We start from the raw sequence: 60,948 nt of genomic DNA on the forward strand, positions 1-60,948 counted from the left end.
GATCAGAGATGCCTTCGTTGAGGCAGATGGCTAGGGGAGAAATTGTAGACAATATACGGGGCCGGAAAACCCCAAACCTTTCTTCTGTTTGGCTCTACGTTTGTTACAATATATAATTCCTGCTGAGATTTCAAGACCCCTGGCCAGAGGATAAAGGAGTTTCTCCTTGTCATTAAACATGCAGAATACAAGCAACTTAATAACGATCAATGGCCGCTAGACTTAGCATTTTTTTTTCCGATCTGACCAACATGTTAAATGAGCTTAATTTACAGCTGCAAGAAAAAGAGAAAACCAATATGGTCAATGTGATTAGCTCAGTTAATGCGTTCAAATGAAAAATGCAACACCTGTCCTCAAAGCTGCAGCGTCTCGATTTGGGGAACATCCGAAACCTCGGGTCAGAGCTGGAGACGCAATGGAAGGCGTGCGCGGGACTTGACAACATCCGCTACACGGAGCAGATCGAAAATTGTCTGTCAGACTTTATCTAATGGAAAAAAAGTAACAAGTCGAGTGTTGCCCAATGTAGCGGAGTAAGAGGAGCATTTCTTCTTCACAAATGTACTCAAGTAAAAGTAAAAAGTATGGTCCAGTAAAACTACTCGTAGAAGTACAATGTTTTTAAAAAGTTACTCAAGTAAATGTAAAGGAGTAAATGTAACTTATTACTACCCACCTCTGATACCCAGTATATCTATATATCTATATCTATATATATATTGTCATGCATGCGCGACTAGGAGGCCGTAGAAGGACCTTAAAACACATTGAGAGACGTTCGCCGGAGGGGAATGGCGGGGTACTAATCTTTTCTCTTTGTTTTCCAGAAGTAAAGACGCTCCGCCATGAGCCACTGTACCGCAATACGGCTACTTCCGCCCTTCCTCCGCCATCTTCCCTGACGTCACCAGTCCCGGCATCCCTCACGCCTCCTTCCCAGCATTTCTCCACTTCCGGCTCCTCCCATATAAAATGGCCGCCGACGCCTAGTATGGCGTCGCGCAGATGCAATTGTTTTGTTTTTCTGTCAGACCGTTTTTTTGTTTAGGAACTGGATTGTAGACAAACCCCAAACCTTTCTTCTGTTTGGCTCGAAGTTTGTTACAATATATATATATATGAAATAGTTTTACTGTCAAATAATGCAAAGAGTACGCAACATGTGTTTCGCCCTAATTCTGGGCTCATCAGGCGTATACACTCACTGAACCCCTCTTGGGAATCGAACCTCAGACGTCAAAGCTAGAGGCAAAGCCTCTTGCATTGCGCCACGGCGTGTGGTTCGTTTATTTGACAGTAAGTAGATCGGGGTAATTACATTCAAGGAATTCATAGTCTGAATCACAATCTGATTGTATGGGTGGTTACCTACCAGGTGCCAGTTGCTTCTCGCAACTGAAAGAGGACACCGCGGCGGACGTTAGCCGACTTGCTGACCAACCACAAGCATTACCTGGTAGGTAACCACCCATACAATGAGACGGTGATTCAGACTAGGAATTCCATGAATATATATTATTTTTAATGTAGGTAGATCATTTTGACCTGGCCATTTTAAAAGTAGCTCGCAAGCCAAAAAAGTGTGGGCACCCCTGCTCTACTCTTTATGAAGGATGCCCAGGAATCTTTCACGACCAAAGTGAGTCCCAACCTCGGTTTAACATCTCTTTTGAAAGACAGCACCATTTTTACAGCACGGTGTCCCAATCACTATAATGGGACATTGGGATCCACACACAGACCCCAGGGTAATCACCTCTTGTTGGCCTCTCCAACACCACTTCAATCGGCCACCCATCTCTCCCACCTACACCTTCTGCCTTTGTCTCTTCTTGCCAAGAATCACACAAGCCTTCAGGGTCCTCAATAGCAGCTTCTCACTTCCAGCAGTTACAGGGCTGGGGTGTGTCCATTCATTTCTTCTCTATTCCGCATTGTCATTTCACTATAATCACATCCCTTTCCTACATCTCCATCTAGCATTCCTTCCTAGCATCTTGTCATGGATGTGTCCCAGCCCCTGTTATTAAAGGCCCTGATCTCAGTCCCCTTTACAGGCTTCGTTTTTTTTTCCTTATTTAACTTCACGGCTCCTGACATATTGCATTTATTTACATTTGCAGTTGTTGCATAAAGATCAGTTTTGAAGATCTCACTCTTCAAATCCCAGTTACAGTCCTTTACCCATTTAAATGACTCCTATCTTGGTCATTCTGTTCAAATCTGATGGAATCCCAAAGTTACTTTAACAAAATGTCAAAAAAAAAAAATACACAATTTCTGCCTGTCTCTGCCAACATGACATTGACTACAGTGTGCACAGTCCTCCAATCTTAACTCAGTTATCATACTTGGAATGAGATAGGAGGGGAGGTTAGTGTTCAAAAAGTCTGCAAGATGTGTGTGAAGCTATTGAGTACGCATGAATTAAAATCCATAAGGAGTATTTACAGCCCTTCAGCTGTGAAGGTTTATATAATGAAATATTTAAAAAAGGGGTGCAACCAGAAACCAAGACCTGGAGATGAAAAGGTCAGCGATGAAGAATACACCCTATGAATCATGGCATTTTCATCAGAGACAGGAGAAAACAAATTCAGACCAATTTTAACAATAGATGAGTTGTAAGAATAAATAGCTGGTGGCAGATAGGGCAGATAAAAAAGAGGTAGTGCCACAACTTGAGATGTTCCTCTTCTCTAGAATTCAATTATGCTTTTGTTTTGAGCTTTTGGTTTCACTTTATAAGTGTTGTTAAAGTTTCATTTTTTCTGCACTGCTAAGTTGGTTTCTGTGGGTGGGACCATTTTGTAAGGTAACAGGTACATGACATAATCATCAAATAAGCTTGGTATTGTGGAATGGTGTTCAGATTTGTGAACAATTTGGAAAATGTTCATTATGTAACAACAACAACATCTATTCCTGTCCCATTCACTCAAAGAATAAAGCTCAAAGTGTTTTAGAAGATGCCAAAGAGATATTTGGCAAAAGATCTGATTTGCTTATGGCAGCAAACTCTGGACAAACAAGCAAATTAATTCTGTTAGTTAATTCCTCAGTGCAGCATTTGACACTCAGGTCAGACATGACATTCTACTGTCCAGAATGGAGAACCTGCTGGGTATCTCTGGCACTGCCCTCCAGTGGTTCAAGTCCTATCTAACTGATAGGCAGGAGTTTGTTAGTCTTGGAAACAGCAGATCCAGCTCATCACCAGTCACACAAGAAGCTCCTCAGGGCTCTGTCCTCGGCCCTCTTCTCTTCTCTTCTGTATTTATTTGCTTCCCCTTGGCCATATTGTTCGTAGCTATGGACTGGGTTATCATTTTTATGCAGATGGTACTCAACTCTACTTCAATGTTAAAAGTGGAACTTCACCAAAGCTTTCTCAGCTCACAACTTGCCTCAGTGAAATTAAATCCTGGATGGAGCAGAACTCTTTAAAATTAAATTGCAACAAAACTGAACTCCTGCAAATTGGGACTAAAGTGCGACTTAATAAGATGAGCTCCTTCCCAGTCCATCTTGACGGTGATCTCATCAGACCTGCCTCCACTGTAAAGAATCTCTGTGTCATTTTTGATTCCTCCCTTTCTTATTCCGCTCACATAAACCACCTTAAGAAACTTTTTTACTTTCACCTCAGTAACATATCCCGTGTTCTCTCCTTCCTCTCCTTCTCTAATGCTGAGAAACTTGTCCCTGCTTTTATCACATCCCGCATTGATTGTTGTAACTCGCTGCTGGCAGGTGCCCCTTCTAATCTTATATTACAGCTCCAGCTTATTCAAAACTCGGCTGTAAGAGTCCTCACTCGGACCTACAGCAGTGAGCACATCACACCCATCCTGCTCTGTCTTCACTGGCTCCCTGTGTCTTACAGAATCGAATATAAAATCCTACTGATAACCTACAAAGCCTTAAACGACCTCGCGCCAAACTACATCAGTGACCTTCTCCATCACTATGTGACTGTCCGCCCACTAAGGTCCTCTGATTCTGCCAGTCTTGTTGTGCCCCACATGGGTGACAGCAGGGCCTTCAGCTGTATGGCGAGTGCCCAGACTCTGGAATGACCTACCGAAATTAATCAGGTCAGCTGACTCCATGAATTCTTTTAAAAAACAACTCCAAACTCATCTCTTCAGGAAGGCTTTTAGCTCTACTTGACTTTATTACCCTTCTCTCAGTTTACCTCCATGTCAAGATGCTCATGTAACCTGTGTGTGTGTGTGTGTGTGCTGGACCATCAATTATGGTGTCTGTTAGGCTTTTAACTGAATTTACTATCTTACTCTTCTTCATTTATTTATCTGCTTTGTACAATGCTATATACTGTATACCAAGAGTTCCCAAAGTGGTCGATATCGACTTTCTAGGGGTCGATAGATTTTTAATAAAAAAAATTTGGGGGTCGACGACAGCAAAAATAGACCACCTTACTACTGCTATTTGTTTGTTACTTCAAAATATCTATGATTCTAATAGGTACCTAATTAAGAAGTAAAATAATTCAGAAAACACTTTTTTGATGAAAACACATTACGTACCAAACTTGCAAACGAAAAGGTAAAATTTGTCATTACAAGAGTCACACGTACGAATGCATGAAAGCACATGTAGCACAAACATGTCTCTGCATTGTCTTATCGAACATATCAAAGAAAAAACGGTTGCATGTCCGCACTTGCTCGCGGTGGGACGAGATGACGGATATTCGATATTAGCAGAATCTATCAGTCTTGTACGGTCATTGTTTCATAAAACACTAGAAATTGGTTCGATTGATGTGACATGTACTTATTTGTGATTTGAACTTTGAATATAATTATTTCTTGAGGAGCAGTACTACGAAAAAGAAAATCAGAGGACACAGTTTATTTATTCGACTTTGAACAAAAATCTTCTGTTTCAAGTAAGTACATACTTTATTGTTTGTTTTTTTTTATTATGGTGCTGTCGAAATTGTTTGTTAAAAAAGTTTTATTTCTTCCGATAATAATATATCTGAACCAAAAACGAAATGCAGACAGTACAGCTTGGACAATTTGTACTTATTTTGAATTTACATAATTATTACATAAATGGCAAAAATGTAAAAAAAAAAATTCTGCTTGTATTTGCTTTAATTTTTATTAGTTAAGGTTTCGATATTAAGTGTTGCACAAGATAATGTCATATTCCGTAGTCCTTTTATCTTTTTCAATCTTTAATTACAAGTGATTAAAAGAAAAATTCTGATATCTAGTGAAATATTCAATATCGAGTACTGTACAAATGTATTAATTTGAGTAAGTAAAGTAAATGACTAGGGGGTCGACAGTTTTAAAAAGTTTTTGGTAAAGGGGTCTGCGGCTGAAAAAAGTTTGGGAACTCTTGCTGTATACTCTGTCTTTCTTTCTTAAATTCTGTGAAGTGCCTTGAGCATGGGAAAGGCGCTATATAAATAAAATGTATTATTATTATTATTATTATTATTATTATTATTATTATTAATAATTTTCCTACAAAGGTTTTGGGTTAGCATATTGCGTTCAGACCAGTGCGTGAAGTGTATTAAAGAACTGTCATATCTCCTTGTTGTAGACTCAGAATAATAGGAGGATAAAATCCCCTTTTGATGTCTTAAGTTGTACTACTATGCTTAGATTATACCAAAGAGTTGGAATAGGGGCTTATCCTTCTTGGTGCTTCTAAAGCACAGTGAAATATGGTAACTGTAGAGAAGACTTGGTGTGGGGATTGTGGGTTAATCATGGAAGTTCGAATGATCAGTTAAAGGACAGAATGTTTTTCTAAATATGGATTGGTTAGTATGGGATAAAGTGTCGGTACGCACTGGTACACATACAACGATACTCATAAGGCTTTTACTGTATATGGAAGTGATAATACGGAATATTAGTTGGTACCGGTCTACTTCCGGCCATGGTTTAAATGATTGCCTTTTGAGTTTTCGACAATGACTTTGCCTCCATTTTTTCACTTTTTTCCTGTACCAATTTCAGGTTAATGTATTTTTTATGGTTCTAGCTATTTGTCAGCATTGGCAGAAAAGGTAGCAGCAGACCAGCTTGAGCAAATCAGCTTAGTATAGAATTAGAAATCAGGACCGTGGTGGCCTTGGTAAAAGACTGAAAGACAAAACAGAGACCAACTGCTAGCCAGACAACCAGAGAAGACACACATGGCATCCATAAAGGTTTGGCCAACTGGAAACAATAAAACTACCTGCAATGCATGTGACACTGAAAAGAATAAAACAAACTGGATACACACCACTTAATAAAATTTAGATGTGAAATGTTGTGATGTGCAGATACTGCTCGTGATAACCTGGCCAGTGCAATAGTACAAGAAAGTCATCTTCGTTTTTAGCATGAGGTAGAGGAACAGAAGCTCATTGGGAATTTGAGAAAGACAGAATTAGACAAGGAGACTGAAGTCGCCAAAATGGCCTGCCAGAGGTGTAATCTAATCGAGAAATCAGTATAACAAAATCTGTATCTGAGACATACTGGCAAAGCCGAATCACTAAGTCGAAATTCAAGTGAAACAAAATTGTAAAGTCCACACACTAAGGGACATGTCCAAAAAAAGAAATTCTTATTTCTCATGCGCACAAGAAAATATTAGGGGCTCATGAGATATTTTTGCATATGACTAGAGATGATCTGCTGTGGCAACCCCTAACGGGAGCAGCCGAAAGAAGAAGAAGATGAGATATTTTTGCATGTGCATGAGAAGGTTTTCCGTGCGCACAGAAAAATGTGTGCTCACGAGATATTAACTGTGATAGAAATGGCCTGACAATAGACAACATATGGAGCTGAGCTAATGACTGGAACTCGTTCTGCATAAACATGACTGCATCTTCAATGTCGCTGTAACCCTTCTGGAGAAGCAATCCTCAAGAGTTCAGAATTTGTTTCAAATAATGTACAGAAAGGAGGTATCAATCTGTTTGGAAGCATAAAAACAATGTCTTTATAGTAGTGACCCAGCTTAAAAAATTCACATTCACGTCAACTTTCTGATAGACTACACAATAAAGCAGTTACAGTTAAGGAAGGAGAACGGGCCTGCTGGAAATACATACATTTATCCCATAAACACTGGAACAAAAATATCTTGTGAGCACGCAAAATTCTTTCATGCACACTATGAGAAGTAGGAATTTTATTTCTTTGGTCATGTCCCTTCAAGAAGAGAAGGATGCTAAGGAAAGAGCTGCCAGGGGAGAGGAAAAGAAGAAGGCGTAAGAGAAGGTTTACAGATGTGGTGAGAGATGACATGCAGGTGATGGGTGTGACAGAGCAAGATGATGAGGACAGAAAGATATGGAAGAAGATGATCCACTGTGGTGACCCCTAACGGGAGTAGCTGAAAGAAGACGAATCAGAAGGTCATGTCCCTTCAAGGGCTCTGTAGGTCTGCATTATATGCTGATAACTACAGTATATTAACTATATTTTAAGAACCCAATGCATAGATACTAAATGCTGCATGTAGCCATCCTGAATAAAGCTTTCATCATGACATGATTTGTCTGTTATAATTCACAGCATGCAAGAATGACAAAAAGGCGTGAGGCCTCCAAAGCAAAGCCCGAATAAGGTTGACTACCAGGCAGCCCAAGTGCCTACTCCAATGGCTCACTTCACCCTCAACCACTCCAAAACATTCTAAATATAATGGAAAAGTCCAAACAAATATTTAAAATACCACACAAGGGAGGGGATAACCATCAATCCCTGGCTTGTGTAAGAAACGGCAGCAAAAAGAACCTTCATAAAAAAAGATTTATTGGCAATAATGGAAAAAATGACAAAATACTCCAAAATGTGACAAGGCAAAAGCTACAGTGACCAAGTTCTAATGTAAAAATCCAGAGACATGAAAAAAACAAGTGTATCAAAATAATGAAAATACATAACAATACAAAGCTGACAAAATGTATTCAAATTCATTTCAAGGAACTTGCTTTCTCAGCCTACCTTTATAGGCTTGGAGCAATTCCTTAATGGTGAGGTAATGGTGGCCTCACCTCAAGACAGTACAACCAAAACGTACTAATAACATCATAAAACAAGATAAACTAACTTGAAACTAAATCATAGACAAATAAACTAAAATTGGTCAGGAACACATAATCAGACAATTAATATAAACGACAATATGATGTAAACAATAGTGCCCTACCATACTATACCATTGTCTAAGACCGCTTAATCCTGAGCAGGGTCACAGAGAATGATAGTAAATAATGAATCAATAATGAAGAAAAATGATTTAAAAAAGAAATTTAAACATAAAGCAGCAGAAGAATCCTGGCGTAAACATGACAGTGTCATTACATAGCTCAAATTCATCACTTGGAACAGACGCCATCTCTACAAGCAACATGGCTGCAGCCATCAAAAACAAATGTAAAACAATAGTGTAAAAGCACAATGAACTGATCTCACTGTCAAAATAATACAAAATTTAAACAAAATGAAAAACTTATTCAAATTTGACTGAAGTGGGTAAGCCACAATCAACAACACCAAAACACACATACTGTTCACTGTATAAATAATCGACAGTAACAAAACCACTGAGCAGTTAAACAGGAACAAAAAAACAAAATCACAAAGATAAAAGAAAACACTCTCTCCTGAAACCCTATTCAGTCTAGGGTTCTGGTCCCTACTTGTAGAATACTATTTTGCGAGAATTCACTGGATAGGTCTATCGCACTTTGTTGGGCTGAATGGCCTGTTCTCGTCTAGATTGTTAACCCTCACCTTTTCTGTTTCTCTTCTTGGTACTCAAATGTGACACTTGGTGCCCACGGCCCATCTGCCAAGTTGTTTTGCCTGCCTAAGGTAAAGTCATCCCTGATGAAGGATCGCAGGAATCGTGGGAAAGAGGGGTCCTTTCATTTTTCTCTTCTGTTTCTTTTTCCGGTTTCTTTGTGGTGGCGGCCTGCGCCACCACCACCTACTCAAAGCATCATGATGCACCAACATTGATGGACTGAAAGCCAGAAATCTACGTGACCATCATCATCAGGTCCTTCCATGAAAACCCTAAATACAAAGAAGACTGTTTGACTTGTGTTAGGTAGATTGCCCAGAGGGGACTGGGCGGTCTCTTGGTCTGGAACCCCTACAGATTTTATTTTTTCTCCAGCCTTTGGAGTTTTTTTTTGTTTTTCTGTCCACCCTGGCCATCGGACCTTACTCTTATTCTATGTTAATTAATGTTGACTTATGTTTATTTTTATTGTGTCTTCTATTTTTCTATTCATTTTGTAAAGCACTTTGAGCTACATTTCTTTGTATGAATATGTGCTATATAAATAAATGTTGATTGATTGATTGATTGATTTCATCGGATTAGCGCTCTTTCAGCTGTGGAATGGCCAAATGGGGGAGGCAGCTTGATGGATGAGGTCTCCAGGACTCTAAACTAATCCAAATCATATTATGGGATATCATCTACTCGTAAATTCTACACCGTACTTCTAACATTTTTATTGTTATACTGTAATTAAGGATTTGTTCTGTTCTGCGTATTGTACTGTATTGTATTGACACCCACTGCACACCCATCCTACCTGGAAAGGGGTCTCTCTTTGAACTGTCTTTCCAGAGGTTTCTTCAATTTTTTTCCCTACAAGGGTTTTTTTGGGAGTTTTTTCTTGTCTTCTTAGAGAGTCAAGGCTGGGGGGCTGTCAAGAGGCAGGGCCTGTTAAAGCCCATTGCGACACTTCTTGTGTGATTTTTTTGGGCTATACAAAAAATAAATTGTATTGTGTTGAGTTGTATTGTTCTAATATTCTAATGAAAGAAGGTATTTACCTTTAAAGTGTTCTTTAAATGTATGCTTCCACTTAGTTTATGTTCACACTACTATGTTTCTGACATTAGTCTCCATTCTGGCCTTTCGTTCACACTACCTTGATATTTTTAACCCCCTTAAAACAGCTCACCGCAGCCATATATTTCTGAACATGTCAGGTTACAGTGGCAATGTGGATGGTTGAAAACACAGACTTTTGATAATGCAGCTTCTAATCACGCTCTGATTTGGGTTATGGTATTTATATGGCCCTTCCCTGGTTGCATCTTGTTCATTACAACATCTGGTCAGCAAAGTGAACACAGAGGGGTTGCTTTTCATGGTGCTTGTTGTGTTGCCTACCTGTATGCATCTAAATTGTGTTATATACAGTTTGAATGTTGCATAAACGCACAAAAGGCATATCATTTACAAGTTACTACAGTTTTGATGTAAACCCCATGGCCAAATAGCATTACCAGCCCTTCAAGAACTTTTCTGTCATAGTGTAGCATAGGTGAATGGCTATGTCATATTTTTATAAAGTATGCAAGTAATGCAGTGTGGACGGACTGTTTTTAAATAAAAATGTAGTAGTGTAAATGTGGCCTAAGACAAAGAAATAAAGCAATAGGCACAGTAAGGAGTTTTCAATCCAAATGTTTAAAATGGCAACAGTGATATTGTGTAATTACCAGGTAACAATATTCACAGCATGGCATAGTAGATATCGATAAATGTCCCTAATGAGATGTCAACATGGCCTGCCATGAATAGACAAGACACAAACTTAAAATAAAAATAACAAATGCACTTAGAATCTCACAAAATACCAATTGACACCTACAATAAATCCAGGGCTTAGTCTGGGAAAGTTGGAAGGAGCAAACAGATGAAAAAGCCAACACACTTTGGTGCATCTTTCAGTTAGAGGTACAATGTTAAAAATTACAAGCACCAGTGAAGAATCGCTTCATGGCCGTCTAGTGCTCACAGCACAGGCTTAACAATCTTTGAGGATTTCAGATAGCTAATTTGATAAAATTTTGGTCCACACTTCACATTCTAAATTTTAAAGGCAAGAATTCTTTGGATTTTACCTTGTGTAATATTAATATTTTTAATTGTGGTTATTTATGTTGCTTTTGAATTATTATTTTTTATGTTTTTTTGCGTGTTTGACATTTTTGCTAATGTTGGTAGGTTTATTTATTGTATTATGTATTTACACCTGCGGTGGGCTGGCGCCCTGCCCAGGGTTTGTTTCCTGCCTTGCGCCCAGCGTTGGCTAGAATTGGCTCCAGCAGACCCCCGTAACCGTGTGTTAGGATATAGCAGGTTGGATAATTGATGGATGGTTGGATGTGTTTATACTGTTTACTTGTGTTTCTTGTGTTAGTTCTCTCAAAAGTTCATTTTGTTATGAAACTGAAGCACAAACCTGACAAAAAAGCACAGACAGTCCTCTTAATATACAAACCGGATTCCAAAAAAGTTGGGACACTAAACAAATTGTGAATAAAAACTGAATGCAATGATGTGGAGATGGCAAATGTCAATATTTTATTTGTAATAGAACGTAGATGACAGATCAAACGTTTAATCCGAGTAAATGTATCATTTTAAAGGAAAAATATGTTGATTCAAAATTTCACGGTGTCAACAAATCCCAAAAAGTTGGGACAAGTAGCAATAAGAGGCTGGAAAAAGTAAATTTGAGCATAACGAAGAGCTGGAAGACCAATAAACACTAATTAGGTCAATTGGCAACATGATTGGGTATAAAAAGAGCTTCTCAGAGTGGCAGTGTCTCTCAGAAGCCAAGATGGGTAGAGGATCACCAATTCCCAAAATGTTGTACAGAAAGATAGTGAAGCAATATCAGAAAGGTGTTACCCAGCGAAAAATTGCAAAGACTTTGCATCTATCATCATCAACTGTGCATAACATCATCCGAAGATTCAGAGAATCTGGAACAATCTCTGTGTAAGGGTCAAGGCCGTAAAACCATACTGGATGCCCGTGATCTCCGGCCCTTAAACGACACTGCACCACAAACAGGAATGCTACTGTAAAGGAAATCACAGAATGGGCTCAGGAATACTTCCAGAAACCATTGTCAGTGAACACAATCCATCGTGCCATCCGCGTTGCCAGCTGAAACTCTACAGTGCAAAGAAGAAGCCATTTCTAAGCAAGATCCACAAGCTCACTGGGCCAGGGATCATTTAAAATGGAGTGTGGCAAAATGGAAGACTGTTCTGTGGTCAGAGGAGTCACGATTCAAGTTCTTTTGGAAATCTGGGACGCCATGTCATCCGGACCAAAGAGGACAAGGACAACCCAAGTTGTTATCAACGCTCAGTTCAGAAGCCTGCATCTCTGATGGTATGGGGTTGCATGAGTGCGTGTGGCATGGGCAGCTTGCATGTCTGGAAAGGCACCATCAATGCAGAAAAATATATTCAGGTTCTAGAACAACATATGCTCCCATCCAGACGTCATCTCTTTCAGGGAAGACCCTGCATTTTTCAACAAGATAATGCCAGACCACATTCTGCATCAATCACAACATCATGGCTGCGTAGGAGAAGGATCCGGGTACTGAAATGGCCAGTCTGCAGTCCAGATCTTTCACCTATAGAGAACATTTGGCGCATCATAAAGAGGAAGGTGCGACAAAGAAGGCCCAAGACGATTGAACAATTAGAGGCCTGTATTAGACAAGAATGGGAGAGCATTCCTATTTCTAAACTTGAGAAACTGGTCTCCTCGGTCCCCAGACGTCTGTTGAGTGTTGTAAGAAGAAGGGGAGATGCCACACAGTGGTGAAAATGGCCTTGTCCCAACTTTTTTGGGATTTGTTGACACCATGAAATTCTGAATCAACATATTTTCCCCTTAAAATGATACATTTTCTCAGTTTAAACTTTTGTTCCGTGATTTATGTTCTATTCTGAATAAAATATTAAAAGTTGGCACCTCCACATCATTGCATTCAGTTTTTATTCACGATTTGTATAGTGTCCCAACTTTTTTGGAATCCGGTTTGTACAAAAATATAACCAGTACGCCTCTGGTTAATTTTAGGATTAGGCCTCACCTCAGGAAGCCTGGCTCCAAACTGAAAAGAACGTCTTTTCAAAGACCCTCAGACTCAAGTTGAGAGTTTTAAAAGTTCAAAATACATCTTGAATGCTGAAAAAGTGCTGGAGAAAAGAAAAAAAGGATAGAAATTGGGCAAAAGGGGTTTGAATTTAAAGGCAAACCAAGACCAAAAAGTCCAGATCGATAACTAGAGAACAGTTAATCAAAAACAAAGCAAAATCACTATAAGACATAAAATCCAAGACAATACCTATTGTAAACAATCTTCACTTCACAACCGCAATGAAGCTCTGAGAGGCCTGAACTACAACCAGAAATGCAAAGGCTGAGGTTGGTCTCTCAGTGGTGATGTAAGGTGGCCGCATAGAACACACTGCAAAAATACATAATACATAAATAGATAAACAAAAAAACATCCACATAAATTACATTATTTAAACATAATTCAAAATCAAAAGGAACGAACAATACGAGAATAACCGAGATAAGCTAGGGAACAAATCCTAATTGAAACCTAACACTCTAAAGTCCACCTGCTAGAACCAATTCTTAGCACTATTATTAATAAATGATGAATTCTATGATCCTAACCGAGGATGTGCTACGCTAACTCGAATATATATCCGCTCACCCCAGGATGATAGGCAATAAGCCACCATTTCAGATCCAAAGTCCACCAGAAGTGTCAGTTTAAAGACTCCATACTGAACTATATGGGGGATTACTATTAATTTAACAAAATTCATTTGTTGAATTAATATTGGCAAACTACACAGGTGATTCTGATATGTTGAGTTGATAAAGAAGAAAGTTTTGCCTTTAACATTTTGTCGGTAGACTGTTCTCGTCTCATGGTTCCTTTACTTGGGGGACACCTTTGTCTTTTTACTCACTCAGGAAAAGTGAGTGAAGCATTTGATTGGCTACCAAAACAAAAAGAAAAGTGCAAGCTTTTATCGGGTCAGCTGAACTTTAAAGGGTTATAATCCCTCTGAAAAAAAAAAGAATAAGCAAATTATACAACATGGACACCATTTTCAGAAACTACATTTCAAGACCTCAAGAAGGCCCTGTTTATAGCTTCCATATTGATTTTTATAGCTTCCATATTGATTGCCCATAGCTTTCTTTTTCCATTGAATTTCAAGGGTAGATGCATCTGAGATGGGATTAGGAGCAGTTATTGTGCAGATCATCAGTGGAAAGGAATACCAGAAAATGTCTCTAAGTCAGGATCTACTGTATAGGATCCATCTAACCTGGCGATTCTCAACCTGTGAGGCGCGAAGTAACAAAAAAAGGGGGCGCGAAGATGTGAAAAAAAGAAAACAAGAATCGAAAATAGGAAAAATACATCTATTGAAACCAAAACAAATTAACTTAAACTACATTCTGTATGAACATTAGAACATTAGAACACTCTAGACGAGAACAGGCCATTCAGCCCAACAAAGCTCACCAGTCCTATCTGTCAGTCCATTCTGATACTAGAAAAATAAATTTAGAGTTAGATAAATGTCAATAAAAGTTAAGTAGGTATAACAAAACTTGTAGCGTTATATCGGCAGCAAAAAATATAAAAATACATTTTATTAGGGTTTCAAAAAAACGTTGCCGACTAAAACTGTTATGAAAACTTGGGTCGCAAATACTTAAAGGTTGAGAAACGCTGATCTAACCAGTTAAGTAGGTCTGTCCTCAAATATTTTACTGTCAATTGGGTGAACGTTCTGTCAGCACAGTGGCAGATAAACTTTTTGAGCACAACCAGAAGGTACATGTAGGAAAACCAAAATGAAGCCAAAGCCAACATGAGAGACTGAGGTCGAGAAAACAAGCAAGAGGCAAAACCTTAAAGTAAGTTTGTTTTTTGCACAAGGGTATTTGAGGTTTTTGGTTTCCACAGTTCAGATATGGAAATGACTTCTCAGCCCTACTTTTTTTTTCCATTGCTCAGATTAACCACAGCTTACAAACTCAGTGGACACTCTAACAGAAACACAGGGAATCAAACTTAACGATGGGATTACAAAATGGCAGCAACTGAGAGACCTAAAGTGGTATCCAAGACGTCACAAAACAAATCACAAAGAATGAATCGTTGCAAAATACAAGCAAATAATTAAAGGGACAGAGTCCTCGACCTCAATAACCTCAGTCATGACAATGGAGATATATACCGGATACTGGCATTGGCAGACCGGGTAATTCACAGTCTATAACCATCTCAAACATATTGCAAAGAGAATACTTTGTGCAGATGCACTTCCCACAAATAAAGGTTCAGGGAAAAAACTGCTTGGCCTTCCCACTCTTAAGAGAACTCAATCGGTCGGGATGTATTCCATGAGAAGACCACTTGTTTGGGTTAGGGTTAGGGTTAGGGTTAGGGTCACGATATCTGGGTCAGTAAGTCCTATCCTGGCTGTGCATCAAGGTGCAGGTCATGAATTATTTCACATATCAAATGACACACAAGGTTAAATGGAAGGAAAGAAAGAAAGAAAGAAAGAAAGAGTCTTTGCTTCCTAAATTCCAAAGATGATATTGGTTTAATGGATTGTCTTAATTGGCTTACATACGGTACAGTTTAGTGCTCAGTATAATGAAAGGTCATAATCCTCTTAAAGAATGACATCACTGGTGCCACAATGGTTTACTTTCCTGTGATTTCATTTTTTCTGATACAACTTGTGGAGGCTTTCTTTCAGAGTTCATCACATAGCGTTATGGACGTTTGCTTTTGGTATTCACTGGTGGTGTTCAAAGTTATCTATTGTCTTACATATCACATTTTATATCTATGTATACATTTATCTTACATACCCCGGAGAGACAGACATGGCGGTGTGGAGAGAATGACCCCAGTTTGGACTAGTTTATATTACCCATCACTGAATAAAAGGCACAGCAACTTGCAACGGTGTTTTCAGCCTGGCATCACTGCCAATAATACCTATGCCTAACTCATTGATCTTTCGGTTACTGACAAACTGGCAAACAGCTGTTCTGTGAAGGGAAATAATTGTTCCCTTTTTAGTCAAGTTTAGATACTCTTCGATGAAATAACAACATTCTAGATATTATTTTAATCATTTTGTTTTTATTTGTGGTGTTGCTGGGGTTAAAATAAATAAACTTGCAAATAAAATGGCTAATTTTCTAATGGATCAGATGAGATTGCCAACTTTCAAAACCACAAAACAAAATATCAATCCATCCATCCATTATCCAACCCACTATAATCTAACTACAGGGTCACGGGGATGTGCTGGAGCCAATCCCAGTCAACACAGGGCGCAAGGCAGGAAACAAACCCCGGGCAGGGTGCCAGCCCACCGCAGGGCACACACACACACCAATTTAGAATCGCCAATGCACCTAACCTGCATGTCTTTGGACTGTGGGAGGAAACCCACTCAGACACGGGGGGAACATGCAAACTCCACGCAAGGTGCGCTACCCACTGCACCACCATGCCGCCCAAAGAAAATATCACAACAGATAAATACTGTGAATTATGCATTATGCTTGTCTCTCAGAATATACCTGGATTACTATGTTATAAAATAACTTTTAAATTAGATGCTTTGGTAAGTGGGTGGGTGTACTCAGGAGACAGTTCCCATAATTAATGGAGTTGAGATTGTTTTCCTTATTCTGAATTCAATTTCAGATTTTTGGGCAGTTTGGAAATATGGAGTGAAAGATTGAGGTGATTGAATAAAGAGATGCACCAAGATGGAAGAGGAGTGCATGACACCTATTGGCAGGCCAAGGATCACATAGTTGGACTTGGTATTAAAAGATATGAAATGAATTGATCCCACTATAAAAGTTACCCAGGACTATAAGGAGTTGAGGTGCAACTGCACTCCTAACAATTTTTGGTTCTTTAATGAAATGATATGGTTCTTTATTGGGTTGTGTGGTTCCTTGTAAAAAAAAAACATTGACCAACCAAGCACTGTTTCATTCTGGGAACGGTTCTATGCCTATGAAGTTGGTTCTTTGTGCTTAAGAAACTTCCTAATATGTAGAAAAAAACGAAATCTTTATTGCATGGTAGGCTGGCTACCTAGCAGGACCCTAACCTGAACCTAACCTGTGTTATTGTATGCAGCAAAAGTACAGGGTGAGTCAAAATTATGTTAACACTAATGGATTATTTTAATCTCAACCACACTTTTCCAGGTTGATGGAGAGGTTGTGGTGGACCATTGCCATGGCCTCCACACTCCCCTGATTTGACATCCTGTGCTTTCTGGTTATGGGGTATGGTGAAGGAGTGCGTGTATAGCAGGAAAGTTTTTGATATCAATGTTCTGAAGGACAGAATATGAACTGTGGTATGATCTATTCCCGGCAAAATGTGTGTCCAGCCTTTAAATGGTACTGTTGCTCGTTGGTTTTTGTGTGTTGAACATGATGGCGAACCGTTTGAGACATTCTTGTAAATCATCTTGCACATATACAGTATGTTTTGTGAATAAATTGTTTCCGCCATTCAAATGTTAACATAATTTTGACTCGCCCGGTACTTTTAAATCTTGATCCATTGGTATTTCACAAATATGTCAACATCAATTCATGGTTATTTACTGGGTTACAGACCTAAATAAATTAAAGTTCTTTCTGGAACCTTCATGTAGATGGGTCTTTGGGGAACAAAAAAGGTTCCTCTATGGCATAGCTCCGAAGAACCACTCGGGCACCTTGATTTTTAAGAGTGTTGTAAAGTAAATGAACCAGTTATGCTATATGGGCTGGAGACGGTGGCACTGACCAGAAAGCAGGAGACACAGCTGGAGGTGGCAGAGTTAATGATGTTACATTGGGTGTGACGAGGATGGACAGGATTAAAAATGAGGACATTAGAGGGTCAGCTCAGGTGGGATGGTTGGGAGACAAAGTCAGAGAGGTGAGATTCCATTGGTTTGGACATGTGCAGAGGAGAGATGAGGGGTATACTGGGAGAAGGGTGATAGGGATAGAGCTGCCAGGGAAGAGGAGAAGAGGAAGACCTAAGACAGTGGTCCTCAAACTGTGGGGCGGGCCCCCATATTGGGGCGTGAAGTAACAAAAAGGGGGGTGCGAAGATGTGAAAAAAAGAAAACAAGAATCAAAAATATGAAAAAGACATCTATTGAAACCAAAACAAATGAACTTAAACTACATTCTGATACTAGAAAAATAAATATAGAGTTAGATAAATGTTGATCAAAGTTAAGTACGTATAATAAAATATGCATCTATGATACATCATTAATTAAAAAAGAACAAATTGGTATTAGTGGGCTCCTTTCAAAAAAAACTTAGGGGGGCGCGATTAAAACTGTAATGAAAACTCGGGTTGCAAATACTTAAAGGATGAGAAATTTTGACCTAAGAGAAGGTTTGTAGATGTGATGAGAGAGGACATGCAGGTGATGGGGGTGACAGAGCAAGATGATGAGGACAGAAAGATATGGAAGAAGATGATCCGCTGTGGCAACACCTAACTGGAGCAGCCGAAAGAAGAAGAAGAAGAAGGTAAAGCTTGATACACCTAGAAAATGGCAATCCAGCTACTAGTAATGATAATTATGTCTTTTTTCTTTATTTTTTTTCTTGCAATATTTATTGATTTGACTAATAAAATAAATGTTGCAAATCAGGCTCTGTCTGACTATGATATAGTGTCTTGTATGTTTATCATGTACTACCTTTCATCTCTATATGTCTATAGAACATTTCTTATATATCTATATTTTAGGTAGTTCTTTTCACATGTATTGTATACTGCCTTTTACACCTCTCTATAGAATCCATGTTATCTGTCATTATTTTACATACTTCCTTTCACGTCTATTATATACTGCCTTTCTTTTCTGTCCTGCTCTGGTTTATGTCAGCAATAATGGCCATTTTTTCCATTATATTTACCATATCTGGTCAACATCATCATTGATCTCAAGAGAAAGTGGAAATGATTTGGTTCAGTGCACACCTCAATAGCCCAAATCTGGAGGGAGGAATAAGATGATATGTACTGTGGCGGGCAGCTGAGGGTGGTACACAGCCGGGACGCCCAGGAGGACCAGAGGAGGGCTTGTGCCTCCTCCAGACCAGGAGGGGGCGACCACCCTGGTTGCACTGGGGGCCACGGGGGCAGAGCTTGGAAGATCAACCCTGTAGGGGCCCGTGGTCACCACCAGGGGGCACCCCGGTGCCTGAAGAACCCTGGACCTCAGCTTCCGCCACACCAGGAAATGCTGTGGGGAAGAAGACTGGGGACACCAGGAGGGCTTCCGGGTGTGCAGCCGACACTTCCGCCACACAGGGGTGTGTCCGCGGAGGACTGCCGGGAAGCAGCTGGAGCCCATCTGGACTGGTATATAAGGGGCCGCCTCCCTTCATTCGGGAGCGAGAGTCGGGTGGAAGAGGATGGAGCTCAGACAGAGGAGTGGAGGCGGCCAGAAGGAAGGCACTGGAGACTGTGAGGCCTGGACTTTGGGGGATCGCTGCTGGAGGCGCTGGGTTGTGCACTAGACTATTTGTAAATATTTTATATAATAAATATGAGTGTGTTGGGTGCAAAACCGTTGTCTGTCTGTCTGTGTCCGGGTCACGTTCCACAGTACATATATATATATATATATATATATATATATATATATATATATATATATATATATATGTGTGTGTGTGTGTATATATATATATATATATATATATATATATATATATATATTGTCACGCACGCGTGCATGGGAGGCAGCTAAAGGGCTCGAGTGAAGGCAGTTCTGAGGCATGCCGGGATGTGGCAGAGTGCACTAACTCTTTTTCTCACTTCCCTGTAGACCAAACCCGGGAGGCTCCACCTGGCTCTCTTGAGATCACTTCTGGGACCGAACCAATGGAAACAGACCTTACCAGCTTCGGCCCCCCTGATGTCACAACCGGGCCTGATCCAATGCATAATGAACACGTGCCTGATCCTTATGACCTCACTTCCTGTCTTCCCCTTTAAAAGCCTACCCTTTTCCCTTCTCCCGCAGTCTGGTTTTAGACTCTGTTGTATGCACTTCAGTGCCAGTGCTTTGAAAACGACTTTTGCAGCCAGGATACCAAAATATATGGGTCGCTGCCCTAAACCTTTATCTTTCTTTGTCTTGTTTTATTACAATATATATATATATATATATATATATACTCACACACACACACACATATATATATATATACATATATATATACATATATACTGTATATATATATATATATATATATATATATATATATATATATATATATATATATAAAGATAATTCTTAATTCTTTGCATTTATATAGTGCTTTTCTCACTATTCAAAGTGCTCAGCAATTGCAGGATAAGGGCCCAACAGAGCAGAGTCCTTTTTGGCATTTGTAGGATTTGAACAGGCAGCCTTCCGATTGCCAGTGCAGATCCCTAGCCTCAGAGCCACCACTCTCCCTATACATTCATACATATATATGAATCAACCCTGTATATATATATATATACACACATACATAATTTGCATTGCAGTAAATGTGAATTGAACAATAAAACATGAAGCAAGGTAGAACATAATGCAAATGGTGGTAGAATTTTTTGTATCTGTTTTACAACGTAATAAAAATATGAGATATTTTCCAACAGTATATGACTTTAGGTTAAATATGTACATACTCTCCTTCTCACCTTTTAAAAGAACCTTTCACACAGGTAATTTGTTTTTTGTAAAGCACAATGGTAGTTGCTTACCCACACTCTTAAAGATAATGGATCTAAAATGGCACTTTACTGTAGTGTTTGGTTCCTCATATGAACATTTCTTGACTAAGAACTATTTTAATCTGTGAAGGGTTCCTTGCATACAAATTTGTGTCTTTGGACTTTGAAAAGTTTCCTAACATGTGCACAAATCAGAAACCTTTAATGTCCAGTAGGCTGGATAGTAACAGATCATGAAACCCTGAACTTAGCCCTTGTTATTGAATATGGTGAGAGTCTTTATAAAATCAGGAACCCATTGGTATCTCACAAATCTATTGCCATATGTGAGGGATGTTCAAAAAGTTTCTGCACCTTTATATTTTCATTGGAAATGATGAGGGTGGCATGGTGGTGCTGTGGGTAGCGCTGCTGCCTCGCAGTTAGGAGACCCGGGTTTGCTTCCCAGGTCCTCCCTGCGTGGCGTCTGCCTGTTCTCCCCGTGTCTGCGTGGGTTTCCTCCCACAGTCCAAAGACATGCAGGTTAGGTGCATTGGCAATTCTAAATTGTCCCTAGTGTGGGTGTGTGTGCGTGTGTGCCCTGCGGTGGGCTGGCACCCTACCCGGGGTTTGTTTCCTGCCTTGCACCCTGTGTTGGCTGGGATTGACTCCAGCAGCCTTTAGTTAGAATATAGTGGGTTGGATAATGGATGGATAGATGGATAATACCTAGTTACTGAATCGCTTAACCCCTTATTAGAGCATTATGGCTGTGAGAAACCAGAACCCATCCCAGCAGCACTGCATCCAAGGCAGAAACCAAATGGCCCACCGCTCCATCACAGGCCGTGCTCACACACACACGCCTGTAAGTAGGCCACATTAGAGTCGTCAGTCCACCTAACAAGCACATTATTGGGATGCTGAAGGAAAAGTAAATGGACAAGAAAGCACAAGAACATGAGGAGAACTTTTAAATTGCACACAAGCAGACCCGGTTTGTAATTCATTCTCCTGCAGCAGTGTTAACCGCCCTGTCACAACGGCAACCTCTTATTATTTCTAAGCAAGGGAGCTACAAATAACACCCCAGAACAACTTCGAGGTTGCATTGTGGTCAGCTTGAACCATTTGGTAAGCTGTTACAATGGTTTATTCATCCAACGATGGGAAGCTGTAGACTAACTGTGTAACTAATTATATATTACGTCAACCACATACTTAAGTAGCTTTTTGCATTTTCCTAGAAACACTCCTTCAGCTCGCATTCTTTGATTTCTTTCTCCGATTTCTTCTAGCACAAGCGCACATAAAGTGCAAAGGGCTATCGGCCTTTAGATAATTTTGAGCTGAATGATCAGAGCCTTAAAAATATTTGACAAATATTTCCTCAGAACTACATGATCAAGACTGTCACAGGCATAAATTTACCTAACTTGGGTTAAAGTAGAAATGATTTCAGACATTGTAGTTGGAAAGAAAAGTGTTGAGTTTTGAAACCTAAGACATTTTCTAGAAACGATTTTGAAACAGGGCTGTAGTTTATTTTTCATACCTAAGTTTATTCACAAAGACAATCGTCAAACACAAATGGATGTGTCTCTGCTCGCAACAAATTGCAGCATAAACCCTTTAACACAAAGCAACAGAACCAAAGGCCCACTTTGAGGACAATCAAACTCAAACATGCACACGTAACCCCTGAATACTCGGGATCAATGCGATTCACACAGTATAACATGTGACATGTGGACACCTAGCATGTGGAAAATTAATTTCTTGAAGAGTCAGAAAGTTATAGATGATAAAACGGTGTACAAGAATAGGTACGAAAGCACAAGTCTATATGCACACATCTTGAGACCCAAATCAAAGTCTAAAGGTACAAGTCACAATAACAAATGCAAAGATTCAAAAACATAAATGCATACTGATATACAATAAAAATATATATAGATAATTACTCAACCACACGGTGTGCATCACAAATGAAAATAATGCATTTTTCTTCAAGGAACCAAATCTTTAAAGTTCGACAGTGGAAAAAGCTGTCAGAAATACACCCAGTACCACCAGCAACACCACAGGTAAAGCAGAACTTCGCTGTTACTTGAGCAGTTAAGGTTACGGGGTCATCTCTGACACATTTTTTCCCCCTCAAGTAAAACCTGAACACTGTGACGTTTTAGAGTCGTGCCTTTAAACTCAACCCTGGCTGCTTTGCTTTGCCTTGGAGGCGTTTAGCGAGTCTCCCATATTTAGCCACTAATAAAAGCCTAAAAGAAAAAAAGAAAAGAAAGAAGTGCACGAACTCACGTTATTATTCTGGAATCCGTCTGTGAATTGAGCAGCTACAGTACGGCGCACATCGAAGCTCTTGTAATCCACACACTACACACAATGTCCCAATGTCCCAGCATTAAAAAGCCCTGGCAGCTGGGATCGTGGACAGTTAAGATTATATATGATGTAAATATATTGTGGCTTTGTCAGCTCCTGCAAACCATAAAACTTACTTTAATGACATCACGTGCTCCATGTGAGCCACTCAGGACATTCGCTTGGGGCAATTAACATAAATATCCTTCAAAAGTTTAAAACTACAAAAAAAAAAAAAAGAAAAAGAAATCACACGTTAGCTGAAGTAAGTGTCTGCTTAAAGTTCGTAGGTAACTTTAAGCGTTTGTTTAAACAGCGTTGGATTTTATCAGGAGCAGCCTTCTCTCCTTCATTAATAAATGTAATTCTGGTTTTAACTTCGCCTTAAAGTGACAGGGTGAGTAATTTGTTTTCCTTTGATTTAAAACTACTGCGTACTTTTAGGCAAATAAAGACGAAAAATCGGCACGTAGAGGGGAAAAAATATGTTTTCGACTCGAATGGCGTGTACGTCTCTTTACGGACTGACGAGTAACTTTTAGAGAGTAAAAGAGGATTGGGTTGAAAACACGATAATGAGAAAGAAACAAGATGAAGAAGAATGAGAAGAAGACAACTAATCCGTCTTTTAGGCCCTCAAAGTTTACATTATTACACTAGTACTAATTTTAGAATATTGGTGACTTTTTAGGCGTCTTTTTAACCATTATGGAACACTTTTCTATGGTTAGTTTTTATTAAAATGTAAAATGCAAGGAATATATTGTGTCATAGTTTCAACAGAAAATAATAAACACAGACTGAAGACGACTACGCATTTAACGGCTAAAATTTTAGTTGTAAGCACAGTGCGACTTTTACATTTTATGACCTAAATTTTGACAACATTTCCATGTCTTCTATATATATATATATATATATATATATATATATATATATATATATATATATATATATATATATATATATAAGCTTAGTAATAATCGAAAGGCTGGCTGAGACGTTATCATTCATGTAAATATTTTACACTCTAAGAAAATACAAACGCGTAAATTCTTTAACTTATACCCATATAATTATAGTCTTAACGAAATATTATGGAAGAAAACGCAAGTCAACATTCACCTGAATATGTATTCACTTGTAAAGCAGTACTTAAAACAAGTTTTATGCTTAGCATTTTTAGAGCCTTTAAATAAAATAAATTTGCATCGTTACAACTGTTAAACTGACATTATTCTACAGACAATAATTTCATATAAAACATGTACCAGACGGGACTCATTGTATCAGGTTTTTGTTGATTACGTTTATCCAAGTTTGTACCAGTAAAGGTAAAATATTAAAGCATCTAATACAGAAAATCTTTCTTTCTTTCTTTCTTTCTTTCATTCTTTCTTTCTTTCTTTCTTTCTTTCTTTCAAAATCATATAGTGCTTTCTTTCTTTCTAAATTATTTAGTGCTTTCTTTCTTTCTTTCTTTGTAAATCATATAGTATTTTCTATCTATCTATCTATCTATCTATCTATCTATCTATCTATCTATCTATCTATCTATCTATCTATCTATCTATCTATCTATCTATCATTGCCTTTGCTAACAGTATCATCTCTAAGTTATTACATGCAGATTTGCATTGGGGTGCAAGGCTGCAAAAAAAAAAAAAAAAAAAGACATGATTTAATGTTACTATAGTTTAGGCTAAATCATACAAGTGACTTCATAAAACAATTTGGCTATTGAGCTAAAGTTTTTCTTTTATCGTTATACTTGACCAAACCCCCCTCCCTTTTTTTAACCGTAAACCGAGTTTAGTTTATTTTTCAGCTTCATAGATCAAAGCTATCACGCTTATTGTAGCATTTTGGTGGAGGAGAGAAAAAAAAATCGGGCGAATTTCCTTCAATATGTTAAAAAGCCATCATACAGGAAACGGTTTTCGTTGTTTTAGAAGTGTTAGGGAAATGCTGTAAAGTTTTATTGGGCAATAAACTTTTATAGGCCTCTGTGAAAATCGTAAATAATTATCTAGGAAGCCAAAAGACTGTGACAAGATAGCCAGCTAAAGCGAGATTTCCAACTTTTCAAACAGAAAGCGAAACACTAACATACAGACATACAGAAAGAAAGAAAGAAAAAACTTGATATTTTTTCACATCGTATATATTTTCATTTTTTCAATTTCTCAACTTACTTAAAATGTACGGGGTTGTTCGATTATATACACGCGTGTGTGTATAAGCGGATAGGTATATATAGACTCAGGCTTCAAGTAAATACGTACAAATAAATTATTGAATACTTTAACACATTCTGGTTTAGCATGCTTGAATCTTCACAATAACACTGCCTGTTTTAAATTAACGCTTAACTGCATATATATGGGTCCATTTTTCACATAATATACACTTTTAAGGGTTCCTTTAAATAAACATTACTAATCAATTCAAATTATTAATCAAATTCAAAAACTTTGACTCTGTAACAGTTCCTTTAAGACTGTACATTTCTAAGATAAATTAAGTTAAAAGGCACATTACGTGCTTGCGGTATATGCTATTCCCAGTACTGAATTTACCCATTGCATGTTTTTTCTGATAGTTTGGGAAGATTTTCCTTTTATTTTAGAGTGGATTTTTTGACTTGTAGGAAGAAACTAAACTTACATTGAGAAAAAGTGTGCTGCAGTATCCACCATAGCATGTCACATACAGTACAGATAAATGCAAAAACAGCATGTTTAGAGTCTGCCTTTTACACCAGCTAAACTGAAAGGCGGTTGTATTAATAATATAAGTCGATAAATTATCTATCTGCTTATCTGGATAGATAGATAGATAGATAGATAGATAGATAGATAGATAGATAGATAGATAGATAGATAGATAGATAGATGTGAAAGGCACTATATGATAGATAGATAGATAGATAGATAGATAGATAGATAGATAGATAGATAGATAGATAGATAGATAGACTATAGTGGTATATTCACTATTAAAACGTTTAATAATTGTGTTTAAAGTTGCAAACAAAAAAGAAAAAGATTTTTCAGACAGGGCTGAGTAATTAAGAACAAGGTCATCCATTACAGCGCTCCGTCAACGTGTAGCCATACACAACCACATCTACACATACACAGCATACACAATCGCAATATCGTGGTCAAATAAAGATATTCTTCAGACAAATCTTGAATGCTACTTTTTTATTGTACAACACATCAATGTACAAATTGCAAAGTAAATAATTTATCCAAGGTATTTCTTTTTTTTTTTTTTAAATCATGCTAATTTTATTTCAAGCAAACCCCCCGGAAAATGAACTTTTCTGCCTTTAGTATCGAGTTGGCATTACATAACGGGGCTGAAACTAAGGAGGCTAATTTAACGATATTGACTTTCTCCAACTCATTTAAAGTAGATCATAAGGATTAAAGAATGTCTCCCCAAACCCTCCCCCACACCCCCCAAGCATGATTGTTACATTAACTTGAATAGTAAAACGAAATGGGAAAATGATTCCAGGGGAAGGAAAGCACGCGAATTTGAAACTACGCTAATATATTTACAAACGATAACTTAAGAAACGAGTACTGTGTGAGGGATTGGGTGTTACATTGGAAATGATGAAACTCTTTCGAGACATCCAGTGACATCAGTTTTAATTTTTTTTCGGCATGGCCAGTCCGTTCATAACACCTAACAACCTTCCTTCTGTATAAATTCGTTGGCCGCTTGTTTTGCTTTCCTAAAAACTGTATATTCCACGCGAACTGAACTTAAAGAGTGTGCAAATTGCTTCTTTTTCAAAAAGTGCCTTCACGTTCTTCCATAATTGCTTTCAGATTTCAAACACAATTGATCTAAGTGCCTTTTAAATGTATCCTTCACTTATAACCGTTTGATCCCATTAAGGTTGTTCTAAAGAGCAATGGCAAAATAAATTAAGATTTCTATATGCAGTTTACATATATGAGACAAAACAATTATTTACAAAGAAAATACAATTGAGAAAGTTGAAAAAAGAAAATCTCCGGATTTCCACGTGTTCTAGGAGTGAAGTTGAATCTCCTCGTTTTACATACTGGTCTCACTGATCGGAATTAAGAATGAATGTCAGCTATTTAAATGGCATCTTTGGTTTTAAGTTTGGAATCTTTCTTCCACTTCATCCGTCGGTTCTGAAACCATATCTTGATTTGCCTTTCGTTAAGACACAAACTGTTGGCGATTTCAATCCGCCTGCGGCGTGTCAGGTATCTATTGAAGTGAAATTCCTTTTCAAGTTCCAAAGTCTGATAGCGGGTGTAACTCGTCCGGGACCTCTTGCCATCTGAATCTGGTAAGGTACGAAAACACAACACAAAATGAGTTTCATACCGTTGACATCCGGCTAAAAGGCATACTTCACATCCTGAAAACTGGACATTCCATACAACCGAGCTCTGTCCCTATGTAAGCATATGAATTAATTATAGGACGATGTAAGTAAACTTACCTGCCTCTATAGGTGCATAAACATTTAACAACTGAAGAAATGGGTACACAAAGGGGTCATGCACAGATGGCTAGACTCTAGCATCAAGTAGCAATTCAGAGAGATTTCCTTAGAATATTTTACAATTTCTTTGAAAGAGTCTAAATTTAATAAAAGCTTTTCATCCATTCATAACTATATCTGATTCTTAAATATATTTGCACCTATAAAGATATTACTTGGAGAGATTTTATTGCACGTTTTGTTTCTCTGATCCAATTATGCTGTCATAAATTTGGGCGTATATCGCCTTTTACCCTTAACCGGACAGTTTTACGAGCAATTGATGCCTTTGTCATAAAATTTACGACCGGTGGTTTTATTATTTGGCCCGTACGGCCTATAAAACAAGGAAAAATCTAGCGAAGAAAGTACTGCGCGCGGCGAGAGGGATAAAGGGAGAGCCCGAGTGAGGAGTTTTGTTTTACCGTGGCTGATGTGCAGTTTGGTCATCCAGGGGTAAATCTGCGGCGGTGCTTGCTGGTTCAGCTGCTGTGGCTCTGGCGGCTCCAGATTGTGCTGAGGTGCCCGTGTTGTCTGGGCGGATTGTACCGGCTCTGCTTTGACTTCATTGGGGCTGCTCTGGTTGCCCTTCTCGCCCGCGGCTTTAGGGCAGTAGACCCCAAGGTTGAGCGGCCCCTGCCTGGGCGACCCCAGAACGGCGCAGGCGGACCCTTCCTGTGAGCTTCCTCCTAGGCTCCCGCGTAGGTTCGAAGTCATGTCCCCACGGCTGAGAGAGTTTGAAGGAGCAGAGGAAGGGAAAGTGATGCTCAGATCCAACCCACTGTAACAATACCTGGATGGATGAACCTCGGATACAGATCCATAGTTCCCGTAACTTTGCATGGAATAGGCAGGCGCCTCTTGGCTTTGCTTATAGAATGAATTGGCTACGTAAGAGCTCATTGTGGTAATGAAAAAAAATGCTCCGATTTACAGTGGGCGCTTATTTGTTTTATTTTTTGTATTATTATTATTATTATTATGTTTGATTTGTGGCCCTTCAGAAGTTCGGGGTCCTTTGTCCCCAAAAGAGCAGGATTTATAGGTGGGGGGAAAATCTCCGATTTTCTTTATTCTACGTGCTCTGCCCAAATATGGGATGTTTAAATGGAATCACGTGAACGCACTGGCCAGTCATAAATTTGGCTTCATCACCCCAGGAGGTTATTGATGGAGCACTGCGAAACGTGTTTGATAAGTTGGCAAAAAAGGACTTTGAGAGCCTGCTAGTGGCGAGGACGATGAATCGAGAGCGTCACCTGGTGCCTGAATAACGTTACTGCTAATTGCGATCGTGCAGAGACCCCAACGTATGGAACTGAGGCATTTACCTTGGTCGAAATTACGCATAACGTGTGTAGTTTTGCAAGCTATAGTAGCACACTTTAAATCAAAAATGGTAAATATTCTTACTGTACTCCACAGGTAGACTGCAATTTTTCAAATTGTATTAAAATAGTTGTAATTTGTAGTGTTGGAATAATATTAGACGATACTGTTCTCTAAATAAATTAAATGATTTAGACATACATTGGACAGGGATTAAATGTATGCATACCTGTACGTGAAAGTACGGTTAATTTGAATTGAACTGTATACTGTCACACACAGGAATGCAGTTAATCAAAGTCACTTTTAAACACCCCAGCATAAAGTCGGAAATGTCATTTGCAGGTCACGGAAGCACTTCTACATAGCGTTTAAAACGCAAGTTCCGTTTTTCTAATAATACCTACATTTAGTTTCGATTTTTTTCCTGCACTGTAAGAATTGCTGAATTTTGCCTGGCATTTCCTTTTCTAAACTGTAGCTTTTTGCGTGATATCCTGGCGTTATTTCTGCGATGTGACCCATTGATTACAGTGAACATGCGCTGCTAGATTTGTTTTCCTCAACTTTTAAAAACAATATTTATTAAGTGCCTAATTAGAGGTCTGCTGCCATTTAGACTTATATGACGAAATTAAGACACGCACTTGCTTACCGCGACTTTGCAGAGAATAATTTCAGTTCGCAAAATCTTTTTATCTTCCGACACGAAATAACAGAGTATTGCAAAACGGATATCAGAATAGGAGAAATAATAATAATAATACTAATAATAATAATAATAATAATAATAATAATAATAATAATGTGTTGTTGTTGTTCCTCAGAATATGTTTAATCGTTTCAGTTACGCATCTATGAATCGTGCTAGCGAACAAAAGCGATCTTCACTATTTTTTGTTTTTCCAAGAAGCTCACTTTTTTAAAATTCAAATTGGACTTCTAATGGTAAAGAAAAGGTTATTGTATATAATACTTTTAAATTAATAAATATCTTGAAAATTTTGTTTTACCTGCCTCACATAATTCATACATTTTGCGTTGTTTGAGCCAAACGTGACACCTTAGGCATTAAAAACTTTGTACGTCTCACGATAAATAAGTACCATACATAACTGACGCATTATTACGAATAATGCATACCTTTATTATTATTATTATTATTATTATTATTATTATTATTATTATTACTGCTGTTGTTGTTTCTGCTATCGTTGCTCTGATGGTGATTGTTGCGGTTAGTGTAATTATTAATAGTACTAGTAGAAACTTCACTTTCTTTCGGGATTAATACAGTATCTATCTATCTATCTATCTATCTATCTATCTATCTATCTATCTATCTATCTATCTATCTATCATCTGTCTTGTAATATGCAGTTATAGCAGCAGTGGAAGAAGAGTTGAACAAAGGTTTTACTATTTTTGTAAAATGCAGAGGCAGTCAAAATTCTTTATTCCTAAATGTCCGGTTGCTTTTTCCTGCATTAGGAAATTGGTGTTATTCCGAGGACTAGGATATTTTAAATGTATATGTTACAAACAACTATTTTGGCGATAATACATTAATTGAACAACAGCAATAAAATTAATAATAATATTAATTGTTACGCTGACCGTTACAATTCTGAAAAAAAAAAAGCAAATGGATGCATAACTCAAAGAGAAATATTTCGATTAAGACTGGTAATACAGTATTTAATCTTATACCACTACAATTTCTACTAATATCGCGTGTATTGGTAAATGCAATAAAATAACTTGTGTTCAAAGAAGAATTTTCTCGACACTCCAAAGGAAAATTGACTCATAATATTGGAAAGCTGTGTTCGTCAGTTCAATGCTCGCATATGCATCTCATTATATATTTTATTTTCAATTTTACCAAACAAATATTTGACCTTTGCTTCAGGAAGTTACTTACACAAAGAAAAATCCAACTTTGAATGATGTTCAAAAACATTACAAGCTCACAGTGCATTTTAAAAAATAACTTTATTAAATATTCAAACATAGGAGTTGGAATATGAATTGAAAATAGTACATAAAAATGAAGTACATTTCATATGGTTGGCATTTATTTATTTATTTTCTGATTTCGGATATAAGACACTTCTTCAAATACAGTACTAAACATAAATAGTAATACATCTACCACAAACAAAGCAGCAAATTGTTCACATTAGCTGTCACAGTATTGTCAAAGTATAAATATTCACAATCCCTAATACCATGAACCAGCCCGTAGACTGACCGTAACACTTTTTATTATTATTATTATTTTATTTATTTATTTGTTTATTTATTTATTTTTTTGTCCACGGGAATGCTTCCTTTATACATACCAAGGGAAAAGTAACACTGAAAACAAATCTATATGTCAGAATTCGTCTTGTATTGGAATTAAACAATGCATTAACTTGCAGTGTGTATATTTGAACATAATGGCAGCTACCCGGAGGACAAAAGCTCAATATAGCGTTTATTTACACGCATTTAAAGAAAGCAGATGCACCAACTTCTCTGTAAACAGCCACGAAAAGTGAATGGACAATATGTACTTAACTACTTTTACCCCGTGATAAATCCATGTTTAGCTCATTTAGAACATACGTTCGCAGCAACATACAGGAGCTGCAATTTTTTACACATAACACAGAATTAATTTAAAACATGAATATATATATATATATATATATATATATATATATATATATATATATATATATATATATATATATGGAAACTATAGAAGAAATTATGTCTAAGAAAAAAATTATGTGGTCACTCCAAGCCCTAAAATGAGTCCGATTTGCATACCGTTATTACCTAATTGCGTTGACAGCACAGGTAGGCCAATGGAATAGGTAGTTTATTTCAGGGATATAACAAAACAGTACAGTTATTGTTTTCGATTACTATTACTATTATTATTTTACAGTATTGATTTCTTTTTTTCTATCGTTCAAGCTCGACGTTACTCTTTCTGTTTCTCCGCCGTTTCCTCTTCAATTTCGTCCTTTTCTTGCTTTTGGCAGCCGGGCGCGGGTCCATCGCTCGGCAAAGTGGAGGTCAGGTTACTTTCCTTCTTCCATTTCATCCTGCGGTTCTGAAACCAGATTTTGATCTGTCTTTCTGTTAAACAAAGTGCATTTGCAATTTCGATTCGCCTGCGTCTGGTTAGGTACCGATTGAAATGAAATTCTTTTTCCAGTTCGAGGGTCTGGTATCTGGAGTATATCTGGCGACCTCTCCGTCGATCCGATCCATAGCCAACTCCTGCAAAGAAGAACATTTTGACATTCTTGTGTGATTTGTTGTACTTATTGGAACAATACACATGCTTTAACTATTACCGTTTGGCTTTGAATTTCATGCAGTATCATAAAAAAACATGAGACCACAAGTCACATGTGGGAAAATGAAAGTTTCTTTAACTCAGTAAAAATCTTTTGACTTGAAATGATTAAAGAAATTGGAGCTTTAATGATTAGAACAAGCAATACATGCTAAATCATTTCAGACTATTTACTCCGAGAAGGGCTGTATATATTTCATGCATGCCTCATAATAAAAATTCCTCTTTGCTTTATTTCTACTTTTGTATCTTTTGTGCATGTGCCTCTTTTACACGGTCCCCCTCTCTCCCTCTCTCTCTCTCTCTTTTTCTTGCTGTTAGAGTTTAACGTCACTTGACCAAAAGGGGTTTCCCACAGATAAAAAAGGCCTTTTATAGCAACCGAGATGGAGCTGCAGTAATGGTTTATGAGGTCATAAAAAAGCTGGGCTTGTTCTGTTACTGAGGATGGTCGTAAAACAGGCCAATTTATTTAATTTATCTCTCGGCGTTGTAAAACTTACCACTGTGAGAGTTCATCCGCTGCATCCACGGGTAGATCTGGATGCTCGCTTTCTGCTCTTGAGGAGGAGTCCTGCTCTGGTCACTGCTATAGTCCTGGTGTGCGAGAGGAGTCTGTGCTGTATGTCCCAAAGTGTTTTGCCTGCAGCTGGGAAGCATTTCCTTGTCTTGGTAAAACACATTAGATCCATAGTCATAATGTCCACGACTCGACCCAAAAACAACATTTTCTTGGGGTGAGTAAAAAGGTGAAGAGTAAATTCTGTTCTGAGCCACTGCTGCACCGTAAGATGAAAAGTGCCTAACAGGGTCATAGGCACTTGAATTTAGGGCCACGTTTGGCAAGACCTCCTGCCCACCGGCTAAATGACAAGAGAGTGACGGGTTAGCAAAATACGAATTCATAACTTCCCCTCTCTCATACACCCACTCTCCCTCTCTGGCGCTTTCAATGATTTCTATAATATTATTTTCTGGGCTCCCGTGTAGACGCTCAACTAGATTGTTATAGGGAAGGCTCCACTCCAAGACGGACAAAATGACAAAGTCAGCTGACCAGTTTTCCACCAATCACGAGCCAGATGTCAGGAGAGGGGAAAAATTGGCGTAGCCTCTGTTGATTTCCCAGCTGAAACTAAGTATGCATAAAAAGTAAGTAAGGAATTTTGTCATTAATAAACTTATTTACAGTAATAACAGTATGATTGCAAGATTAGTTTCAAAATAAAAAAGCGCTTAGGCAAGGGGGGTACGCATTTCGAGAGTGCACTATTTATATTTTCGAATTTTACGTCTGATAAATTTAATGCGCACTTCGAAATAATCTCTAATTTATGATTTCAGCAAAATAAACAGAAGTTAAACCGCCGTGTAGTATAATAAATAAGATAAAAAGGATTAACATCCTCTTCTTTAGAATCAGCCCGGTATAGACACCATATTTGCCGCACTGAAGATGTGAACTCGCAGCTGTTTATATATATATTTATTTATTTATTTATATTTATATATATTTAAGGGTGTGTTTTATCGATCGCTATATCGCTATGACGAATGCATTATATCCTGATGAAGTGTTTAAAAAACGATTATGTTCTTAGCTATTATTAATTATTACATTTTGAACTACCTTTTTTACTTGTTCCCATATACGTAAAACTGATATTGCAAGTGTTGACTTAGGTCGCAAACGTTGCTAAAAAAAAAAATGATTTCATGTCAATTCAAATTGATTTTAACTTTGGCCTATTCGATTAAATAAGTTTAAAATCTGTACGGTCACCGAATTGGAGATTTTACCCTAACTTCGTTTCTTTATTTATTTATTTTTTGTCTGTTTTTTCACATTTACGACTTACAGACAGACGTGGAAAGTGTAATTACTGCTCTGGCTCTGCTCTTTTTAAATAGGTTGTAGCAAACCCTCACATACTTGTATATAAAACCTTCGCTAATCGAAGTGTAAATTTATCCCAATAATTAAAAACAAAGGCAGGGATTTCGGTAATCTCGCTTTTCTTTTTCTTTACGCACTTTCTTTTTTGTATTATTTCATTTAAGAAACGCGGACTAAAATGAATCGACAAGAGGAAACGAGATAAATATCCCACAGAAAAAGGAAGCCTGGATGAAAGGTTTTATGGTCATTTCCTGCGAAAGACTGCGATGCAATTCAAGGCAATAAAACTTGCACAAAGGACACAGAAGGATGCCGGGGTTTGATTCAGCAGCTGTTGCTCTATACTCTGTATATATGATTAAGGTTACACAAACACACACACACACACACACACACACACAATTACATGGACTCGTACATATTATACAACTCCGTTTCACTTTCGGACACAGAATAGCATTATGTTATATTACGTTTCCAACATACGCTGTTTATCGTGTAAACAAGCTTTTAAATGAAATTGCACACCCAATACTTTTAATCGCATCCAGTAAATATAATGTCAGGGCGGGTTTGGCGAGTTAATCCTGTATTTTATGTTATTTCTTTAGTAGTAGTATCCTTTATTACAATCAAGTCATCCATCTCACCGTAGATTATACGCCCCCCACACCCCCCCACACCACTACAAAAAAAAGAGGAGAAAATTAAAAACATACGAGCCATAAATCTAAATTAAAATCCGAGCAAAAACAGAAAAAAAAGAAATGGCAGAAATAGCATTACTGAGAAGTAAATGTATTGAGAAGGGTCACTAATTCCTTTAATTTAGAAACGCTTCATTGAAATTCCAAAGCCATTAACTTCTTTGAAGCCTTGTATATATTCTTCACTCTTATTTGGAATGAAATTAATTTCAATTATTCCTGTCGTTTCGTAGACGTTATATTCTGTTAAGTTAACAAAAATCGTGTTTAGTATGTCAAGAAAAAGAACTTTATCAACACTGGGATCAGTTTAATCGCATATATAAATAGAAAGAGTCACTCTTTGTTAGGCAAAATGTGAATGATGAGACAATCAGGCGGAGTTTTTTTCCCAACATTTTCCTGTCCAGAAATTGTTGGAATATGAAATTCTCATCAATGAAAATATATTATGTTAGTTAAGAGAATGACCCAGCAAAATACAAACAAGCTATATATAACAACAACAAAACATCATTTTGTTCAAGTGATAATACTCTCTCTCTCTATAGTAAGAGTTTATCAATATGAAATGAATATCAATAAAAAATAAGAATAAAAAAAAAATCCAATGGTATGTCAATGCCCGAGTAATAGAACTGGTATGTGGGCCGGGTGAAGTGGGGGGAGTATGGGTGGTGGCGACAGACAGACATGGGACAGAGAAGGAGCTATATACTTCTTTTTTTCAACTGACTACTAATAACAGTTCTTAAAAATCCACGGTTCATTGATCTGAGAAATCATATTTTGCCTAATCTTCAAGTAAAATTTCCAAGAATGATTCAGAGTGACTGGCACACACACACACACACACACACACACACACACAAAAAGGCAATAAAGAGCAGAGAAGCGCTGTGCAGCTGCTTGGCGTTATTTGTAGGCACTAAACAACATTTTGTTGTGAGACATGCATTTCTGGTGACGGTGTGATTTGCAGTCTGGAGCGCTAAAGTGTTTTATTACAGCCCTAAAGACAAACCAGACTAAAAAAAAGGGGGTCGGGTCTGTTTTGGAAGTGTTAGAAGTGAAACCTATGCAGCTGTTAGTAACAAACCGGTCTGTATCGAAAATAAAAAAAAAACATAGATAGATAGATAGATAGATAGATAGATAGATAAAAGCAAAAAGTGACTTTTCTTTGAAGGATTGTAAAATAAATGCACCAAATTTCTTTCTGTAAACGACGCTCAAACCACCGATGGAATGCAAAACAAGCCGGAACAACCAGAGCAATTATAGCAATCTAGTATCTTGTCACTTGCTTCTGCGTTCAGTCATATGCCTGTTTTTTTTTTTTTCTCTCAAAGTTGTGCTGTTTGAAATTTATACTTACTTACGTTAAAGGTCAACATTAAAAGAAGCAATTTTCTTTTATCTGCTCCATTTAAATATATATTTATGTATGTAATTCGAAATACGCTGAGATTTGATCGATCTTTTCATAATAATAATCATTCGGAATTTCTAATATCTGTAACTCGTTTGATAGTTAAAAATTATTATTGTTATTATTGTTGTTGCTGTTGTTTAATATTAATGATTATTATTATTTGAACATCAAATGTTTCGGATGATGAATTGTGGCTAGATATGTTCGTGAAATGTGCGCATGCGAGGATGAGACTGTTTACATTTTAAGCGTAATTGTATTAACATTTATTGTGTTGTTTCATAATGCTTGCTACTTCCTTTTTGATGTTTCATATATATATATATATATATATATATATATATATATATATATATATATATATATATATATATATATATATATATCAGTTTCAATTTCAATTCTTTATTGTCATGTGTACAAGTACAAGTACCGTGTACAATGAAATGCTTGCTTGCATGTGCCTCTCTCTCTCTCTCTCTCTCTCTCTCTCTCTCTCTCTATATATATATATATATATATATATATATATATATGTTTGTCGATATATTGTGTGTATAGTTACTGTATATACTTGTATATACAGTAAATTACTTTTAAATATACTATAAATTGTTTTTTACGATTAAAGCATTTTTTTCCAGTTTGTTTCAATATAAAGAAACTTTACAAAGGGTTATAGCTTTTGTGTTCTCACACCAGTAATTTCTCACAGAAATATTAACATTTATTGTGTTGTTTCAATGCTTAATACTTTCTTTTTAAAAGCAATATCATTCGTAAAGGTTAATATATACTGTAGATAGATAGATAGATAGATAGATAGATATTAAAGGCACTATATAATAGATAGATAGATAGATAGATAGATAGATAGATAGATAGATAGATAGATAGATAGATAGATAGCAAGCTACTTTGGATACATTTTCTTATTAAATTATTACATGTAAATATTTTTTTTTTATTATATTCCTTAGTTAAATTTCACAAGACTATCATCATCGCATAATTTTGACCCAAATGAAGTAACCGTTTCCATTAGTTTGATGAGTATGTTTCTAAAATTTATATAGCACTTTACGTTTAAACGTTAATTCTATCACTTTCAAAGCTACGCACTACACAGTGGGCACGTTGCATTTATGATGCATAGAAATACGGACAGGAGATACAAGTTAAGAACATGTGAAAAAGAAGTTAACAAAGGTAAAATAATCCCAAAAAAACAGAATCTGCGCAAAACGATTTTTATCGTCCGCTTAAATGAAAACAGCCGAAAACATTCGTCGTATATGAAAAATGATAAGGAAGTAATGCTATATATATATATATTCTTGCCGGACGATTTCCCGACAAGGTTATCAACTTAATTCTGCATTAATAATTGCAAATACGAAATAATGCTGGTTTAAAAAAAAACATTTCTTAAAAAAGTAATACTATACATGTGAATATTATTGGAATGCAATTCTCCTTAAATGTGAGTCTATTGCATCTCTGATGTTTTAGTATGCGCGAACTTAAACGACGGTATGGCTTAAGTGAAAAGTATATTCCAAAATGAATCATTATTTTAACCTGCTTTTCTTTCTAGAAAAAAATAAAATAAAAGCATAAAAAATAATTAAACAAATAACTAAGATAATTACAAAGAGAGTGTAAATCTTATTTAAAAATAAACATATTTTTATTTATTTTCTTTCTATTTTTCTATAATAATAATTCAGAGTTTTATTATTGTAATCTGTTAATTTGTTTTTGTTTTTTTTTTGTTTTTTTGTGAATTTCAGGTCTGTTTAGATGATCGTCCTTTCTGCAGAATGAAAAGAAGAGCTCTCGCGCTGGAAAAGCAAACGTCTCAGAAGATTCACATAATGTATCTGCCGAAGTTCATGAACACAAAAAGAACTGCTGACAACATTTGTGACTATTTTTATCACTGCATTGTAACACTTAAAGAGACTAGTTCTTTACATTAGTACTTTTTACTCATATCTATTACAAACTTGCAAATCACGTATTTTTGACAACTATAAAATATGCATAAGCGGAATGGCCCAAGGTTAATTATTCTTCTTGTTCAATACATTAGAAGCAACCGAAATAACTACTTGTTGTAATTACATTTATAAAAGGAGAAGAGGAAGAAAGAGAAAACAATATTATTATTTTAAAAGAGTTAAAATCAGATAATTTACCGTTACTGTTTTGACTTTGGAGAATAACTTCGAGTTAATTTGTAGTCCATCAAGTGTGTAACTGTAAAAAATTTAAATAACTAATCTATGTATCGTTTACGGCATACGGCATGTCGTAGGTCTCTGACGGACTTTTATTTGTACTTTAACAATAAAGAAACAAGTGAAGATTGGACTCTCTCGTTATTTTTACTTATGTTTGAATGTGAATGTGGCTTAATTTGTGAATCTTCTTTGTTAGAGGGAGTTCTTTTGTTTAGTAAAAGGTCGGGCAGGTCTTACCAGATATTTTTGAAACGGTATACATTTTAGTCTACAAGGGTAGATCTATCTATCTATCTATCTATCTATCTATCTATCTATCTATCTATCTATCTATCTATCTATCTATCTATCTATCTATCTATCTATGACTTTAGATATACTTCAACGTGACAAGGCAAGAACTAAACACAAGGTGGCAGTAGAGGACGGCATTTGTAAACAAGCCTCCAGCGTTTAAATTCAGCTGAAGGAAGAAGACGATGCATAAAGGAATAAACATTACATAAGTAGGTTAAATGTGGCTTTGGAGTATATGATGTCAAGTTTTTGGCACCTCGGGTTTACTATGACAATGCTACTTAGAAATGTTACTCACATCTGCAAAACAAAATTGCTTTCCTAAGGAATGTTTTAGGCTGTACAACCTATGACTATGAAACATTCTTAATCTCACAAACAGAGAACGTTTCAGCTGTCAGATCTAGTGCACGTAAGCAAACATTTTATTACATTTACTTATTTGCATCACTTCTCTGTTTACAATAATTGCGTCCTTAGAAAATACTTACTTAAATCAATGTTGGTAAATGAGGAAAAATTGATTTTATTAACAACATTAACAACAACAATAATAATAATAATAATAATAATAATAATAATAATAATAATAATAATAATCACCATGCAATTCAAAACCTATTTACGCTTTTATACAGGTGTGTGCAAAAGTAGGTTTACAATTTTCGTGTGGAAAAAGAAATGCAGGTTATTCTTGTATGCTACAAACAGTAAGATTAAGAAGACAAATAACAAGAAAAATAATAAAACTAAATAACACAATAATTGCTAAATTAACAATAATAATACAAGAATAATCTCTCAGAACTGTAAACCTACTTTTGCCCACTCCTGTGTGTGTGTGTGTGTGTGTGTATATATATATATATATATATATATATATATATATATATATATATATATATATATATATATATATATATATATATATATATATATATATATATATTCAGAGAGGAGAAGTTATTGTATTACTCTTATTATTATTATTATTATTATTATTATTATTAGTAGTAGTAGTAGTAGTAGTAGTAGTAGTAGTAGTAGCATTACATATTCAGTAGACACCTTCGTCCAAGGCAACTTACAAAGCATTTTACCATACATACATTTCAATTGCAGCATTTTACTTAATACTGATCACTGTTTGCATGACGTTTTTTTGAATTACAAATAAACTCAGATATAGCTGAATTCTCCAGGCACTAAAAGCAATACACACATTTAAAAAAATTTTCAGATTAAGCCTGTAGTTATATATATATCGATTTTGAAAGTATTAATAACTGTAACCACATTAGACACAATCCTTCCACGCAGACGTATACACGTACCACAGCAAAACCAATGTCAACAGAAAGGCTAGTTTTGAATAATTAAACACTATCCAACAAATAGATACCTAATGCATAACAACATACATTTTCCATTTGCCTTTAAGGTTAATTCAAATATAACAATTGCAGTATACAAATTGTCTGCATACTTTATTTTATTTCAGGCAAAGAAAAACATTCCATGATTGTATATTTTAAATCAGAGTCTTTGCTTCAGGCACATTCACTTGACTGTTTTAATCCTATTAAAACAATGTTCCCCATAAAGCAAGCAAACACGTTCACTGCACGTTTAGTGGAATTGAAATAATGAAGACAATTATCAGAATGAACAAAAACAACAACAATGGTACTATCTGAAATGATTCATGTTATTAGGGTATTTTGATCAAGTTTTTCCACACAACATCATGTACAATGTACAGATTAAAACGGTTTAAAACAGGATATTTATTTTTCTTTTTCTTTCTTTCTTTCTTTTTTAAATTAACATATGTATCCAGGTCCTGCACAATACAAGGTAAAAAAATAATAGCATTTAACTAAAAATATTTTTCTTTCTTTCTTTCTTTCTTTCTTTCTTTCTTTCTTTCTTTCTTTCTTTCTTTCTAACCCCAAAACAACCATACTTGTTAATAACCCTGAGTTTATTAGTACAACAGTTAGCTGTTGTCAAGTGTACCAAATGATATTTTGCAAGGCCAGGACCAAGGTCTGCAAATATAACATTGACCTAAACTGTCAATAACAGTTACAACTCTTCAAATGAAATATTTCCAACTCCTTCTCTTTTACACAACAAGTCAGGGTGTTATACCAGTTTTAAAAAAGAATTTAAAATACATATATTTAAATAAATTGTGGGCAACATAATGCAGTTTTTTTTTGTATTATCAGCAGTATATGACAATGACTTCTGAAATATTTATCACATCTTTAATTCATGTCACATGTAATATTTATTTTGCATTTATTTTGCTTTTTCACATCAAATTCAGTTTTTAAACTCTTCATTAATCCAGTATTGTAACTCCAGAAAGATGCGTAAAACGTATGTGAAAACGTCAACATGAGGCTAAAAACTTAAAAGAAAAATAAATAAAAAAAGAAACATAAAGAACCTATTTAAAAAAAAAGAACTCCCAAAGCTAAATAGTGCATTTTCAAGAGCCAATCAGATGTCTTCTCAAAGTAATCTATAATACATTAGATTTTTTTCCCAAAGTTCATAATTTTTACTGATATGTTATAATTACTTTTTTAAAAAAAATATTCAATACAATCCTAGCACCTTATACAATTAATCCAATAAATTAACCAAAGACTTCGATGCTCCAAGCTTCCAGAAGAACAGAGTTTACTAATCAATTCTGGTGAAAATTTGATAAGTTATAAAGATATTCACCATCGTCACTGTTACATTTCCAGAAACAACTAATTAGTTTGGTCACTTAAATGAGCTCAAGGAAGACGGATTTGAGACGCTGTGACATCATGATCTAGTAATGAAGAAGGACAGAAGCCTCAGCATATGTAAGAAAACGCTTGCTGATTGCTTCTTTTCCGATCGACCCCGTTTGCCCGCACGGCATTACATCATTACTTTGCTACTTTTGGACACGGATCATTAGATAAACAGTTAAAACCAATAACGGAGACAGACTTACCCATGTTGCCAATGTCTTTACGGGTGACGCACATTTGTTATGTCCAGAAACAGTGAAAGAAATTCAAAAGACAATGCCGAAGTAAACACGTCGCTCTCTAAATAATTATCCAAAAGAACAATAAAAAAGAACGATTGTCTTATCTTTAGATGATCGCATAGATTAAGAGTAGAGTAAAAAAAAGGTATTTACAGCCAATTGGTCTCTGTGATCTTTGAATTCTCCCAAGGAAATGTTCAGCTGTTTAGCCTCTAGGGGCGAAGGAGTGGGAGGCGACAGTTCAGTACAGCACAGCACAACACAGCACCATAAAGTCATTATTGTAAAAGCAAAAAGGGGGAAATCGGCTTATGCCCGAAGCAGCCCCTTAAAATTGTTCAAAAAATCAAAGAAAAAACAAGAAACGTGATGTCAAAAACCAGTCCCTGGCACCAGTTGGACTGCTTTCGCAGAGAAACACTGCGTTTCCCTCATAAAGGAAAGCCACATTAAAAGTTCACGTTCATGAGGAGAGCCCACATGACTCCTCGTGACCAATCAGCGCGCCAGCTTCCTCGTAAACTTTTATCACTCAGCTGTAAATTTTCTCTAAACAACGAAGAAAGCGTTACGTTTCTTTTGCCTCTCCCCTACAGTATGCGCAAGTGTACTGCATTCCTCTCTGTGTATGTATGTAAAATGTCTTTATATCGAATTATCAAGACGCGTTTAATTGGAGGCCTTTTTTATCTATGTACGTCGACCTGTAATAATATAAAAAGTAGAAATTATAAGAAGTAGTATAAATACATAAATTGTCTTTTTAGGTATTTAGTGTCTTTCGCGACCGTTTAAGTGAGAAGTCAAGCAAAATGTTTTTTAGCTGTTAGCACGCGCTTTTTGACAACTATTTAATTGGCTAGCAGTTCTTGTCTATTGAGGAGAATTGAAAATTGGCATAAAATATAAAAGCTTTTTCAAAGGGTTCTTAAAAATATCTTTCATTAATTCTGTTCAAAAAATATTTGTAGGATATTATGAAAACGCTAAATATACAGCAAATCGCAAGCCATACCACTAATAAACACCGTTTTATTTGCAAATGAATGGGACAGCAGTCTGCAATCTCTTCAAACTATGAAAGTGTGCTCTTTAAAGACATTTTTTTTTAAATTAGAGTATGAACTTTTAAAAGCCAGAAGCGTCAACTAATTAGTAAAAACTAAAATAATGCGCAATGTTGAAAAGTATTCAAAAAAATGTTATTCTACACATTGGTATCTATTACTTCATGATAATACTTAAAACACTAAGTACTACGGATGATAGATAGATAGAAAGATAGATAGATAGATAGATAGATAGATAGATAGATAGATAGATAGATAGATAGATAGATGCACATATATATATATATATATATATATATATATATATATATATATATATATGTGTGTGTAAATACGAAAGCATTGCATGTATGGCGTGCGCGCTTTACACGCACACACACATGTAATGCTTTCGTATTTTTTTTTTTGCGAAAAAAGATACCAACGTTGATATTGTGAGATTTACTTCTGCCTGGGAAACCTGCTTTCTTATTGCTCTTCACCAAGTGAGTGAAAACAACCAATAAAACAGCATACCAGTTTAATTGTCCATCTTATTTACTTTTGTACTTAAGTACATTTACTTTTATTCCCCTTTTACTATACTAAAACGCTGAGCGACCGGATACGAGAAATCAGTTTACGGACCTATCATAAATTTTACAACAGTAGTTAAACCTTACAGAAGGAAGAGACTGCCCTAAAAAGATCTCCGAAAAACAATGGTGTCTCCAATACGCAGGGGATAATCGTCACCATTAAAGAAAAAAGAAACAATGCCAAAAACGTTACGAACACCATAGCAGTCTTTTGCGGAAACTGTATGTGTCATTAAACACATGAAGGGGAAAAAATAAAGAGAAGGGGGAAGATTTCAAAGTAAAAAATATCAGACAAACAAGAGTTGCACTTAAATGTGGAAAGTATTTTTTTCTAAACATTTTAAAAAATCTAGAATGTTCTTGAGCTACTATATTTTCCACACTTGGATATATTCAAGACATTTTAGTAACGTTTGTTATTTTTTTTTTAGTATCAAATAAACGAAAACATAATAAATGAATAAACTTGCTACTTGTTTCTGATCACAATTTAGGTCTTCATTATCACATAAGCTGTTTACATCACCGAATGCATCCAATATTTTGTTATGCATATAATTCTGCACTCATAGCTTATTCAAAAAAAAAAAAAAAATATATATATATATATATATATATATATATATATATATATATATATATATATATATATATATATGTGTGTCTTCTTAATTAAAACATTTCATATACCAGTAATACTAGAACGACTATTTACTGCTAATAATTATATTAAGAATTGTTTAGTAGCTTTACATTTACATTTACTTATTTGGTTGACTCCTCTGTCTAAGGCGACTTACAACATTTATGGTACAATTGGTTATATTTTTTTTTTGGTTATCCATTAGTTAGGGGTACTGCTAATTCTTATAAACCACACTACATATACGCGTTTCGTGATATTCTTTAAAAGATAAATATATTTTTTGAAAAAGTATAGTATATATTAGCAGCAAAATCTTAAGTGCTTACAGGTTTTAAAGTAATCCTTAACATTGTATGGAAATATATTGAGACAGTTTTTTATATATAAACTTTAAGGGTTAATTTATTTTATCTATCTATCTATCTATCTGAGAAAAATGAGTACCAAATTTAAATTTTTTTCGTCTTTTTGTTCGTTTGAGAACAAAACGATAAACTCTTGTAAACACCCGAACCTACAAACAAACACACACACACACACATATATATATATATATATATATATATATATATATATATATATATATATATATATATATATATATATTTCAAGTGATATTTAAAAGGAGGTCAGACGTACACTTAATTTCTTTTAAATATATTCATCAAATCTTTAGCATGTTTGTGTTAGGACTACCAAATGCCAGATCCGGTTTCATTTTTCAAAAGTGAAAACTTTTATCTTCGCCAAATCCCAAACCGTGAGTATATCTGAGGAATCTTGTAATCGCTTATCTATGGCATCAATGTAAACATCTTGGCTACTTTCACCTAAATAACCTTAAAATGTAGGCAATTCATCACTCTCGTGAGTGGAAACGCATTATAGTCCCATACACTTCGTGCAGCTAAGTAGTTGATAATATTTATAATGCCAATGATTCATTTTAGATGTAGCAACAGTGGTTGTGTAAGGGTTCTCAATATATTTATTTATTCTGGCATAATTCCAAAATTACGCTAAACTAACTGGAAGACAAAAGGCCAGTTACCCTACAAGTGCTTTTTAGAATAAACTCGAAGTGGACTGTGTATTTCATCCTGTAAGGAAGATCATTTTTATAAGACATATAGTTATCAATGGTTCTGCTGTTTTTTGAAACATTTTAAAAACAAATTAAATACAAATATTGTAAAAAAAAAAAAAAAATCAAACAGGAGATAATTAAAGATATGTTGAGTGAAGATTTCCGATTTTGATAGATTTTATCTCTGCTTATATTAAGGTGTCAGATTCTTTACAAAACGCCAGCAAACCAGCTGAACTGCTCCTTTATGGTTAAGGGCGTAGTGACGTTTTGCTGTAAATATTACCCTTGTGATTTTCTTCCTTTAAATTTGCATACCTTTCAGAACAATGATTATTATGATTGACTTTTTGGAGTTTCTTTATTCAGTTGTTTCATGTATAGGAGGCTAGTAACAGCTATTTGAAATTCCCTTTTAAATATAATCTGTCCTGCATATCATTTATTTAATTTACAAAGTGCTGAATTTGCTTTTCTTCAATGTCAGAAGAAAGCCTTCAGTTTTATAAGAGTAGAATACCCCCACATACACACACACACACACACATACACACACACACCAGCCATAAAGCCAAGTGTGTTGAAGGCCAAAACAGCCTTTGTTTTTTGACAAAAACCGGGCCTCGTGTAATTTCTGACCTTTCTATATCACCCAAACTCATAACGTTTTCATATAGAGAAAGTTTTTTTTAATTATTATTAATAAAAATTTGTCTTATGGGTCATTATTTGCCCTTAATTATACGATGATTAGTATAAAAATTATTACTCATTTATGTAAAGATAGATAGATAGATAGATAGATAGATAGATAGATAGATAGATAGATAGATAGATGAAAGACACTATATGATAGATAGATAGATAGATAGATAGATAGATAGATAGATAGATAGATAGATGAAAGACACTATATGATAGATAGATAGATAGATAGATAGATAGATAGATAGATAGATAGATAGATAGATAGATAGATTTTGCCATTTTCTGCGGCAGAGTGAGTGCTGCTGCCTCAGCCCAACAGGCTTATAGATCGATTTCCTGCATGTGTTTATCCACTTGCTGTGGGCAGTTCTCCTGATCTCGTCATGCTTGCATCAGTTGTACCCTTCGCACTCTGGTTTTCTTTCCATAAGACGTTCATTTTAGGTGCACTGAATGTGAGAGTGTGTGCCTGTGTGTGTGTGTGTGTGTGTGTTTATGTGCTCGAGTACATCGTGTGAAAGACTGGCACCCTTTCCAGACTTGGGTTCTTTCTTGTTCCTGACATGACTTCATAGTATAGACACCATCGCCTTGCTCCATAAGGATGAGCAGGTTAAGAAATGGACGAAGAGATGATTTGCATATGAAAGACGGAATACATATATAAATATTGGGAAATATCATTATTCATGTTTGACTTTATTGCATTTTATTTAACAAAAAAAGTGTCAGAAAAGACAAATCTTTAAACAATGTTTATTTTTTAACAACACATAGACAATACAAAGATACTCTTCTGGCAACATGGGAGGTTGAAGTGGTACTACTGATTTCTACATTCATGTTGTGAACATTATAAACTATTTCACCCAAAAACAAATAAACAAGCATGTTGCAAACAACAGGTTATACAAGATATATAGCTTAAAGATTATATTCAGTGCATTTACTCCTACGCTACACCATTAGCACAATATTAAGTAACACAGTACTGTGCGCTTAACTAGGCAGTTTCAGTTGTTGGGAAAATTTATTTTGAATTGAAAAGCAGCAACAAACAACATCATAGAAGCATACAATAAAAAATAATAATAAAAAAGGAAGGTTTTTTTTTTCTTCGAGTATAGGTAGCGATATATTACTTAATAGCTGTCTTCTGCTACTTAGTAGCCTGAAATTTCTCTCGAAGTATATACCAGTATAATTTTCAGAATATATATATATATATATATATATATATATATATATATATATATATATATATATATATATATATCACTATATATAGAGAGTGAGCGATAAAGAGAGAGAATACAAAAAAGTGAGTAATGTCAAGTAACATCTATATTCCAGGAAGCCTTTTGCAAGCCCTAATGGATTTTATTGCAGGTTCCCGTTTAGGTAGTTTGTGAAATATTTCGAGACAATTCAACTTCCCTGGAAATCCTTAAAATGCACATAAGATCAGTCATAACAGAATATTAATATATTACTTTTACACATAGTGCTATCTATTTAAATAAAAAGCAGCACAAAATACGGCCCGATGAATTGAATGTCAAAGGGAGATTTTATTTTATTTTTTCGGATACTAATATTGATTAATTCTAAACTATAAGAAAGGGTAACTCGTTCTAAACTATGTACTTGATTCAGTTGTACATTTTTGTTTTCAAAATGAAAATGAAATTAAAAAAAAAAAATCAGAATTAAAGCATAAGCACTTTCGTAATATAGGCTGCCTATCTCAGCGCCGACTTTTTAACACTTTTAAATATAAACAGTTCGCTAGAAACTTCCAAGAATTTTCATTCTTGCACTACAGCGCTTTTTGAAAGGATCAGCTTTAACTGAAAGTGTCCAGGCTAAAGTCCTAAGTATTTTAAAAGTGCGCAAAATATAACTTTTAGAATGCGTTCACATTTTTAGTATATAAAAAGACCAAAATAAAAAATAAGAGTAGACATTGGATAAGTTCATTAACCAAGTATACATTTTTGTGCACGTCTTGTACATTCTAGTGGATCGTGGACTGTTATTTTTTTGCAAGCTAAAATGAAACAGGTAGTAATTTAATGAATTTGTAGAGTTAACACATTCCATAACATTTTTTTTATTTTCAAATGGAAATAATGTCAATAGTCATTTTATTGGTGCCGCCAATCCATTCCTTGTCACTAGAAGCTGCGTTTATTATTATCATTTTGTGTGTGTGTGTTTTCTCTTATTGTTCGATTAGCTTCTTTCTCATGCCTGCGAGTGAACCGTTTTTCAAGTTGAAATATCATTTCTCCCGTTTCAAGTCACACAGAGAGAGGGATTTTAAAGTGAAACAGAAAATGCTTTAGTAGCTAAGGTCTATGTGATTTTTTTTTCTCCACTTCCAGACTCAATAAAGTGAAACGATAGTCGTAAACATCTCTCCCCTCTCTCTCTCCCCCTCTCTCTTCGCCACAGAACCATAAAAAGACTAGGCCATAAAATCACTCCTTATTCTCATCTTTCTCTTCAACTTCCTTCTCCTCTCCTTCCGCTTCGTCGTTGCCTTCTTCGTCTACTTTCTCTTCTTCGTCCCCTCTCTGACCAGGAAATTTGTCTTTGTTATTCTCCTTTTTCCACTTCATGCGCCGATTTTGAAACCAGATCTTGACTTGACGCTCGGTGAGTCCCAGGGCGTGTGAGACTTCAATCCGGCGCTTGCGGGTCAGGTAAGGGTTGAACAGAAACTCCTTCTCCAGCTCCAGTGTCTGATACCGACTGTATGTTTGTCTGCCACTGCGCCTTCCCGGAGCTGCACGGAAAAAAACAGCCAAACATATTATATCAGTTGTTAAGAAAAACGGTTGTAAAAATGCACCTTGCGTGGGTGTCCTTAAACAGGTCCACTCATAGCCCCACTGACAAGGGACGGGTTTTTGCCACGTCACATTTTTGCTCATGTTTCACTCTGTTCTTCAACAAAGAAATAACTATGAAGTGAATAGTTTGGGTTTAGATTTAGTAGAATACCGTGGGGATAAAGCCAATATATGTGGCAAAAGAGGAACATGCTTTTTTGTTAAATGCATATCATGCCTGCTTTGAATTGGTGCTGTGTGTTTGTTTGAAAAGTTTACATATATTTAATTGCTTAAGGTTTTACCATGCAAGGCACTATATAAATGAACTGATCATGATGAATAACCTTATTGCAGTCCAATATAATATAACCGAATATACAATGATAATATAAAACACAGTAAATAAAGCACACGTGCACCCAAGGTGTTAACACTTTTAATATAAATACTAATATTGGGCGATAAATGCAAATCTGTGATACTGAAGACATAAAACAAAAAAACAAAAAAAAAAACACCTTTTAAGTTTTTAAGCAGTCCTCTTCAAAATCACTGATCAATCAGATAAAGATGAGCTGCACTATTTTAAGATTGTCTTTTTTGTCAATGACAGGGCATGACAGTTGTGCTTCCTAAGATATCGAATTTCATTTTCGTCCCGGTTATTACACTTCAAACTTTTCTTTTCGTGTGTCAGCAGTTTCATCTTAACGATAGCAATATAATAAATACTGATGGCATCGACAGTTAAGACGTTCATTAAGTAGTCAGATGCATTAAAATGTGATTTACTAAAACCAAACACGTGTCTTTTCTAATATGGAGAAGAAGGATTGTCGTCAGGGTTAGTTTTGATTACTACAACAACAACAAAAATAACAACAACGATAATAATAACAACATCAATAATAATAATAATAATAATAATAATAATAATAATAATAATAATAATAATAATAGATTGTGCTATAACGCAACTGACACACATACAGTATGATTTTGCACTTCTGATTCATTGCTCATTCATGGAAATCACACCACTCTCTCTCTGTTTATTCCACTCCAGTATTACTTTATGACAGTATAAATTCTGTCACTTGTGATCTGCAATAACAGTGTTGGCATGAACACCGTGCATTAGTAAGCACAGGTCTAAAGTTAACATTTATTAAAATGCAATTACTGTAAAACTCCTCTTGCCAGCGACACTTACAACATGTTTTCCTTTTTGTCTTTTTTCTTTCTTTCTTTTTTTTTTTTTTTTTACAGAATGATGCACTGGATTCACATGAGGAGAACACAACTGTTGCGGCTTTATATCCTCAGTCTATGCCAATAAATGCACCTTTAAACTTAAACCTGCGGAAGTAATACAAAACAATATGAAAAAGGATTCTAACCGTGAGGTCTCATCCAAGGAAACATGAGGCTCGGAGACGAGTTTTGATTTAAGTGCCCTTGTCCCTCCGCCGTGTTACTGATGGACGACGATTTACAGTCTGGATATTGCGACACATTCGCCTCTTGCTGGGTACCATAAAGCGTCTGCCTCGGAAGAGTTTCGTATCCATAAAATTTCGAAGCGTCTCCATGACAAGCCAAGGCGCAGGGGTTCTGCTGGTATCCCGAGTTGGAGATGGTGGAGGAGCCATGGTGGAAGAAATCCTGGACGTGGTGAGACGGGTGCTGGAAACCCGGCGCTGCGGCCGCCGGACCGTAGACCAGCGCATGGCTCCTTGTGACGCTCTGGGGGAACCTGCAGTCGTAGTAAGTTGGTTCCAGTGACTCGCCTCCTTTGTATTTGGAGAACAGTGGATTTACAAAATATGAACTCATGGCTGTTTCATTCAAGGTGAAGTCAAGTCACAGCAGTAAAAGGAAAAGTCTTTTATGTTATTTTTTTTTTACTACCACCACTGCCGCCACCACCGGAAACCTGGAAACCAAAATACACAGCTAGTCCCTTTGGACAATCTTAGTCCACTCTTCTCTCTCTCTCTCTCTCTTTTTTTCTCCCCCTCTCTCTCTCTCTTCCCCCTCTTCCTCACACTATCTCTCTCTCTCTCTCTCTAGTCCGTTATCAACCCGCTCCCTCTGGAGCGTCTGTATTTTCGGATGTATTTGTCTGTATTTTGTTTCTCCTTTCTTTTCTTCAGTCTCAATAGCGACAGACAGTGCATATGCGTACGCAGTCCTGCATGCCGCCCGCCGGTAGGTAGATCGCTGCGTTCGTGTCCCCTTCTTACTTACTGCTTTCGTTCAACGGCGACTCAGCCAGTTAGCCAAAACCCGGTTGGAGGGGCTTTCACCCTCGATTCGTATTCATCAGTTTCAAAAGCACCAAGACAAGCTGGAGAGAAATGATTAAATATTTGGAGGGGGTTTTCTGGAGTGTGTATGTATGCGCGTGCGCGTGTTTGAGTACGAGGGCGCGCTTGCGCGTGCTCGTATTAGTGTGTGTGTGTGTGTGTGTGTGTATAGAGGTGCGTGTGTGTGCGTGTATGTGTGTGTGACAGTGAGCGACAGAGAGAGAGAAAGAGAGAGAGAGAGAGACGAGAGAGAGGGAACTGGAACAGAAGACAACAGAAGATAATACGTCGATGTAAAAATTAAAGTGAGTTGACCAGTGTGTGGTCAACATTGCCATTTAAAATCAAATCATTGAAAAAGAAATACAGTAAAATGCGATGCAGGCAGTATTGCTATGAGATGACCTTAACATTTGCATAAGGTAAACTTCCAGAGGAATTCCGAACATATTAAATATACCTAAGTTATCACTCAATGGGTTTTCCAGTGAAATTGGAAGAAAAAGTTTCGCATCTAAAAATAACTGACATACAAATGTTTTATCAATCCAGAATTTATTAGCTATCGTCATTTAGCCTGCGTCACGGTTATCTGGCTGTTCACGTCATATGTTTATTTAAATTCAATCTATTTTCATAATAAAATTCTACATATACACGTTACCAAAATAGTAAAATAAAAAAATACATGTCACGCATTTTTAATATAAATAAGTAGAAAAAAGTAATAGCAGTAAAACAATAGTATGTTTTCTCCGTCGTTCATTCTCTTTTCCTCTCCCTATAGGTCATATTAATAAAATCTGAAGCTTTAAATGTGAATGTAGTTAATTTCCTTTCTGTACACTCACATCAAGCAGATAGTTAAAAAAAAAAAAGTGAACGAGTGCGACATCACAATTTACTAAAATAATCCAGAGGAGGTGAAATATAATACCCCCATTCGCTATGCGTTATTGTTTTGTCGTATTCCGTCGAGGAAATAATATTACATGAAAAAAAAAAACCCTATGGCAAATAACATTTCCGGTGGACTCAGTTTTATTACCGGTGCTAAAACAGAGAAGTCGAAAATGTCAGCTAAGTCGAAGCTTTACGTTTTATTACATTTTTTGAAGAGAATGTATAACATGGATTTTTGGATTTGAATGGGTTCATAATATTTTTAATTCTTAAATAACTTGCAATAAAGCAATATATTACAAATTACCAATATGAACAAGTTCGACTTGCGTTTAAAAAGCTGAAGGTCAAAATAAATCATTGTATCATTAAAGAAAAAAAAAATGAAAGTAAATAAATAAAAAGTAATTATAAAACACGGCTTGAGTAAAATAGGTTGAATTGTATTTGGGGAAAAACTACATTTATATATTGTCAACCAATTTTTTTTTTATTTTATTTTTTGTTAAAGGTTTTGGCTGTCACAGAAAAATGATTTTTGAACAACTAATAATTTTCACAATACTATCTATCTATCTATCTATCTATCTATCTATCTATCTATCTATCTATCTATCTATCTATCTATCTATCTATCTGTCTGTCTTGCAGTTAAAAAAAACGAATATCTGAAACAGTCGAATGAGATTTTCTTTTCTACTTTAGATTTTCAATTTTATTTTATATATATATGCAAAGGTTTAAAAATTACTTTCATGATTGCTTTTAAAAATGGCCATTTACATATACTGACTTTTTATTGTTTTTATATATATATATATATATATATATATATATATATATATATATATATATATATATATATATTTAAAAAATGAAAAATTAATAAATTGACGTTTTATTGAAAATACTTAATCTCTATTGGTGTTTTGTTGTAATTTCTGAAATAATTATTGATTTTATGTGTTGGCCGAAGTAAGGGTGAATATGATTGTATTAAGTTTTCAATCGGCCCGGAACCAAATTAAAGATTTCATTTTTGTATTTTTTTCTGAAATATAATTAGTAATACAAATAAAATATTTCAGTTTTAATATTTTTCTTCACGGAACAAAACAAGAAACAAAGCTAACACAAAGTGATAGAAAATAAACTAATACTACACTATTAAAACGCATGTAAAATTTCTGAAACACATCGTGATATTCCACCACGAGCTTTGGTAGGTGGATTTCTATTATATAGCTTATCATATAGTGTTTAAACAAGAATATTGAAGTAGTTATTCAGAACTGTTTCGCTTTTGTCGAGTGAAAAATCTGTTGCATCATTGGAATTAACGACGTGATTTTTTTATATTTTATGCACTAAAAATTAAATTATTTTTAAAATGCTAGCAGCTTCACAAAGAATATAAAATGCAAATATCAACATGAGTTCCTGTTTTACATTACACGAAGAATCTACACAATATACGCGCTTTGAAAATCCCCAAATATAATAAGCAAAATAAATATTTGTTACAAGTATATAATATTAATTTTTAAAAATGTGTTCGTTACGTGTTTATCATTATATATGTATCTAAAGCAGAAAACACAAATGCGCTTGGTAGCCTTAACACCGCGGGCAGTTGGAGGAATTGCCAAGAGAGGCGTTGTAATAATTAAACAACACTGCCACCTAGTGTCATTTTTTCATACAGCAAGCTGATTATTGGCAACATTTTACCAGCAATTTAAAGGGACATTACTGTTTATATAATACAAAATATCAACAGTAATAATTAAAGTCACCCACCTGAGTGTCTTACCGGTATTTTCTATTTAATAAAGACAAACAGATAGATAGATAGATAGATAGATAGATAGATAGATAGATAGATAGATAGATAGATAGATAGATAGATAGATAGATAGATAGATAGATAGATAGATGATTCGCCAGTGTCAAATTAATTCTAATTCTTTTAAAGTAATCCTTCAAAGTGCAAAATATGCATAGACTGAACCAATATATACTCTTAAAAATGTTAAGTGGTGATTTTGCCGTGGATGAATAAACATTTGAACACTCAGCATTTTAAATTTGATGGAACTGTTCAAAGAATCCCATACTTGATTACTTACTAAAGAAAATTTGGAGATTTCTTATACTGTATTGCTGCTTTTTTATTTATTCATTTATTTTCGTAAATCCCTTTTGCATTTCCATCGCATTATCACACATCTTGAAATTATCTATATAATTTCGTCTCGTACCTGTAAAGTCAAAAAAGAGGCATTTCTCTCAGGAAAATTTAATCAATTTATGTTTGTAGCTCTGGTGACTTAAAGAGTTGCTTTTCAAACAGAACGTTCACCTTCTTTAAAACCATAAAGCAATTTAGGCCAGACGTCTAGCCATGTCCGCGGTTCTGTTTTGTTCTCCTTCTTTCAAGACAAAAACAGGAGTGGAACAAACAGTGCAATAAAACCTGCATTTTTGTGCTGCGGAAATTTAGCGGTGCAATGAGCTTTAGAACTTCCACATCCTGTCTTTATTGTCTCTCTTGACAAAAAGATAATTTCATCCCAGCCAGGAGGAAGAAACGAACAGACGAACTGCAACACGCAGCTGAACTGCTAGATTTCTTTTTTCTGTCCTACTGACTACAAAGCTAAATATTTATATGTGCTCTTCTTGATGTCCAACACACACAAAAAAGAAAGCAGGATTATCATCACGACACCTTCTAGAGTAGGAAACTGAATGTATTCAACATAGTAACAGTCCACACAAAATCCGCCACTGTTAAATGAACACTCGGTGTGTTAGTTTTTGCATATATCAAATTTTAAGAATGAATTTATCAATTGAGACTAACTTGGAATAGTAAAGTTATTAGTTTTTTTTTTCTTTATTGCGGTTTTATTTAGTTGTACACGAGAAAATTCAGAAATAATACCTTCTGCTTAAAAAAATATTTTTTTTTTTCTGAAACAAAAAATGCTTTAAATACCAGTGGTTCTTTTTGCTAATAAGAATAATACGAATAGTAATACTAATTGTTATAATAAGAACAATTTCAAAACCAGTCTCTTCTATTAAAATGACTCAATAAAACGGGAACTAGCTAATTTAATTCATATGTCGACTCCTCTTGCCACTTGACACCTGCATCACACTTCTTACAGAATTATCTCAGCCCTATATTTTCCCACAACAAGTGTTCCCATTAAAATCGACGTGAGCCTCTTATGACGGAATGTGGATCTGACCGAATCAACTACCGAATTACTGGCGTTGCTGCCTGAAATGAAAAGCGACACAGCTGCCCTATGAAATGGTCACAATGGGTAAATAATAAGTTTTAACTCTTAAAAGATCTGTTAAGTGTGAATGGTGAAATTAGTAAGAGGTTTATTTTTTTTTTTTTAAAAATCACACATACACCTGCACGTTTCGTAAATATATACAGAGGTCGAAATGTATCAGTTTAAGATTTAAAATATTTAAGTACATACATATTTATATTTATTCAAGAATAAACGTAAACAATGAAACATTTAAAAAATATGTAACATTTTAAATAACTTCATCCAAGGAAGAAACGTAAGCTAATTTATTCCGTAATCTGCTAGTTTCCCTTCGGTGTCGATCTTTGTGTTTTAAATGACAACACTCTATAAGGAAACAGCTGTTATGGCGAATACTGAGAGTATAAATGTTTAGAAGCTTTTCTTGGAGATATTTTGCTGTATTTCCATTGTTGACATAGAGAAACCGTAAAAACAAAACATTGTGAAATGGCATTATCCAGCCTTTTTTTTTTCTCCCAGTAAAATACACCTTCAGGTTTCATTGTGCACAAGCTGCTGCCCGCATGAGACTCTCTCCGCTTCTCTGCAAAGTTAATTTGTAAACGATCATTTGACAAGGGAGAAGGTATGAAAAGATAAACGAGGACTTGAGTAATTTTATATGTACAAATGTATGTGTGTGTGTGTAGAAAGACTGCAAGAGAAAGGGAGCGAAAAGACTGAAAAATAAAAGTCAAATGATACACATCCTAACAAGCCACAAGGCCAGTATGTTTTCTTCACTTAACTGAAATATTACTGGAAGGTGTATAGGTGGCTTTATGTGGTCATATGAGTCAATATGTACAACGGGAAGAGTACTCGCCAAGGAGTGCTTTCCCATAACGTAAACTCGCGTGTGCACTTAACTTGAAATGTTAAATTCTAATACTGTTAAAAAAAAAAAAACGGACCCTATTTCGGTACGTGTTTGTGCGGGTCTTTCTCTGTTAGGCCAAACTGCCCTCTAAAAAAAAAAAAAAAACTTGGCTGATAACAAAGAAAAACTTAAGGAAATGTTCATTAAAAGAAAAAAAAAATCAAAAGGCAGGAAATTATGGTGCTACATAGCGGCTGCTTTCAATATCCTGTTGGTTGTCAGGCGATTGGCACAATTGCTTTAATGCATTTACTTTGTGAACTTTTCTTCTCGCATTATTTGTTTTGTATTGCTTTCTCTCTGCAATATAAATGCTTCATATACATGCAAGCTAGGCAGAAGAAGAAGCTCGTTTGAAAGTTGGTACTTTGTTTATTGACCTGAAACTCCATTCACTACACTTCTTCTTTTTTTTTTTTTTTTGACTTAAGCTGTAAACAGTTGACGGCATTTCTACTTGTAGCGCATGGAAAAGGACAACCACTTGGACTCGTGAGGTGGCGTCACATATATTTAAATATAGCTACATTCTACAAGAGAACATAATAATATCACTTTAGTTAGTGATACGAATGTAAAAATTACACAGAGAAGTACAATATTAACTATGACCACAACTTGACATACGCACACAGATAGACGTTCCTGCCCTTTTTTTTTGTACAAAATATGCAAGATTCGCGCTTACAAACTCTTGGGGGGTAGGATGGGGAGGGAGGATTTAAGCACGGGACTGTCATAAGTTACACATTATTAAAAACAAAATTCAAGTACTTTCTTCATAATTAAAGACATTATGATATTACCGCAGCAACTTGGTGAAAATACTTTTTTTTCCAAAGACGTTGCAGATCGGTGGCTATCCTAAACATTAAATGAACAATTTGCACATTCAAAGTCTAAAAATAAGTGAAGAATATAAACCAAACAGTTCTGGTTAAAAGAAAAACAGACCAAAAAAAAAAAAAGCAAAGTCGTTGCTTAATGTGTCTCTTTTTACTTTCTTTTCTCTTTTTTACGTCGCTGTTTGCGAACGGCTTCTTTTGTTTATGAAGTTCTTTCTTTTATAGTGGACGGAAGTATCATTGCTCCTTGTTGTCTCCCTTTTCTTTATTCATTTTCTTCATTTTCATCCGCCTGTTCTGAAACCATATTTTAACTTGGCGTTCAGTGAGATTAAGGACTCTTGCCACCTCATATCGGCGGTCCCTTGTAAGATACATATTGAATAAAAACTCCTTCTCCAATTCCAGGGTCTGATATTTAGTGTACGGGCACCTCTTCTTTCTGGTGGAGCGCGCATGGATCCAGTTGGCCACGGGGTTGTCTGTAAATGCCAGTGGAAAGAAAAAATAGGATAAGGCTTTGTCCTTGCATACCTAATATTATTCTTTTCTCATAAGTGTACATTTAGCTTTGTTTTTATTAAGTTTATCTTCATGACTGTAAACTCAGAATTGCTTGCTATTGAAAGTAAAACAGCACTCACTTGTTTTTTTTTGTTTTGTTTTTTTTTAAAGCATTCAGTATTTAAACATATAGCATGGAGGTATTGTCAAATCCCACAATTAAAAAGGCATATTTCGATATATCATATAAACCTATCTCTCTTCTTTTTTGAAACCAACAGCTGAGTGAAAACACAGACTCAAAATGTTCTCCCCACCTCCATAACCAACAGCAAGTAGTCACTACACAGGCCCACAAACTTTGATCTTTGATTAGGATCTCTCACATTTAATGAAAGGCAAACTTTATACAATCTCACCAAGTTTAAGTCCCAATCATTCTGAACTAAATATATAAAAGGCTCAGTGCCTTTTAAATTTTAATTAAATTGAATTTAGGAAAGATGCTCCCAGAATGTAAAATGGATGCAATACAACATTCTGCAGCCTTTCATGTAGATTGAAAACTTTCTAATCAAACACATATACCCTTTCAAACATAAAAGAACAAATCATATTATGTGTAATATGGTTTGTTTTCACAATTATAAAATGTATGCAATATATTGCTGTAAATTATCAGAATATATATATATACAAATGGTTCACCTGAGTAATATGATTCAGTAGAAACTCTGTTTTTGTTTTTTTTATATAAGTAGCATGTATGTAGCATTGTAAAGAATTTGACAACCACACAAGTTAGAGAAAAACAGCTTTTTTTGTGCTTAATAACAATTTTCATTATCATTTAAGACTTACATCTGTCATTTGAAACTGAAATTTTATTATTATTATTATTATTATTATTATTATTATTATTATTATTATTATTATTATTATTAGTGGTGGTGGTGATGGTGGTGGTAGTGGTCATGTTGCTGGTGATGCTCATAATAATAATAATAAAATTTATAACAATAGTAATATGGCGATAAATAGTTTATTATATTAAATAGTTTCATTCACAGCAATGTAAATACTTGCAAAAGTTCACAGTACCAACACTGAAAGAAAATGCAATTCCTACTAGTAGACTATAAACTTTTATTGTCATGTAACTTTTATTTTATTGGCTTATTTGATTTGACTTTATTGCCAGCTAAGGAAAGCATTGCTAGAATGGGGCATCAGTTTACAAATACCCTCTAATTCTCATTTTATGAACCCTGTGTTCTTACCTTTTAAGATTTGTGCACAATACATAAACACAGGAGATACATACTTAAAAAAAAAATGTTGTCTGGTTAATAAACAAAAATAGAGAAGTGATCTGAACTGTCGCATAACAATTACTATCGTGTATTGTGTAGTAAGTAATGAAACACACTTTTTTGTAGTTTGTAAGCAGTGATGTTTTTAAGCATAAACTGCAATACAGACACAAATATGTGTATGTTTTACACACGTGTTTGTGCTCTATCTATCTATCTATCTATCTATCTATCTATCTATCTATCTATCTATCTATCTATCTATCTATCTATCTATATATATATATATATATATATATATATATATATATATATATATATATATATATATATATATATATATAATGTATGTGTGTGTGTTAAGACCCTTTCATGTTTAGAATTAGAATTTCACTTTTCATTGCATGCACAATTTTATTCAGAAAAACTTAGCATTCATTGAATTCTTTGTAGAATGTGTCGCCTTTTCTCTCTCTGCCTGTCCTGGAGGATGAGCAAGTCTCCTTCTCTTTTAGACTTTTATAACCTACGGTTTTATTAGCCTCACAGCGTATGCAAGTCTTTGCATTGAGGATTTCCCTAGCAAGAATTCCAAACAGGCAAAGGTAATTTCATTTTATTGAGGACTACAGGCAATAATTCCTTCAGCACCCGGTTGTAAACAGGAATGACTTGTACTTACTTGGGTCTATTTCTGTCTTCTCTTCCTTGTGCTTACTGGAAGCTATGGGCTCCGATTCCGGGGACGGAATGGTTTGCGGAGTCCTATCCCTGAACTCCGTCGAAGATCCATACAGATAGTCCGCATAGTTTCTGCCATCGGGAGCGGCGCACTCCCCACTCCTTCTGCCGGGGTACGTGTCTGCTTTGAGCCCGTAGTGTCTGCTGTTCGTCGCAAAGCCGGGAAAAGATACGGCGCCCGAGATGGGTTCCAACCAGGAACGCACGTACCTGGAGTCTGGCCCTATGTGCGGCTGATGCGTGTAGGGGTGGTAGACCACTGAAGACTGAGAATGCACTGGGGCCCAGGACGTGGTGAAAACGGAGGGCTTAGGTGCAAAACTACAAGACGGGAAATCTGTACAATCCGGTACCAAGCCTGTCGCTCGGGACCCTGAGGGGTGCGATCCGGTGGCCGAAAATCGAGACGCCAACACCTCTTCGCTTTCATGGTTAATTAAGGAATCCACATAATAGTTGCTTATAGGACCGGTTGTCGACATGATGATGCCTCCAGTCTGTTTTACATTCATCAGATTATTGTATGAAGTGTATGTGTACTTTTTTATCTGCTCATAGAACAATCAAGGCAGGTAATTATTTCTACGAGGTCTCCTTCTGCCTATTGGTTGTCTGCAAACACGTGACTATATTTACCCCAAAAATACAATGTGGATCAATGCGCGGCTCTTTCTGGGATAGCACTTCACTGTAATGCTATCCCTTTCAGTGGATAAAATTGTCAAACGAGTAATATCAAAGAAAAGCCAACCGATGTCCATGTTATAAATAAAGACATCACTTTCTAGAAAACGCGTTTCATCCATGTGGACCAAGGTATGTTAAGAAAAGAAGAACGGCACTATTTTTTAGTGCAATTAATCTATGTCTCCTCAGCGCTCTAATGCGTGATAGACAGACATGGATGGCTGACAATATTAAATTAAAAACCAACAAGAAAGTAACTGCTTCTTAGTCGAGTCTAAAGAAAGGAATTTTTGGACAAAAGAAAACAAAATACATCTCTTTTTTGGCCACCCAAGAAAGTCAAAAATGGATTTAATGACAATTAAAAAAAAAAAATCAGAGTGGATTAAGGACGAAACTGTGTAATATTTATTGGCAGTTTTTTTTTTTTTTTTAATGTGCACAGTCGAGAAAAGAAGAAAAAGACACAAGAAAGAAATGAATGAAAGGAAGAAATCTCTCGTTGGTTATATAAGCAAACAGTGAGGATGTCCCTCGTAAAACAGCCTTGTGACGGAGGGTGATTCGCAAGGCGTTTGAAAACCTGCCTACGAG

The 60,948-nt window shown here is 35.8% G+C and overlaps 4 protein-coding genes across 6 annotated transcripts; all 4 read right to left on the reverse strand.

Moving 5' to 3' along the window:
* Positions 1-26,509: 26,509 nt before the first annotated feature.
* hoxc5a (homeobox C5a) lies at positions 26,510-28,965 on the reverse strand. Its single transcript, XM_039746712.1, has 2 exons — positions 28,010-28,965; positions 26,510-27,383 (listed from the first exon to the last, which is right to left on the reverse strand). Exons 1-2 carry the CDS (start codon positions 28,485-28,487, stop codon positions 27,169-27,171), a joined length of 693 nt encoding a protein of 230 aa, XP_039602646.1. The 5' UTR covers positions 28,488-28,965; the 3' UTR covers positions 26,510-27,168.
* A 2,695-nt stretch (positions 28,966-31,660) lies between these two features.
* On the reverse strand, positions 31,661-42,355 carry hoxc6a (homeobox C6a). 3 transcript variants are annotated; one of them, XM_039746711.1, is made up of 4 exons: positions 42,053-42,355; positions 41,861-41,957; positions 32,775-33,134; positions 31,661-32,192 (listed from the first exon to the last, which is right to left on the reverse strand). In XM_039746711.1, exons 2-4 carry the CDS (start codon positions 41,892-41,894, stop codon positions 31,891-31,893), a joined length of 696 nt encoding a protein of 231 aa, XP_039602645.1. In that variant the 5' UTR covers positions 41,895-41,957; positions 42,053-42,355; the 3' UTR covers positions 31,661-31,890. The 3 variants fall into 3 exon arrangements, with proteins under 3 accessions (XP_039602645.1, XP_039602644.1, XP_039602643.1); XM_039746710.1 differs by having other exon boundaries at positions 41,861-42,355; XM_039746709.1 differs by lacking the exons at positions 41,861-41,957; positions 42,053-42,355 and having other exon boundaries at positions 32,775-33,219.
* Positions 42,356-46,731: 4,376 nt separating this feature from the next.
* hoxc8a (homeobox C8a) lies at positions 46,732-51,925 on the reverse strand. The gene is made up of 2 exons (XM_039746708.1): positions 50,232-51,925; positions 46,732-48,782 (listed from the first exon to the last, which is right to left on the reverse strand). Exons 1-2 carry the CDS (start codon positions 50,665-50,667, stop codon positions 48,475-48,477), a joined length of 744 nt encoding a protein of 247 aa, XP_039602642.1. The 5' UTR covers positions 50,668-51,925; the 3' UTR covers positions 46,732-48,474.
* Positions 51,926-56,616: 4,691 nt separating this feature from the next.
* Positions 56,617-60,471, reverse strand: hoxc9a (homeobox C9a). The gene is made up of 2 exons (XM_039746706.1): positions 59,609-60,471; positions 56,617-57,591 (listed from the first exon to the last, which is right to left on the reverse strand). Exons 1-2 carry the CDS (start codon positions 60,177-60,179, stop codon positions 57,347-57,349), a joined length of 816 nt encoding a protein of 271 aa, XP_039602640.1. The 5' UTR covers positions 60,180-60,471; the 3' UTR covers positions 56,617-57,346.
* Positions 60,472-60,948: the final 477 nt, after the last annotated feature.

This window comes from Polypterus senegalus, chromosome 3 (genome assembly GCF_016835505.1).
Source record: "Polypterus senegalus isolate Bchr_013 chromosome 3, ASM1683550v1, whole genome shotgun sequence".
Lineage (NCBI taxonomy): Eukaryota > Metazoa > Chordata > Cladistia > Polypteriformes > Polypteridae > Polypterus > Polypterus senegalus.

Bases quoted from the DNA above. Each gene is read 5' to 3' on its own strand.
- hoxc6a (XM_039746709.1), bottom strand. From the start codon at position 33,177: ATGAATTCGTATTTTGCTAACCCGTCACTCTCTTGTCATTTAGCCGGT. The intron at 32,193-32,774 runs GTAAGTTTTACA...TCTTCTTTGCAG, and splicing joins GCGGATGAACTCTCACAGTG to GAGTTGGCTATGGATCGGAT.
- hoxc8a (XM_039746708.1), bottom strand. From the start codon at position 50,667: ATGAGTTCATATTTTGTAAATCCACTGTTCTCCAAATACAAAGGAGGC. The intron at 48,783-50,231 runs GTTAGAATCCTT...TTTTCCGTGCAG, and splicing joins TCCTTGGATGAGACCTCACG to CTCCGGGAAGGCGCAGTGGC.
- hoxc9a (XM_039746706.1), bottom strand. From the start codon at position 60,179: ATGAATGTAAAACAGACTGGAGGCATCATCATGTCGACAACCGGTCCT. The intron at 57,592-59,608 runs GTAAGTACAAGT...TGGCATTTACAG, and splicing joins GAAGACAGAAATAGACCCAA to ACAACCCCGTGGCCAACTGG.
- hoxc5a (XM_039746712.1), bottom strand. From the start codon at position 28,487: ATGAGCTCTTACGTAGCCAATTCATTCTATAAGCAAAGCCAAGAGGCG. The intron at 27,384-28,009 runs GTAAAACAAAAC...GTACCTTACCAG, and splicing joins CAAACTGCACATCAGCCACG to ATTCAGATGGCAAGAGGTCC.